Raw genomic sequence first — 60383 nt, 5'->3', positions numbered from 1 at the left:
CTCATGCCTCAGTCTTCCAAGGAGCTGGATTATAGGCACATGTCACCACACCTGGCTAATTTTTCTATTTTTCATAGAAGGTTTCACCATGTTGGCCAGGCTGGTCTGGAACTGCTGACCTCAAGTGATCCGCCCACCTTGGCCTCCCAAAGTGCTGGAATTACAGGCATGAACCACCACGCCTGGCCTATACATACTTATATTGATATCATACATTTTCTAAGAATTCCTATACTTTGGGATTTTAGGACATTTGTTGAATGAATAGTCTTCGTATATTGCTCTCCTAGGCAACTGAAGGCAATAGGGTTAATATACTAGTCATCCTAATTAGCAGATGAAGAGCATGAGGAAAGACAGGCTGGATGCTTGCTGACATACTACGCTTAAACCATGTGACCTATCTTCTGGCTCCTGGGAAGAAACATGAAGTGGAGAGGTCTAGAAGATTCCCTAGAACCTGACTGTGGCTCATCTTTGCCTAGAAGAGTGGGGAAGCCTCTTCTTACCCCAGTCAGCAACGAACTGAATATTTCTGCAGAGTGACTGTTGAGTCTATTAGAAATTGCCTTTAGTTTTACACTTTTCTCTCACAGGTCAAAGTTATTTTTTAAAACAAACAAACAAATTATGGCTGAATCTTTCTTGCTCCAGATAAGATTATTGTTTCTGAAAGAATTTTGACCAGATATGATGGCTCACACCTATAATCCCAGCACTTTGGGAGGCCGAGGTGCGCAGATCACGAGGTCAAGAGATTGAGACCATCCTGGCCAACATGGTGAAACCCGTCTTTACTAAAAATACAAAAATTATCTGGGTGCGGTGGCATGTGCCTGCAGTCCCAGCTACTCTGGAGGCTGAGGCAGGAGAATTGCTTGAACCCGGGAGGAGGAGGTTGCAGTGAGCCGAGATCACGCCGCTGCACTCCAGCCTGAATACAGAGCGAGACTCCATCTCAATAAATCAATAAATAAAGACAGAAAGAACTTTGCAAAAACTATTTTATGAAGATTCAAGAATTTACAGAGTTCAAGAGTCAGGTCTGAAACCTAACTATGTGGTTTACCAGCCGTATACCCTTAGAAAAATTACAAACCTTTATGTGCCTCAGTTTTTTCATCTGCAAAATGGCAATAAGAAAAGCTCCTCAACCATAGGTTGTGGGAATTAACTGGGCTAATTCTTATAAAGAACATAGAATAGTGCTTTTCACATGTAACACATAACAAATGTTAACTATTTTTCATATTTCTCCTGACTTTGCTTGGTTACCCTTACTTTTTTTCTTTTGAAATAGGGTCTTGCTCTGTTACCCAGGCTGGAGTGCAGTGGTGCAATTATGTCTCACTACAGCCTTGATCTCCTGGGCTCCAGTGGTCCTCCCAACTTAGCCTTCCAAATAACTAGGACTACAAGTATGAGCCACCAAGCAGGCTAATTTTAAAATTTTGTTATGGGGATGGGGTCTTGCTATGTTACCCAATCTGGTCTCAAACTCTTGGGCTCAAGCAATCCTCCTGCCTTGGTCTCCCAAAGTGCTGGGATTACAAGTCTGAGCCACTGTGCCTGACTCCTGTTCTTACTTTTGTTGTACTTTTTTTTTTTAATTTGAAAATAAATATAATTGACAAGTTAAAATGTTTTGTTACGTTTTATTTTCATAGGCTATAATATTCAGAATTTTTTAAAAATTTCCTCTAAAACTAGCATTATAAAGCAAGGATTTTGTTTGTATTTATTTCATTCTTGTTTTTGTTATATGCATCCATGTTTCTACACAGTTGAAACAACAAATCCACATAAAAAACAACTATCATATTTGTATTCTGCTTTTGTCCCCACTTATCATTATCTATACACATTTTATACATTTCTATAGGCTTAGTAATAATCTTGCTTAATGGATACAAAATATTTCATTTTTTCTACTTTTCTTTTCTTTTGAGATGGAGTCTCACTCTGTTGCCCAGGCTGGAATGTGATGGCAGGATCTTGGCTCACTGCAACCTCCACCTCCTGGGTTCAAGTGATTCTCCTGCCTGAGCCTCCCCAGTAGCTGGGACTACAGGCGCACGCCACCATACCCAGCTAATTTTTGTATTTTTAGTAGAGACGGGGTTTCACCATATTGGCCAGGATGGTCTCAATCTCTAGACCTCGTGATCTGCCTGCCTTGGCCTCCTAAAGTGCTGGGATTACAGGCGTAAGCCACTGCACCCAGTCTTCATTTTTTGTACTTTCACAGATAATATTGTAATAGACAGTTTTGCTCTGTTAAAATATTTTCACAGAATAAATTCTCAGGCCGGGCACAGTGGCTCAACGCCTGTAATGCCAGCACTTTGGGAGGCCTAGGCGGGTGGATCTCCTGAGATCAGGAGTTCGAGACCAGCCTGGCCAAGATGGTGAAACCCCATCTCTACTAAAAATACAAAAATCAGCCGGGTGTGGTGGTGCACACTTGTAGTCCCAGCTACTAGGGAGGCTGAGGCAGAAGACTTGCTTGAATCCAGGAGGCGGAGGTTTCAGTAAGCCAAGATCCTGCCATTGCATTCTAGCCTGGATGACAGAGTGAGACTCCATCTCAAAAAAAAATAAATAAATAAAAATTTAAAAATAAATAAATAAATAAAATAAAAATAAAAAACATTTTAAAAAAAGAATAAATTATCAAGAATGAAACAACTTATAACAACAGCAACAACAACAATTACCTATGTCTGTATTTCTTCCTTGATTTCTACTCAGAGATTCTTGTGTTCTTACCCTCTGTAGCACCCCCCACTCCTACCAATACCTCAAAAGACCGAAGGATCTTCATAGTCTTCTGGGTGCGTGCCTGATGGGACAGAGTAGTATTCAGGGTTGGAAGCAACAAGGATGCATATACTGGTCAACCATCTCTCCGGAAAACATGAACTCTGACTTGTAGAATTTGCTGACTTGTGTGGTGTAAGTACTCCCACCATGGCTGATTCCAAGCTAACAACTGACTTGTCAAATTCCTGAAAATTTAACTGGCTCTCGGGAGCCAGTATAATAAGCTGGCTCTGGCACAGCAGTGGAAATGGAGTTGAAGCCTTTTGGAATGTTGTACAGCAAAGACATTCAATGAACCCGTAACCCAAGGAACCACACTGTTAAGTCTATGACCTATGCTTTTGTGATTCAAAGCGTGGTCTGAGGATCAGTGAGCCAGATAGAAAAGAAGAATCATGGGCCCTACCCCAGATCTACTGAACCAGAATCTGTATTTTTACAAGATGCTTCCTTGATTTGTGAGCACATTAAAGTTTGAGAAGCACTGCTCGAGCTAGAACAGTGGCATTCCACCTACACCTGAAAGGACTCAGTGCTTCCGAGAGCTCATCAATCCAGGAATACACAGTGTAGTGATCTATACTTGTGTTTTATTGCAAGAAAGATAAACACTTACTTCAATGAAAGAAAATAGTAAGAATTAACCTATTTGCTAACACTCTGAAATGTGAAGGCTGGTGTCCTACTTACTTTCTAGTAAGAAAATTACATGTATGAACACTTCTCTAGAAACACATATTTGTCAAACGCCTTATGTAAAATTAGGACAGTTTATAGCCCCTAACCTCAGTCTACACTCCAATAACCGTAATTTAAGACATAGGTGTTGCATTTGCTGTGCACGTCCTACGTGCATCTCCTCACAGATACCTCCAACTGCCAGCACTTGCATTTCTTTGCCAGAGAGTACACTGAACACTTTGGCAAGCCAACATTGAGGAATTACATTGCTCTCACCTCTAATAAATCCTCTAGATCCCTTGCTTCTCTGGTAGCATAACACTGAAGATTTATACTGGTTTCTTAAGTTACTCAACCTGATCAAGCTCCCAATGCCCACAGTGGTAACTTAGTAAACAATGAACATTTTATTGGCTGCTTTCCCTTCCTTTTTTTTCACACCACTTCTTCCCTACTCTTCTACCAGTATTGCCTGAGATCATCTCTCACATATACTCTTTGCCTTTGCATCCCTGTCTCAGAGTCTGCTTTTGGGGAAGCCTAAACTAAGACCCTGTGTTGTATAGTATGGAAGACGCAAAGTGCTACTGTAGCCTGAGGAAGAGAAATTACTCTCAGCTGAGTTATCCGTTGAGTTGGCTCTAAAAAGCCTGCCAGCATTTCCAGAAGTGAAGATTAAGGAGAAGGAGCCTCACGTTTGAAGGAGAAGGAGGAATGGCCCAATATATGTTTAGAAAATAAGGAGAAACCTGAGCAATATTTTTCAAAAAGAAGTTTAAAATTCAACCAAATATGGATTTTGGGGCAAGCTACTCAAAGACTTGTGGTGGTCCTCCAACTGTCTGGTAGAAATCTAAGAAAGATATGTATAGAAATTAAATTAAGAAAGTTTCATCGGGAGCGGTGGCTCACACCTGTAATCCCAGCACTTTGGGGCGCCAAGGCGGGTGGATAACGAGGTCAGGAGATGGAGACTATCCTGGCTAACACAGTGAAACCCCATCTCTACTAAAAATGCAAAAAATTAGCCTGGCATGGTGGCACGTGCCTGTAGTCCCAGCTACTTGGGAGGTTGAGGCAGGAGAATTGCTTAAACCCAGGAGGCAGAGGTTGCAGTGAGCCGAGAATGCACCACTGCTCTCCAGCCTGGGTGACACAGTGGGACTGTCTCAAAAAAAAAAAAAAAAAAAAAAAAAAAAGAAAAGAAAAAGAAACTTTCATAGCAGATTAATATATTTGTGACATTTTTATTGTATTTTTAAAAATTTCAGTCCACAATGGATTGGGATATTCAACAAGCATGTTAAGAATATACAATAAGAACAGGATAGTCTCTTCAATACATGGTGGTGAAAAACTGGATATCCCCATGTGGAAGAATGAAATTAGACCCTTACCTCACACCATGTACAAAAAACCCAAAATGGATTAAAGACTTTAGCATAAGACCAGAAAATGTAAAATGACTAAAAGAAAACATAGGGGAAAACTCTATGACATTGGTCCGGGCAATGATTTTTTTGGATTGGATCCCAAAGCTCAGACAACAAAAGCAAAAATAGACAGATGAATTACATCAAACTAAGACACGGCAGCATTGGAGACTATTATTCTAAAGTAACTCAGGAATGGAAAACCAAGCATCATATGTTCTCACTCATAAGTGGGAGCTAAGCTATGAGAACACAAAGGCATAAGAACGATACAATGGGCCAGGTGCGGTGGCTCACGCCTGTAATCCCAGCACTTTGGGAGGCCAAGGCAGGTGGATCAGGAGGTCAGGAGATGGAAACAATCCTGGTCAACATGGCGAAACCCTGTCTCTACTAAAAAATACAAAAATTAGCTGGGCATGGTGGTACGTGCCTGTAATCCCAGCTATTTGGGAGGCTGAGGCAGGAGAATCACTTAAACCAGGGAGTTGGAGGTTGTAGTGAGCCAAGATCACGTCACTGCACTCCAACCTGGTGACACAGCAAGCTCCTAAACAAAACAAAACAAAACAAAACTACACATTGGGTACAGTGTACACTGTTTGGGTGATGAGTGCACCAAAATCTCAGAAATCGCCACTAAAGAACTTATTTGTGTGACCAAATACCATCTTTTCCCAAGACTTGGGATCCAAGACTCTTCATGATTGAGATCCTATTCATCTGTACAAATGTCAGATGAACGTGCTCAGTATAGAGGACTACACCAAGGGGAGGACGTGATGTGGAAAGGTGACTCGCTCTGTTTTGTTTCCTGTTGAAACGAAAGAAAGGAAAAAAGGAACAGAAGCAAACAAAAGAGAAGTGGCAGCACAGCAAAGGAAGCAATTAACAGCGTGCAGAGACAACCTACAGATTGGGAGAAAATATTTGCAAGCCATGTACCCAATAAGGGGTTAATATTCAAAATATGTAAGGAGCTCATACAATTCAATAGCAAGAAAACAAAAAATCAAATCAAATTAAAAATGGGCAAAGAACTTAGACACATTTCTCAAAAGAAGACATACAGACGGCCATCAGATATGTGGAAAAAAATGCTCAACATTATCAATCATTAAGGAAATGCAAATTAAAACCACAATGAGATATCACCTCATGCCTGTCAGAATGGCTATTAACAAAAAGACTAAAGATAACAAGTGTTGGCAAGGATTTGGAGAAAAAGTAACCCTTGTACACTGTTGGTGGGAATGTAAGTCAGTACTGCCATTACAGAAAATTGTTTGGAGGTTCGTCAAAGAAACTAAAAATAACTGGGTGTGGTGGCTCACACCTGTAATCCCAGCACTTTCGGAGGCCAAGGCAGGTGGATCACCTGAGGTCAGGAGTTCAAGACCAGCCTGGCTAACATGGTGAAACCCCTTCTCTACTAAAAATACAAAAAAAATTAGCCGAGTGTGGTAGTACATGCCTGTAGTCTCAGCTACTCGAGAGGCTGAGGCAGGAGAATCGCTTGAACCCAGAAGGCAGAGGTTGCAATGAGCCGATATCATACCACTGCACTCCAACCTGGGCGAGAGAGTGAGACTCTGTCTCAAAAAAACAAAACAAAACCAAAACCTAAAAATGGAATTATTGTATGATCCAGCAATCCTACTTCTGGATATTTACAGAACAGATTTGAAATCAGTTTGTCGAAGTTCATTACAACACTATTCACAATAGCCAAATTAGGGAATCATCCTAAATGCCCATCAACAGATGAATGGATAAAGAAAATGTGGTATGTATCTACAATGAAATAGTGCCCAGCCTTAAAAAGGAAAGAAATTCTGTCATTTGTGACAACATGAATGGAATTGGAGAACATTATGCTATGTGAAATAAGCCAGGCACAGAAAGGCAAATACAGTACCAAATATTCTTACTTATTTATGAAATCTAAATTAATTGAGCTCACAGAAGTAGAGTAGAATGGTGGCCACCAGAGGCTGGAGAAATAGGTGGAAATGGGAAGATGATAATCAAGGGGCACACAAAATCTCAGTTAGACAAGAGGAGTATGGGTTTCTCTTTGTTCCACCGCCCGGCTTGGTGAATATAGCTAATAATAGAGTGTTGGAAATTTCAAAAATGCTGAGAGTAAATCTCAAATGTTCTTACCACAAAAATAATTACATATTTGGGGTGATAGATATGTTAATTAGCTTGGTTGACTTATTTCACATTGTATTCATAAATCATAACATCACTTTGTACTCCATAAATATATACAATTAAAAATGATCTGCTGGGCGCAGTGGTTCACACCTGTAATCCCAGCACTCTGGGAGGCCCAGGCGGGCGGATCACAGGGTCAGGAGATTGAGACCATCCTGGTTAACACGGTGAAACCCCATCTCTACTAAAAATACAAACCAATTAGCTGGGCGCGGTGGCGGGCGCCTTTAGTCCTAGTTACTCAGGAGGCTGAGGCAGGAGAATGGCGTGAACCTGGGAGGCGGAACTTGCAGTGAGCAGAGATCGTGCCACAGCACTCTAGCCTGGGCGACAGAGCAAGATTCCGTCTCTAAATAAATAAATAAATAAATAAATAAATAAATATGATTAATTTACAAGTAAAAAAACAACAACAAGAAAGCATGGACCTTCACTACAGATTATTTGAGAAACACAGCTCTACAGATTTGAATGCGAAAAAAATATAGATTATTCTCTGATAATTAAACTATAAAATGATTTTATGGTGAGTATTCAGAGTAAGGCAAAGTCCCCCTAGAAAGACTGATGCTTACCCAGGCTTTACTGATAGCATAGTATTAACATAACTAAGGAAAGAATGTGTCTAAGCTCCATCCTAGAAGGAATCTCAGCTCAGTCGTTATAGCATGGAGGAATATCTGGAAGAGTTCCTTAAAAATGCACAAGATCTGACTCCCTCAGCTCTGGGTCCACGTTCACCAAACAACCTTTGAGCTCTAACTGGGCTTCCTGTGCAGATCACCCACATGGAACCCAGGCTAGTCACTCAGCGAGTCACCTTGTCTATGTCACACTGGTATTTCCCCTGCTTTGGTTTTATACCTCAGACTTCAGAGTTTGGTTAAGTAAAAGTGGACTTGAAGTCTCCCACATTTCTTTCTTTCTTCTTCTTCTTCCTTTTTTTTTTTTTTTTTTTTTTTTTGAGACAGAGTCTCACTCTGTTGCCCAGGCTGGAGTGCAGTGGCGCAATCTTGGCTCGCTGCAATCTCTACCTCCTGGGTTCAAGCAATTTTCCTGCCTCAGCCTCCCGAGTAGCTGGGATTACAGATGCATGCCACCATACCTGGCTAATTTTGTATTTTTAGTAGAGATGGGGGGCTTTCACCGTGTTGGCCAGGCTGGTCTTGAACTCCTGACCTCAGAAGATCTGCCCCCGCCTTGGCCTCCCAAAGTGCTGGGATTACAGGCATGAGCCACCACACCAAGCCTCGTCTTAAATTTCTACAGGTGAACAAGATGTCAATCACGAAGGGTCTTGAATCCTAAGTCAACTTGTTTAATGAACACATTCAGTATCTACAGAAAACCAAAATGTAAAATATAGATGTTACCACGGTTCCATAGCTACTTAGTACAAAGACACGGACTACAACCCAAATCCCTGAACATCTTGTCTAACTGCTCAGAGGATTGAATCAGGTTCTGTGACAGCATCACTCCTAGCATCAAAAATCTTTAATAATAGTAATTATTGAATGCTTACTGGTGCAAGCACAGGACTAATCATTTTATGTAGTATTGTTTAATGCTTTGAAATGGTAACTTTATTACTTCCATCATACAGAAGATGACAGAAGAAACAGAGAGAATAATTTGTCCAAGGCCACAAAGTAAGTTTGTTTTGAGGGCAAAATTCAAACCTAGGCTCTCTGACATACCCCAGCTTTTAACTGCTGTTCTGTTCTGCTCTGCTTTTTTGTTTTTCAATACTAGTTATTTCCGTTTAACCAGAAAAAATGAGGATCATAAGTTTTTGCCTCTTAGAACCAAATCCAGATGACATTAAAAATGGAAACCCCATCCTTTAAGTGTGTTGCAAGGTATTTTTGGACTCTAAGAAAATACAGAGAAAAGCTATTTTGATTTCAAAATCAAATTTTGGTTTGATTTTGAGTTTTGTGGTTTAAATTTATTTTAAATTGGCATTACATATTAGGGGAGTACCATGATGTTTTCAATGTTTGGGGCACTGAAGTCCTTAAGTCATCTCTGAATCTAACTCATTCTTTTTAATGGCCACATCCGTTTCACAGAAGTTAACCAGTCCCTAATAAGGGGCATTTACATTATTTCCCACTTATAATTACAAATAATGTCATAATAAACATCTGCTCTGTTTCTGTTTATCTTTGTTTACCTGTAGGAATGTATCTGTATATATGGGTATCAATTCCTACTAACCCAATCTCCAGTTTTTAATTCTGACATTTCCTTGTCAATTCTAGCACTTTCTGGTAGAAAGAAGAGAAAATAGAATTTCTGAGATCACAATATTAATTAAGGTTCTAGAGAGAGGAGATAGTTTCTTCTTTCATTGCCCTACAATTTAACTCCAGGAAATCTTATTGGGAGAACACATCTCCTTGTACTTAGAGAATAAGTGTGGGAGTCTTTCACACAGGTATAGTTGGAGAAGTTTGGAGTCCTCCAGGGCATCTGACTCATCTGTAGATACTATCATTACACACTTTCCATTCTGCCTGCTTTTTTCTTTTCTCTCCACACAAGTAGTGCACAGATGCTAGCAAATAAGGGGGAAGGGCAAGATTCCCCATCAGGTATTTTTATTACAAGAGACCTGGTGAGATACATTGGCTTTTCACTAGGATGTGGAAGGGACCGTTAATTTCGAGCCCTAAGTCGTAGGACAGCCTTAGAAGTGAGAGTCCCTTTACATTATTATGAGATTCTTTTAGACGCTCACGGAACAGGGCCCATTCAAGACTGCTGCTTATGCATTGAATTCTACTTTAGAACAAATATTCATGTTAATACAAGAGCCTATTGTGCTCTATAAGCAAGAATAAATCTTTTCCTTAGAGAACACACCACTATATTAACCAATTTGGATACACACAGCAGAGGGCAGAACTTGGCTTGGAGTAATTAATTTGTAATTAGTCAGCTAAGGGTGTGTGAGTATGAATGCACATGTGCAAATATACTGGCCTTCAAACATTCACCCCGAGCCTCCCGCGTAGATGACACTACCCCGGTTGTGTAGAAAAGATGAACTCTTCGAATTCTGGAACGCAGAATTTCCCTGTCACTGTCTTTTCTTAACCTCAAAAGAATGTTTTTTCTCCAGAAATTAAATCTACTTTATATCCACTCCTATTTTCAAAACTGGATAGCCATGTTGGAACCTCATGTTTCTTGGAGAATTTACTGTTTCAACAGAGCTCTGATCTCTGATGGCTTTGTAAAGAGTGACGACTCGACGACTCGGGTCTTTAGCACATGCAGCTTACCTGATTAGTTGCCATTAAAGCTAATGTAAGACAAATACTCATCCGGTAAGGAGAGTGCCTGTAACTTTAATAATGCCTGAGGGAGTATGTATGATCTCACACCTCCAACCCAGACATTGTTGAACCATACCCCACAACTTGTGAATTTCAATTATTTGTTCAGAGGAGCCATTCATAATTGCCTGGTGTAAGCCTGCCTTTAGGATGCAAAGCAGAAGACAATGAAAATGCTACCCGAGCGAATTAGGGCAGCAGCACTTAAACATATAAATGAACTGGGCCTCTTTTCACAGCTCCCCCTTTCTATTCTGAGAGGTCTCAGTCTGGTGACATCAAAGACAGGATTATGGGAGAAGATAAAAACTTGATCTAATGTCCATGTTTGAAGTCATGAAAGTCCTCCTCTCTCCATGGCAAAATAACCCTCTTCATAACACACACACACACAAAAACCGGGGTCCAGGTGCAAAGGGGTTGGGGGTAGGATGAGGATGGGGAAGGCCACAAGAAGGCCCCCGGCTTCCTGAGGCCGTAGGAATAACTAAGTGTTAAAGCCCCGTGTTGCCAAATGTGCTAATAGATTGTTTGTAGGCTTGAGCTGGCTTTGTTCTGCAAATTCATATGTTAAGTCTTTCTTTTAAGCTTGTGTGATGTTGGCATGGTTCTTTAATGAGATTTTAACTACATTTCCTTTACTATCTGCAAAGACTAGAACAGATTTTTTTTTAATGTGAAAGAAGAGTGATCTCTGACTTCAATGCCATTAACCAGTATTTCCTTTCATGTTATTTGTCAGTCAAATTTCTCGTCCTGTAGCAAACTATAGTATTTGTGTCCGCTCTGAACCAATGGGATATGAAGCATATGTATTTACATTAAAGCAATAGGCTTAAAAGTTGTATAATAAATAGTTTTTTTGGGGGGACAAAAGCTTGCAGGAGGAAAGTACACATAATTTGAAGGTATCGCCTTACTTTGTAATTCATAGAAATTGTTTGAGATGAATACAACCCTTGGTCCTCAAAAACTATGTGCAGCTGCATTGCCTGGCCGCACGGCAGGAAGGTTTATTTTCAAAACTCTGTAAGCTACAGGCCCATGATTTTTAAAGTCTTTAGTCCTTTAAGCACTAAATCAGCATTCAAGTGGCTGGTTAATCTCCCAAGGGCCGAAATGAAGTGCTCTGACCTAGATTATAACAGACTGACTGTTAGAAAACTCTTTCTGTAACACCCAACCTAGGAAGCATGAAGTGCAAACAGAGCCTGCAGACAAAAATCGCTGTATTGGAGTCCTTCGTCACCTTCTCCTTGTCTCCTTTGAAGACTCCTGTGGACTTCAATCAAAAAAATAAAATAAAATGAAATCTTTTATGATGGGAAGTTGGTACCAAGTATTTCAATGTTGTCTGACAAACTCAGTTTTTTAGGTTCAACAACCATGAAAAGCCCTTAGCTCCTGTGTGAATTCTCAGCCTTTTCTGCTTGGAGATCTCATGGATTCTGTATTACTGCTCTCTGTACTTTTGCTCGTCTATATTATCAGCACACATTCAAAGGGAGAAGGCCACACATCAGTGCAATCCATCACACCAAGGGATACACTCCATTGTGAACAATGGCTCTGCCTAACAGTTGAAGAGGCCTTTAATCTCCTTGTATTTATCTAAGTTTACGGAAAAATTAAACCTCCTAGTTGACCCAAAAGGTGGGCCTTGGCTATGTGTGGATCTTACTGTTTTCTAGAAAAGTCAGATTCTAAGAAGTATAGATGTGACAGAATCTTTTCTTTTCTCTCTGGAGGTTCAATATTTGAGTCTTAAAAATAACTCGACAGCCAGTCACGGTGGCTCACACCTGTAATCCCAGCACTTTGGGATGCCAAGGCAGGCAGATTACCTGAGGTCAGGAGTTCGAGACCAGCCTTACCAGCATGGTGAAACCCCGTCTCACTAAAAATACAAAAAAATTAGCCAGGCGTGGTGGCGGACACCTGTAATCCCAGCTACCCAGGAGGCTGAGGCAGGAGAATCTCTTGAACCCGGGAGGCGGAGGTTGCAGTGAGCCAAGATCATGCCACTGCACTCCAGCCTGGGCAACAGAGCAAGACTCTGTTTCGGGGGGAAAAAAAGAAAAAGAAATAAATAAACTCAATAGTAGAAACATTAACAGGACAAAGGCATTATTTATTATGTGCATACACACAGGGGGCCCGCAAAGTTTGAGACTCAAAGAAGGCCAGATGGGTTCAAGCTTAAATAGTATTTTGAGCTACAGAAAGTAAAAGGAGCTGGGGGCTCCTGGACGGTGATGACAACAAGCTACAGGAGGGTGAGGAGAGGAACCGCAGTGCCAACAAAGGTTGTCTTAATGTACAGATAAACTCTCCCAGGTAGCAGCCCTCAGAAGAACAAGTGAAAAGTCTGTCTGGATGTGGTGTCCTGGGTATAGACCGTTAGTCTCTTTTCCTGAGATATGAGTTACTCTTTCCTGGTTAATGTGGATTCCAGGGAGGGGGTTCATAACAATCTCATTCCTTCTGGAAATGCTTCCCTTAGTCAGGTAAGGGAACTTCAAAGAAAGCCCCTCCCTGCATTTCAGAAGAGGCAGAGGTCAAGAAATGGGGACAGGAGGTCAGAGAGACCTTGATTCTGAGGCTGCTGCTTTAGTTCAAAGCACACAGCATACTTTGGGGTGTCATTTTTTGAGTTCCAACAGAAGGAAGCCTAAGAAGCCCAATGCTCAGAAGTGTGAACAACCACAGATAACTTACACCAACATCAGTTTTGTTGTTGTTGTTTTGTTTTGTTTTGTTGTTTTGTTTTGTTTGTGAGACGGAGTCTCACTCTATCACCCAAGCTGGAGTGCAGTGGCGCCATCTTGGCTCACTGCAACCTCCACCTCCCAGGTTCAAGTGATTCTCCTACCTCAGCCTCCCGAGTAGCTGGGACTACAGGCATGTGCCACCATTCCTGGCTAATTTTTGTAGTTTTAGTAGAGACGGGGTTTCACCATGTTGGCCGGGCTGGTCTCGAATTCCTGACCTTAGGTGATCCGCCCACCTCGGCCTCCCAAAGTGCTAGGATTATAGGTGTGAGCCACCGTGTCCAGCTTACCAACACCAGTTTTATCTCTCCACACATTCCCTCTATTTTATGTTTATGTATTTACCTTACAAGTTATTTGATTAAATATGATAAAGGTCATTTATTTATTTATCCTGTTGAAAAAAAACGTGTCAGCCTTCTGATTTCTACTTTCAAAGACATTTAAGAAAGTTAGGACATTCAATGCTTGAAAACTCATGCAAATAAGTTATAAAAATGGTCTGCAATGAGTTTTCAGAGTATAAGTCACATACTAGAAACCAGTAAAACACTCTTCTGTCTAAGAAATAGTCAAGAAACTTGCCCTTTTGCGCTTATATTCACAGTTTTCCAACTTTCATCTTCAAAATCTTTACAGTTTTGGACTGGTCAGTCAAAGTGCAGTGTATAATAGGAATATAATGTTTATTCCTTTTCCTCAAAAATTCTCCGTGGCTGGTATACCATATGAATTACCATGCCTTGAGCGTTGCCTATCTGGTGGCCTCAGGTAAATCTTTGTAATAAATTCTTGTGGGGTCCCACGGAGCTGTGGTGTTTGCCTGCATGCCCCATTGCCAAATGACAACGGTGGGTCAGGCATTCTTTCCCAGGTGACTCAAACCAACACACACGTGGCTGGGTGCAGTGGCTCATGCTTGTAATCCCAGCACTTTGGGAGGCCGAGGTGGGTGAATCACCTGAGGTTGGAAGTTCGAGACCACACTGACCAACATGGTGAAACCCCGTCTCTACTAAAAAATACAAAATTAACCGGGCGTGGTGGCGCATGCCTGTAATCCCAGCTACTCAGGAGGCTGAGTGGGGAGAATCGCTTGAACCCGGGAGGTGGAGGTTCTGGTGAGCCGAGGTTGCACCACTGCACTCCAGCCTGGGCAACAGAGCGAAACTCCGACTCAAAACAAAACAAAACAAAACGAAACGACCCAACATCCACACTCTGACAATATTTCTTCCAGGCCTGGTGCTTGGTTGTTGCTAGTCAGTGGGAACACAAAAAAGAAAGTGGGTCATGACTTCTTTATATTTCCTAATTGATTGCAACCACTCCGAGACGTAAGAACTTGAACCAGAGTGAATTAGAGAGCAAATTTGGTCTTCCTTCAGAAGATAGAAGCAGAAGGAACACTTCCTAACTTATTCTATGAGGCAAGCATTATCCTAATACCAAGCAAAAAACAATTACAAGAAAAAACTACAGACCAATCTCTCTCATGAACATAGATGAAAAAATCCTCAAAAAATTGAGCAAATCAAATTCAATAATGACTAAAAAAAATTATACATCACGATGAAATGAGTTTTATTTCAGGTATGCAAGGCTGATTCAACATTAGAAAATCAATTAATATAATCCATCACATCAACAGGCTAAAAAGGAAAAATCACATGATTATATCAATAGATGCTGAAAAAGCATTCGACAAAATTCAGCTCACGTTTGTAATAAGAACTCTCAGCAAACTGGGAATAGAGGACTTTAAAAATCTGATAATAAACGTCTACAAAAAAATACAGCTAATGCAAAAGACAAGAAAAGGAAATAAAATATATATAAATTAGAAGGAAGAAATGAAACTATCTTTGTTCTTGGATGACATGATTGTCTAAGCAGATCATCCAAAAGAATTAGCAAAAATACTCCTAGAACTAATACATGTTACAGCAAGGGTGCAGGATACAAGTTTAATATACAAAAGTCAATTACTTTCCTATATGCCAGCAATGAACAAGTAGAATTTGAAATTAAAAACACAATACTATTTACATCAACATCCCCCAAAATGAAATACAGTGTACCCTAAAACAGCATAGATTTGAACTTGTCAGGTCTACCTGTTTGGGGATTTTCTTCTGCTTCTGCTACCCCTGAGACAGAAAGACCAAACCCTCTTCTTCCTCTGTCTCTTCAGCCTAATTGACATAAAGAACATGATGATGACTTTCATGATGATCCACTTCCACTTGATAAATAGTAAATATATTTTTGTCTTCCTTATGATTGTTTTAATAACATTTTCTTTTCTGTGGCTTATTTTGTGGGAGGAGTACAGTACAGTTGACCCTTGAATAATGCAGGGACATTGACCCTCCACACACTTGAAAATCCAAGTATAACTTTTGGCTCCTCAAAAGCTTACCTACAAATAGCCTTCTGTTGATTAGAAGCCATACTGATAATATAAAGTCAATTAACACCTAAAGGTGTGCTGAAAAATCACTGACATGAGACAGATTGATTAATAGGAGAAAAGACATACACTTTTTTTTTTTTTTTTTTTGAGACAGAGTCTCGCTCTGACGCCCAGGCTGGAGTGCAGTGGTGCGATCTCAGCTCGCTGCAACCTCCACCTCCCAGACTCAACCGATTCTCGTGCCTCAGCCTCCCCAGTAGCTAGGATTACAGGCATGTGCCACCACACCCAGCTGATTTTTATATTTTTAGTAGAGATGGGGTTTCGCCACGTTGGCCAGGCTGGTCTGGAACTCCTTACCTCAAGTGATCTGCCTGCCTCGGCCTCCCAAACTGCTGGGATTACAGGCACGAGCCACCATGCCTGGCCCAGAAAAATCTTAATGAAGAGAAAATACATTTACAGTTCTGTACAGCAACTGTAAGTAGCTGGAAGGCTGTAAGTAGGCTGGAAGGCAGTGGCACAATCTTAGCTCACTGCAACCTCCACCACCCAGGTTCAAGTGATTCTCCTGCCTCAGCCTCCTGAGTAGCTGGGACTGCAACTGTAGCCCATTACTCCTGGCTAACTTTTGTATTTTTAGTAGAGACAGGGTTTTGCCACGTTGGCCAGGCTGGTCTCGAATTCCTGACCTCAAGTGATCCACCCGCCTCAGCCTCCTGAAGTGCTGAGATTACAGGCATGAGGCACAGCACCCAGGCTACATGGTCTGTTTACAAGACAAATCATCTGTCTGAAATGGCGGGCAACCACAGCTGCAGACCTCGATCTGAAGTACGTATCAAGCAGTGAATGTTTTCTTGCAATGTCATGACTTTTCTTTGCTTCTTGGGAGTACTTCCAACATCACTAGTGGCACTATGTGTGGCTCCCATAGTGTTATTCGAGGTTTATAGTATTGCACTAAACATGATGAATAACTATGTAAGATCTGCAAGAAATCACTTTTACTGTGATGCAAAATGTACTAGAGAGATGAACTGCTCATGTGGAGACGATTAGTTAGCATCACATGGTGTTTTAAGCAGATACTTGAAATACTTGACCTCATCACAATAGCTTGAAGAGGTGGTTACAAAATTATTACGGTGCAGTATGTACTACAGTATATTTTATGCAGTTATGATTTAACACCTCATCTTTATATTTGTTTACATTCTGTTGACTGTGAATGGTGCCATGTGTGGTCTGTAAATGCTGGTAGGCATAAACTTTGATAAATTTTACCTTTTTATGATAGGCTTTTGTTTATTTTATGGTAGTAAATGATAACATAGACTAGTATCTACATATATTTTATGCATTCATGACAAAGCTATTTCCTATTTTTTTCATTATTTTAGGCTACACGGTTCATCCGTGAATTTTTTCAAGTTGTTTCAAATCTCAAAAAATTTTTCCAATATGTTTATGAAAAAAATCTTCGTAGGCCAGGGGCGGTGGCTCATGCCTGTAATCCCTGCACTTTGGGAGGCTAAGGTGGGCGGATCTCCTGAGGTCAGGAGTTCGAGACCAGCCTGGCCAACGTGGTGAAACCCCGTCTCTACTAAAAATAAAAAAAAAAAAAAAAAAAAAAACCCAAAAAACAAAAAACCAGGCATGGTGGGGGGCACCTGTAATCCCCATTACTCGGGAGGCTGAGGCAGGAGAATCGCTCGAGCCTGGGAAGCAGAGGTTGCAGTGAGCCGAGATCATGCCATTGCACTCTAGCCTGCACTACAAGAGCAAGACTCCATCTCAGAAAACAAAAAAAAAAAAAAAAAGAAAAGAAAAAAATCTTTGTGTAAGTGGACCCACACTCTTCAAAGCCATGTTGCTCAAGTGTCAACTATATATAACACATACATAGTTTGATATATATACAAAATGTGTGCTAATTTACTGCTTATGTTATCAGTACAGCTTCTGGTCAGTTGTAGGCTATTAGTGGTTAAGTTTTTGGGGAGTCAAAAGTTATACTTGGATCTTCAACTGCATGGGGGTTCAGCACCCCTAATCCCCTCATTGTTCAAGAGTTAACATAGCAATAACTTTAACAAACTATGTACAAGTTCTATATACGAAACACTGATAGTAAAAGAAACAAAGAACTAAATTAATGAAGATATATTTCACATTCATGGAGGGGAAGACTCAATATTGTTAAAATGTCAATTCTTCCCCATGTGATCAATAGATTCAACACAATCCTAATCAAAATTCTAGCAAGTTATTTTGTGAATGTCAACAAACTGATTCTAAAAATTATACGAAGATGCAGAAGATCCAGAATAGGCAACAAAATATTGAATGAAAAGAAAAAAGTCAGAAGACTAAAAAGAAGCCAGAGGGCCAATTCTTTCCAACTTCAAAGTTTACTATAGACAGGGCGCGGTGGTGCATGCCTGTAATCCCAGCACTTTGGGAGGCCGAGACATGCAGATCACGAGGCCAAGAGATCAAAACCATCCCGGCCAACATGGTGAAACCCTGTCTTTACTAAAAATACAAAAATTAGCTGGGTGTGGTGGCATGTGCCTGTAGTCCCAGCTACTTGGGAGGCTGAGGCAGGAGGAATTGCTTGAACGTGAGAGGTGGAGGTTGCAGTGAACTGAGATCACGCCACTGCACTCCAGCCTGGCGACAAAGCAAGAGTTGGTCTCATGAAAGAAAAACAAAACAAAACAAAAAAAAACATTTACTGTAAAGCTTCAGTCATCAAACAGTGTGGCACTAGTTAAAAGAACAGATAAATAGAGCAATGGAAAAGAATAGAGAGACCAGATACAGACTTACACAAATATGGTCAACTGATCTTTCACAAAGGAGCAAAGGCAAAGCAATGGAGAAAAGATAATCTTCTCAACAAAATGATATTGGAACAACTGGGCCTTTTTTAATTTTAAAAAAATTAATCCAGACACAGACTTTATACCTTTCTCAAAAATGAACTCAAAATGAATCATACACATAAATGCAAAATGAAAAACCGTAAAACTTTTAGAATATAACATAAGAGAAAATTCAAGTGAGTTTTTAGATACAATATTAAAGGCACCATCCATAACAAAAGTAACTTATAAGTTAAACTTCATTAAAATTAAAAACTTTTGCTCTGCAAAAGACTCTGTCAAAAGAATGTAAAATAAGACACAAAATGGGAGGAAATATTTACAAAATACATAACTGATAAAGGATTGTTTTCCAAAATATACAAAGGACTCTTAAAACTCAACAACAAGAAAATGAACAGTCCAATTTTAAAAGGGGTCAAAAATCTTAACATAACTCATCAAAGAAGATATACAGATGGCAATGTCAAGTAAGCACAGAAAAAGATGCTCAACATCATGTCGTTAGGGAATTGCAAATTAAAACAGCAATGAAATACCACCATATACATATTAGAATGGCCAAAATCCCAAAATCTGACAATACCAAATTCTGGGGAAAATGTGAAACAACAGGGACTCTCATTCACTGCTGATAAAAATGCAAACTGACACAGCCACTTTGAAAGACAGTCTGGCAGTTTCTTGTAAAACTAAACATACTTTTAGTTTATGATCCAGCAATCACACTCTTTAGTATTTACCCAAATAAGTTGAAAACTTATTGTCCACATAAAAACCTGCACATGCGTGTTTATGGTAGCTTTATTCATAATTGCCCAAACTTGCAAGCAACCAAGATTTTCTTCAGCAGGTGAATGGATAAAGAAACTGTGGTATGTCCAATTAAATAGTTAGTACTCAAAGAAATGAGCTATAAAGATATAAAAACACATGGAGGACACTTAAATGCATATCAGTAAGTAAAAGAAGCCATTCTGAAGAGGCTACATAGTCCAACTATATGACATTTTGGAAAAGGCAAAACTATGGAGACAGCAAAAAGATCAACGTTTGTCAGGGGTTAGGGAGAAGGAAAGGATGAATAGGTGGAGCATAGAGGATTTTCAGGCACGGAAACTACTCTGTATGATGCTACAATGCTGGATACATGTCATCGTACATTTTTAAAGCCATAGAATGCATAGTGTAGGTGGTATGTATGTGGTTGGGGGAATTTGGGTATATGAGAATTCTCTACACTTTCTGCTTAATTTGCCTATAAACCTAAAAGTGCTTAAAAATAAAGCCTTTTCTTTCTTTCTCTTTCCTTCTCTCTCTCTCTTTCTTTCTTTCTTTCTTTTTTTTTTTTTTTTTTTTTTTTTTCCTGAGACAGAGTCTTGCTCTATTACCCAGGCTGGAGTGCAGTGGCACAATCTCAGCTCACTGCACCTCCGCCTCCCAGGTTCAAGCAATTTTCATGCCTCAGCTTCCCAAGCGGCTGGAATTACAGGTGCTGGCCACCACACTGGCTAATTTTTATGTTTTGGCAGAATTGGGGTTTCACCACGTAGGCCAGGCTGGTCTTGAACTCCTGGCTTCAAGTGATCCACCCACCTCGGCCTCCCAAAGTGCTGGGATTATAGGCATGAGCCACTGTGCCCGGCCCCTACTAAACTTTTATATGTTGAAAAGCACAAAATTTCTGGTATTTACTAGTGCAAGAATTTGAGATCAGCCTGGTCAAAGACGTGGTGAAACCCCGTCTCTACTAAAAATACAGAAAATTAGTGGTGGTGGAAGCCTGTTATCCCAGCTACTCGGGAGGCAGGAGAATCACTTAAACCCAGGAGGCAGAGGTTGCAGTGAGCCAAGATCGCGCCACTGTACTCCAGCCTGGGTGACAGAGCGAGACTCCATCTCAAAACACATACAAAGAAACAAACAAACAAAAGTACATTGTATTTAGGGTCTAGCGCAGATGGCTCATGCTTGTAATCTCAGCACTTTGGGAGGCCAAGGCAGGTGGATTACCTGAGGTCAGTAGTTCGAGACCAGCCTGGCCAACATGGTGTAACCCCTTCTCTACTAAAAATACAAAAAATTAGCCAGGTGTGGTGGCGGGCGCCTGTAATCCCAGCTACTTGGGAGGCTGAAGCAGGAGAATTGCTTGAACCTGGGAGGCGGAGGTTGCAGTGAGCCGAGATCATGCCACTGCACTTCAGCCAGGACAACAAGAAAGAAACTATCTCCAAAAAAAAAAAAAAAAAAAAAAGGTATATTGTGTTTAAACCCTTACTTCACCTCTTCCTAGTTGTGCGACATTGATAACCTCTCTAGATCTCCTTTTCTTCATCTGTAAAATAGGGTAAGTGCACCTGTCTCAAAGGGTTGATGTGATAAAAATATTTCATTATCCAGATGAAATATTTAGTACAGTGTTATTGTGTCGTAAATGCTTAAGAAATGTTAACAGCTGTTATTATATTTTATTTTATCTTCCAGATTTGGAGATCTCATTGTTTTTGATAGTATGCTGCTTTTGCTAACTAGGGAAGCAGCTGTGTGATGTTTGCAATTTACCTAATACCTTTCTGTCCAATGGAACTCAGAAGACCCACGCTGGAGGTAAACGTGAGCTATCTCACTTGTTTAGAGAACTTGAAAAATTCTTTCTATATGAAATATTAATGTGGTTTTTTTGTTCTTCAGAAAGCTACTATGCCTCAAGGCTTCAGGTGTTTCTTCTGTTTAGATCAACAGGTTTTGAGTATTCAGGCTTCAGTGGGGTTAAAACTGAGATCAATGTTTTGAAAGTATAGTGCATTTTATTCAGTGAGTGGGTGAAGCTGGATTATTTACATTGCCTTAATACTTGTTGCTGTGTTCTCTGCCATGAGTTCTACAATCCGTGGGAAAGACAACAAGCGCTTGTACCACTTAAAATCTTCACAGTGAGCCCAGGCGCGGTGGCTCACGCCTGTGAGCACTTTGGGAGGCCGAAGCAGGTGGATCACCTGAGGTCGGGAGTTCGAGACCAGCCTGACCAAATGGAGAAACCTTGTCTCTACTAAAAATACAAAAGTAGCAGGGCGTGGTGGCGCATGCCTGCAGTCCCAGCTACTTTGGAGGCTGAGGCAGGAGAATCGCTTCAACCCGGGAGGCGGAGATTGCGGTCGCGCAATGTTGCAAGATCGCGCCATTGCACTCCAGCCTGGGCAACGAGAACGAAACTCCATCTCAAAACAAAACAAAAAAAGGCTTTACAGTGTACCAGGACACTTTGGATTCCAAATGATCCTCATTGCCTTTTGACATCTAGATTACTTTGTTTTTTGCGATGCAAAATTTGAATGAAAACAAAGAACAAGAGAAAGTGAATACAAAATAACAAGGAACTGCAGGAACCCAAATGAAAACATCAGTTGCCCAGGTGCCTCCAGTCGTCTAGTGTAATTTGTTCCGTATGTCACACAAAAATGTGGACTTCATTTCCAAATGTCAAGTGTAATGCAGTGCTTTGTGAAAAACAACTACATTATTGATGGCACTCTCTGATGATTCATGTTTATCAAATTTATGATACTTTATACTGGGAGAAAAATTAGCAGAGCTTTGAAAAACATACATTTGGGAGAGGAGGCAGCTCTAAACTTGATGGAATTTCTGACACTATTTCTGACACAGTTTTTATTTTAGCCCAGCTCTGCGAGTTGAGCTGATTAGAACTCGAGAAGATTTGCAAGATGAGGCAAAGAGATCAATTAAAAGACTATTAAAGAGATAATGGAGGGATTTATAACATGGTCTTGTTCTTGAAGATTTTGCCAAGCCATGGATAGTCATGAAACCCTCCCTAGAGGGCAAGTAGAATTTCAACACTGAATTATTTCAGGAGGGTTTCCCATGCACAATTCTTAGCACACAGTAGGAGTTTAACAAACATTAACTGAATTGGAATCTAAACTTGTAATGATCACCTTCCTGACAAAAATATAGCACCTAGACTCATTATTATGGCTTAATTTTTAGTGGTCATAGATACAGCCTACCTTACCAAGTAACTGTGGATATAAATTCCTAATGACCTTCTGCTACTTCTCACTAAACAGAGTTCAATACTGTTCTCTCCCCTCCTTCCCTGTTCCCCCGTTGTTCTCTCCTTTCATCTATCTATTTCTTTCTCTTCCTTTCATTTAGGGTGGTAAGTGACACACACGGGAACTTTGTCCTTGTGGATAAGACTCAGCATCAGAGAGTTTACTGATCCGTTGGTCATTGGATAATGGAGTTGGGGGATGACGCCTATGTTGGGGTGATTTCAGAAGCTGTGGAAGCCTTAAGCTGCTACCTCATCCACTGACGAGGCAGTGTCACATACAATTAAAAGTCAATTATGTTTAACAATTTAGGTACCACTAGAAGATAAACTTTATAATTTACCAACAATCAATATTCTGGAATACTTGCTATCAACAAGATCATGTACTAAGCCCTCTGAAGACTACAAAAATGAATAAGACAAGAGGAATGACTGGTCATATTTGTAGTGTAATAAGATCATTTTAGTTGGATTGCAGAAGACAGATTCTGATTGAGAAAAAGAAGGAATTAGTACTTAGGATATTGGCTTAGTTATTTTAACAGAAGCCAAATAACAGGAATTCCAAAAAGAAAAAAAGTTCATTTCTCTGTCATATAAAAGATTGAGATGACAAGCAGTTGGAGAGGACAAGATTCCTTTTATCTTGTAGCTCTTCAATCCCCTATTGTGCTCCCTTTACCTGTAAAGTTGAACCTGATTCACCACCATCTCATCTACATAACCAAACTGCAGCAAAGTTGCAGAAGGAGGAAAGAGGAGGAGCATCAAAGGTGCTCATATCACGCCCACTCTCAGACTGTTGACCAGAACAATGTCAGGTGATGGGTGATGTTGTAACTTGGTCACATAGGGCTGCTAGGGAGACTGGGAAATGTGGCCTCTAACTGGGAGGCATGGGGCTCAGTTCTAGTAGCAAAAGAAGAAGGGAGAATGGGCCTTGGGTGTAACTATAAGTCTCTGCGACAGGGGGCAAGGTGAGATCAACTAAAAGACTATTAAAGAGATAATGGTGGCCTGAACTAGGTTAGTGACCATAATAATGAGAAGAATTGAAGCAATATTTAGAAAGAAGAATTGACAGGACTTGGCGATTTGCTGAATGCAAGGAATAAGAGAGAGTAAGGAGTAATTAATTTATCCATTAAATATGTATCATGTTCCTACAATGTGCCAAGTGTTGCCCCACGGTGCTGGATATACAGTGATGAACAAACAGATACTATACTTGCCTTAAGGTACTTGGAGACTAGTGTGTGATGCCCAGGGTTCTCTTGAGGCAAATTGTATTGCTAGACATTGAAATGTCGAATGCAGAAGAAGGAGCAGGTCTGGGAGAAAGTGGTGAGTGCAAGGTACATAATAAACTTGAGGTGCTTGTGAGACAACCAATTGGTTATACCCAGGAGGCGGCAGAATGTGTAGGTCTGACTCTCAAGAGGGATATTTGAGTTTGAGATACTTATACACCAAGGACCATCAACACAGATGGTAATTTGCAGCTCTGAGAGTAGATAGGATTGCACAGAGAGTGTATTATTTTATGTAGGAAAAAAATGTTCAATGACAGTGTTTCACTCTGTCACCCAGACTGGAGTGCAGTGGTGTGATAGTTCCTTGCAGCCTCAAATTCCTGGGCTCAAGCGATCCTCCTTCCTCAGCCTCCCAAGTAGCTGGGACCACAGGTGTGTGCCACCATGCCCAGCTAATGCTCAGAGTGCAGAGAGGAAGAAGAGATAGACCAAACACAACACCATCATTTAAGGAGAAGCCCACGTTTAAGGAGAAGGAGTAATTGGAGAGGTTAAAGAAAAGCTAGGTGAACACAATATCATGACAACAAAGGGAAGAGAATGCTTTAAGAAGGATCAAATACTTTCATTATATTAAAAAACAGAGCCAGACAGAGATGGAGAGGGAGTAGGGCAGAGAAGATACGGGACTGCAAGGGATGTTTGTGTGACTGCAAGGGAGTATCTTTGTTTTGCCCTAAAGGTGGGAGAGATTTGGGCATGTTTAAATGCCAACAGGGAGGAACGAGTACAGAGGAAGACACTGATGATAAAGGAGAGAAGGTCCAATTCCCGAAGGTGGTGGTTGGAGTGGAAATGGAGATGGAGTTTATATAACAAGTAGCCCTATAGTAAGGGGACAATTTCTCCCATTATGATTTGAGAACATCAAGAGAGAGTAAGTATAGATTCAGCTGTGTTCATGAATTCACACCGGGAATTACATTAGGCCTCTTCTGGAGCCTTCTTTTCTTGTCTGTAAAAGCAAGGTCATCTGCTGACAGCAAGGGTGTGGGCAGGTTGCAAGTTGGAAATCTAGGGAAACTTAGAAGAATTGCTTGATACTAGAAAGGAAATGAATTGTTCATAGGAGCCTTAATACAAATTTATGGTTGTACTGACAGAGGCGTTTGAACCAGAGTGACTCCATCTTGAATAGGGGCTGGTTAAAATAAGGCTGAGAGCTACTGGGCTGTGTTCCCAAGAGTTTAGGCATTCTAAGTCACAGGATGAGACTGGAGTCCAGCACAAGATACAGGTCACAAAGACCTTGCTGATAAAATGGCACGTGGGAAAGAAGCTGGCCAAAACCCACCAAAACCAAGATGGCGACAAAAGTGACCTCTGCTCATTTTCACTGCTCATTATATGCTAATTGTAATGCATTATCATGCTAAAAGACACTCCCACCAGCACCATGACAGCTTACAGATGTCATGGCAATGTCTGGAAGTTACCTTATATGGTCTAAAATGGGGAGGAACTCTCAGTTCCAGGAATTGCCTACCCCTTTCCCAGTAAACTCATGAATAATCCACCCCTTGTTTAGCACATAATCATGAAATAACCATAAAAATAGCTATCCAGCAGCCCATGCCGCTGCTCTGCCTATGGAGTAGCCATTCTTTTATTCCTTTACTTTCTTAAACTTACTTTCACTTTACTCTATGGACTGGTCCCGAATCCTTTCTTGCATGAGGTCCAAGAACCCTCCTTTGGGGTCTGGATCAGGACCCCTTTCCAATAACAGTACCACACAGTTGTTCTCTTCATAGTGTGAATTTCTCCAGCAGTGTTTATAAGCCTAGATAAAATCTTACAGGTGGTAGATGATTGGCTTAATGTAGGGTTAGATTTTGTTAGACAATTGTTTTATTGTGGGGGTGTGGGGAATGGGGTCTCACTGTGTCACCCAGGCTGGAATGCAGTGGTGCAATCTTGGCTCACCACAGCCTCCGCCTCCCTGGTCCAAGCCATTCTCCTGCCTCAGCCTCCCAAGTAGCTGGGATTATAGATGTGCACTACCACACCCAGCTAATTTTTGTATTTTTAGTAGGGATGGGGGTTTTTCCATGTTGTCCAGTCTAGTCTCATACTCCTGGGCTCAATCGATCTGCCCACCTCAACCTCCCAAAGTGCTGGGATTACAGGCGTAAGCCAATGTGCCCGATCTCGCTAGACAATTGCAATAGAAGGACTGAAAAACAAAGAGGTTGAAAATATTGACAAGAATGTTGTTGAAATGATGGGTAAGGAAGAAAGGGAAGATGGGAGGGATGCTGATAGGGAAAACAGATGAAAAGTAGAAACTGGAGACCCAAAATTTGTTTAGGAGAGGATAAGAGAGTGTGATAACTACAAGGACAAGAGGTTCCAGTCAGGATAGCTCAATGTGGAATAATGCCAAAAGCTAGTATTTGAGGTTCACAAAATTTTACAGGATTTCAGAGTCTGAAGATTTTTTGAGAATAAGCAAAGCCTTTACACATGGAGAAAGTGACATCTAAACTGGACCATAAATAATTGGTAAATTGAAATAGAATAGATGAAAATAGAATGGCAAATTATGACTGAAAGTAAATAATACTATTTTAGTCTAAGCAGGTAAATTGGACACCAGTTATGAAAGCCCCTCAAAGTCATAATAGAAATAATAATAATGGCAATAATAATGGTCACTGATTTTTGTGTACTGTACTCCAGGAAAACTAGGCATTTTACACATTAGATCAATTTCTTCCTGTCATCTCCACTTGAATTACTCAAAGGAACAAAATTTCAACATAGCCAAAAGTGAACTTTTTTTTTTTAATTGTCAGACTTGGTTTAAAAAAGACAACAAAGGCCGGGCGCGGTGGCTCAAGCCTGTAATCCCAGCACTTTGGGAGGCCGAGACGGGCGGATCACGAGGTCAGGAGATCGAGACCATCCTGGCTAACACGGTGAAACCCCGTCTCTACTAAAAAGTACAAAAAACTAGCCGGGCGAGGTGGCGAGCGCCTGTAGTCCCAGCTACTCGGGAGGCTGAGCCAGGAGAATGGCGTAAACCCGGGAGGCGGAGCTTGCAGTGAGCAGAGATCCGGCCACCGCACTCCAGCCTGGGTGTCAGAGCGAGACTCCGTCTCAAAAAAAATAAACAATAAAAAAATAAAAAAAATAAAAAATAAATAAAAAAGACAACAAAATCCAATAACATTCTGCTTATAGCAGATACATCTAAAAATATACAGAAAAATGGCAAGTAAAGAGTGCAAAAATACATCATTTTAAAACATTTTTTATTATACTTTAAGTTCTGGGATACATGTGCAGAACGTGCAGGTTTGTTACATAGGTATACACATGCCACGGTGGTTTGCTGTCCCCATCAACCCATCATCTACATTAGGTATTTCTCCTAATGCTATCCTTCTCCTACCCCCGGACCCCCTGACAAGCCTCAGTGTGTGATGTTCCCCTCCCTGTGTCCATGTGTTCTCATTGTTCAACTCCTACTTATGAGTGAGAACATGCGGTGTTTGGTTTTCTGTCTTTGTGCTAGTTTGCTCAGAATGATGGTTTCCAGCTTCATCCATTTCCCTGCAAAGGACATGAACTCATCCTTTTTATGGCTGCATAGTATTCCATGGTGTATATGTGCCACATTTACTTTATCCGGTCTATCACTGATGGGCATTTGGGATGGTTCCAAGTCTTTGCTATTGTGAACAGTACCACAATAAACATACATGTGCATGTGTCCAAAAGTAAATTATTGATCTTCCTCCCATATCCCAAGCCTGGTTTTCTTACAGAGTTAATTTCAGGGAATAATGTACTATTCATTCACTTAGGCAAGCCAAAAATGTAGCAGCAATTCTTGACACCTCCCTTTTCCTAACACCCTATATCCCATTTCCCATTAAGTACTATTAATTTTACCTTTTAAGTACCTTTCTTCATCTTATCTTTCTGTACACCTACTTCAACCAAACTCATCAGTTGATCTACTCCAGTGGCCTCTTGATTGGTATATTTGATATTACTCTTCCCTACTAATGGATTCTCTTCACTGCAACCTGGGAGATCTTTTTAAAACACAAGTCAGATCATATCATTCCCTTTATTTAGAACCTAAGAGATCTCCATTAATATCTTCCTTTCATTGTTAGGATGAAGACCAAAATTCTGAACACGGCCTGCAAGGTTGATGTTTAATCTCCCTCTTATACACCACTACTGTGACTTTCTTTGAGTCCTTCTACTTGAAGATGTCCTTCCCAGCACGGAGACTGTTTCTTTTTTCTTTTCTTCTTCTTTTTTTTTTTTTTTTGACAGAGTCTTGCTCTGTGGTCCAGGCTCTAGTGCAGTGGTACAATATTGGCTCACAGAAACCTCCGCCTCCTGGGTTCAAACAATTATCCTGTCCCAGCCTCCCAAGTAGCTGGGATTACAGGCGCCTGACACTATACCCGGCTAATTTTTTTGTATTTTTCGTAGAGACAAGGTTTCACCATGTTGGCCAGGCTGGTCTCGAAATCCTGACCTCAGGTGATCTACCCGCCTCGGCCTCCCAAAGTGCTGGGATTACAGGCGTGAGCTACCGCGCCAGGCCTGCTTCTTTTCTGAAATCATTTCCCTCAGCCCCCGTCATGTGTGAATTCCTCCTCTACCTTCACGTCTCTGATGAATTGTTTTGCGTTAGGAACACTTTCCCTAGCTCTCATGACTGGCAACACCCTCCTTGCAAGAACCCTCAAGGGCAGATATTTTGTCCCCATTTCACAGATAAGAAAACTGCTGTTTGCTTGAGGCCAGGCATTCGAGGCTGTGGTGAGCTGTGATTGTGCCACTGAACTCCAGCCTGGGTGACAGAGTGTGATCCTGACTCTAAAAAAAGAAAAAGAAGGCATGCTCAGAGAAGATCAGTAATAGCCCCATGGTTACATGATAGAGTTGAGGCTATAGTATCTGATCCTAAATCCTGTGCTCTTGCCATTACCTCATATTTGCTTCAGCTACATCCCTGAACAGTATTCAATAATAATGTTATATTAATGAACACGTCCAGTTTAACCTTCTTTTGTAAGAAAGTTCAGATTCCTGGGAAGGTAGAGAGAACAAGACTCCATTACTAAAAAGTAACCTTTTCTTTTCTTTCTTTTTTTTTTTTTTGAGATGGAGTCTCGCTCTGTCGCCCAGACTGGAGTGAAGTGGTGCTATCTCAGCTCACTGCAATCTCCATCTCCTGGATTCAAGCAATTTTCCTGCCTCCGCCTCCTGAGTAGCTGGGACTGCAGGCGTGTGCTACCATGCTTGGCTAATTTTTTGTATTTTTAGTAGAGACGGGGTTTCACTGTGTTAGCCAGGATGGTCTCGATCTCCTGACCTCGTGATCTGCCCGCCTCGGCCTCCCAAATTGCTGGGATTACAGGTATGAGCCACCACACCTGGCCTTAAAAGTAACCTTTTCTTATGTACCTAAGGGGTCTCCTTCACCTACTCCAGCAACCCCTATCCTGCCTACATAAGTAATTAAAGTAGGACTGCAGCAGAGATATTTATCTGTCACCAAATATTCATGTGGTCTGACACTTCCCAGCTCCCACCGATGAGCAGGGCCATGTAACTAGTTCTAACCAATGGCTATTAAGTGGAAGTGATGTATGTCACTTCTGGGCTCAAGCATTTAAGTGCAGCCTTCCAGCTCTCCCTTCCTCTGCTGTGGCAACTTGGAAGTCACATGTTCCAGATGACATAATTAAAAAATGATAAATGCTTAGATCCCTGACTCACCACTTGGATGGGAGCTGCCCTGGAAAGAGGCCACACTCCAGCAGATTTTGTTGGGGAGAAAAAAATGGCTCTATGTGTGTTACCCACTCTGAGTTCAGAATCTGCTTGTTAGAGCAGTATACCTTAGCCTATTTTCACTACTACAGGCTCTGTAACTAGAGAGCTCTCTGGCCATTCAAAATCCACACTCGGTTTGTTTTCTGAATCAGTAGAAACTGTATTCCATTAGCCATAGTCCTGCCCTTGGTGTCAGAAGCTGCCATTTGACGTATTATTGTTTAACATTAATTATGTTCCCAGATTTCTTCTCTTACCTTTGTTCTGTTACATGACTTTAGGCAGTCACCTAATGGGTTTTCCCAGGCTGGAATGCAATGGCACAATCTCAGCCCACTGCAACATCCACCTCTTGATTTCAAGGGATTCTCCTGCCTCAGCCTCCCAAGTAGCTGGGATTACAGGCGTGCACCACCATGCCCAGTTAATTTTTTGTATTTGACAGAGATGGGGTTTTACCATGTTGGTCAGGCTGGTCTCAAACTACTGACCTCAAGTGACTCACCTGCCTTGGCCTCTGAAAGTGCTGAGATTACAGGTGTGAGCCACCACACCCGGTGACTTCGACATTTATTTCTGGGTAAGTCTCACCCTCCCTGTCCTTACTGCAGTTCTTTCTGGTGAACACTAGAGTAGGTCAGCCAGGTTCTTTGCTCCTCGCTGTACATTCTCCATCCTTTTCCACCCTGCTTCCTTCCACAGGAGGTGAACCTATGTGGATTTCACAAACCGATTCTCCTGCCTTATGGTGTTCTGTTGGGTTTGGCCAGTAGGAGCCTTACCAGGAGACAAGAGGGAAGGAGAAAAGCAAGGTGAGAATATTTCGTTCATTTCTCCTCTTCCTTTAGGGAAAGGAAAAGTATGGAGGCCGGGCACGGTGGCTCACACCTGGAATCCCAGCACTTTGCGAGGCAGAGGCAGGAGGATCACTTGACACCAGGAGTTCAAGACCAGCCTGCGCAACATGGCGAAATGCTGTCTCCACAAGAAATATAAAAAATTGGCCATGTGTGGCATTTTTATATGCCAATATAAAAAACTGGCATGTACCTGCAGTCCCAGCTATCCAGGAGCCTGAGGTGGGAGAATCACTTGAGCCCAGGAGGTTGAGGCTTCAGTGAGGTGTGACTGCACCACTGTACTTTAGCCTTGGTGACAGGGCAAGACCTTGTCTCAAAAAAAAAAAAAAAAAAAAAAAAAAGAACCAGGATAAATTTTAGACTACCTTATGAGATAAAGAAATAAAGGAGTAAAGATCACATCACTTGGCTAAGGTCACATACCTAATTACAAGACAAGCAAAAATTAATCTATGGTTTGTTCACTAATTTTTTTTTTTGTATAACAAACATTTATTTCACCAGCACAACTGAGATAACAAAAGGCCAATTAATTTGGCCAAGTTTATACTAATGGTTAGAGCCACAGTGAGAGCTGAACAAACAAACAGCAATGACAACGAAAACAACCACAAAACAAAGCAATGACAACAAAAACAACCACAAAACAAAACAACCTGTTCAGCTGTCTTGCCCCTCATCCCGCTACCCGTGGTGCAGCATAGCCCTCAGAATCCCCAGCTTGGATTTTAATCAGCTCCTTGTCTAGTCTCCTTTGGAAAACCCACCCACATCATCTGTGGGGTTTGTGATATTACATTTGGTGCTTAGATCTCAGTTTTTGGCTGATATGCAAAAATGAAAAAGAGCAAGGAATTCCCCCAGAGACTCCACAGCTGTGCATCTGGAAAGAACACAAATCTCTTTCAACCAAGATCTAGCAAACAAACAAAACAAACAAACAAACAAAAAACAAGCCTGCAAAGTAATTTATGCTCCAAGATTTCCCTTAGGATCCCCATTTTCTGAAAGTCTCAGATGATGTGTTTGTGTGTGTGTGTGCTAGCTTCATTCTCCTCGGTCAAACTATCCATGCCTGGGAGTGCAGAAGTCCTGCTGTTTGGGGAATTGTCTCTGCCAGGGAGGGCAACATCTCAGTATATCCTCATTTAACTGTGAAGGCAGCTGTAAGCCCTTTAAATTCATAAGTGAAATTAAATGACAGAATTCTGTAGGTGGGTTTGATGCCGTCCAAAGATTCCCCAAGTGAAGAGCTAATCCATGAGTTAAAAAGTAGCAAATCTAAATATTCCATCCAGGATGCAGACTTAACCAAATAATTAAATAAAACAAAACCTGTTGATAATCAAGCCTGGATCAACATGGGACACAACATAGTGCACAGTTGAAATAATTTTCCAGTAATTCATGTTTGAAACAATGTCTTAGAGGATAAAAAGACAATTTTTTTAAGGTTTTAAATCTATAGTCAATAATAAAAATGTGCTCTGCTTTAGGAAGGGAAGTTGGTATATTTTTCATGGTTCTGGCTGGAAGTCAAAAATCCTGTGTCTGTTCCCAGTGCTATCATTGCCTGTTGGTGTTTTAGGGTCACTTATTCTCTTGTGCCTCAGTTTCTCTATTATTCTCTATTATTGAAACAATGTATAATCTATGTATGCGCTGCTTTTAGCATACACATACCAATTTATTTACATAATGGGGAGTCTGGGAATATTATTATTCAATTCGAGTTACAAAAATGTAATTTGTATTTCAGGAACACAATTATGGAGGCAAATGAAGTATACCATCCCATTGTTGGCAGAGATATTTAAAATTGTTTGGGGGAAAAACTATTTGGAATTCAAAACACTTTCTCCGTATGAAAACAATGGAAAATGGAGCTTTATGTTAACTTTTATATGAGCAGATCTATATTACTCGAGCACATGTCATAAATCCTTTGAAAATACAGTGACATCCTGCACAATTTTTAAAAAGTTGAAGTTTGCCTTATTTCTGACAGATGCCTGCTCCTGTCCTATGGTTTGTAAAGGAGTCACCAGATATTATCATTTGAACTTCTGAAATTTACATTTAGTATCAATGACTGAGAATCAACTCTTCCAAATAAAACACACACACACACACACACACACACACAATTCTACTGTTTTCCTCTTCTTTGAGAGAGGAAATGTGAAGCTCCTCATATATTACAAGCCATATAAACCTCTGCCTTTTCACTGAGGTCCAGCAACCCTTAAATGTTTTTCCCTTTTCATGCTGTTTCTTTGCATGTCAATACTTAGGGGGTGAATCCAAGGTTCTCAAACCCACATCAATTGTTGAAGTCAGATTCCTCCCCATCCCTACATCCCCTCTTTCCCAACCCCAGCCTTGTTTCTAAATATTGGAAGGATCTGCTGGGCACGGTGGCTCACGCCTGTAATCCCAGCACTTTGGGAGGCTGAGGTGGGCTGATCATCTGAGGTCAGGAATTCGAGACCAGTCTGACCAACATGAAGAAACCCTGTCTCTACTAAAAATACAAAATTAGCTGGGCATGGTGGCAGGTGCCTGTAATCCCAGCTACTTGGGAGGCTGAGGCAGGAGAATCACTTGAACTTGGGAGGTGGCGGCTGCGGTGAGCCGAGATCACGCATTGCACTCCAGCCTGGGCAACAAGAGCGAAACTCTGTCTCAAAATAAAATTGTATATATATATGAAGGATCCTTATCTTCAAAGTGAAAGTAATCCTCACTTCAAAGTGAAAAATGAAGGTTTCTCTGGTGGTACAATTTGCATTTTCTTAACCAGATTAAGTATTTCCAGCCGGGCGCAGTGGCTCAAGCCTGTAATCGGAGCTACTCCAGAGGCAGAGGCGGGTGGATCGCTTGAGGCCAGGAGTTCAAGACCAGCCTGAGCAACATAGCAAGACCTCCACAAACATCTCCCTATTCCCCCACTTACTACCCCCAGCTCCATCTCTGAAAAAATTAAAAACTTAGCTGGGAGTAGTGGGATGGTCCTGTAGCCCCAGTTACTCAGGAGGCTGAGTGGGGAAGATTGCTTGAGCTCAGGAGTTTGAGGCTACAGTGAGCTATGATTGCACCACTGCACTCCAGCCTGGGTGACAGACCCTATCTCTAAAATTTATTTTTTCAATAAGAAATTAAATCACAGAATTCTGTAGGTGGGTTTGATGCTGTCCAAAGATTCCCCAAGTGCAGAGTTAATCCATGAGTTAAAAAGTAGCAAACTTAATACTCCATCTAGGATGGAGACTTAACCAAATAATAAAACAAAACAAAACCTGTTGATAATCAGGCCTGGATCAATATCGGACACAACAAAGTGCACAGTTGAAATAATTTTAACTCATTCTTTTTTAACTGCAAAATATTTGACCAAACACCTTAATTAAAAAGACATAAACATGGCCAGTAAGCATATGAAAAGATGCTAAACATCATCAGTTACTAGGGAAATTTTACAAAAAAAAAAGAAAAATTTTTTGAGATGGAGTCTTGCTCTGTTGCCCAGGCTGGAGTGCAGTGGTGCAATCTTGGCTCACTGCAACCTCTGCCTCCCGGGTTCAAGCAATTCTCCTGCCTCAACCTCCCAAGTAGCTGGGATTATAGACACCCCCCACCCCCACCACGCCCAGCTAATTTTTTTGGTATTTTTAGTAGACACAGGGTTTCACTATGTTGGCCAGGCTGATCTGAAACACCTGACCACAGGTGATGCATCCGCCTCAGCCTCCCTCCCAAAGCGCTGGGATTACGGGCGTGAGCCACTGCACCCAACCTACTTCAGTTTTTCAACACAGGCTGACTCCTGTTAGCTTTGCGTGTGTCTTTAATTAAAGAGATGGAGATAGAAGGCAAGCAACAGATTTCTTTGGATGTAAAATCATCTTGCCTTCAATTAATCTGTGAGATTTATTGTGAGACTTCTTTATTTGTTACTTTTCTTTGATTCAATTCTTTCCTGCCCCATAATCTTGAATGTCAGGTGCTCTAGTTGGAGTTCTCCATAGAGTTTACTGTGATGAACATCTTGATTAGATGTGAAATCAAATGTTATTTTACCTTTTTCATGTAGTAGAACATCTAGATAAGGTCTACAAAAGCCCCATATTAATGAGTGACTCATCTGGTGTGGTAGACATAATAATGTCCCTTCCCACCCAAGATACCCACTTCCTAATTCTCTGAACTTGAAAACGTTAATTTGTATAACAAAAAAAAGGCTTTGTAAATGTGATTAAAGAACTATCTTATAACACGGAGATTATCTTGCAGGCCCTAAGCATTATGGTAAGTGTCTTTACAAGAGGAAGGCAAAGGCAAATGTGGGGGACAGGAAATCTCTTCCTTACCCATCACTAGGATCATGGCTGAGGCCCCATCAAAAGATAGATTGACAGAGGAAAGCATACACATTTACTCAATACGTTTTATGTGACATGGGAGCCCTCATAAGGAAATGAAGGCCCTGGCTGGGCGCGGTGACTCACGCCTGTAATCCCAGCACTTTGGGAGGCCAAGGCAGGCGGATCACCTAGGCCAGAAGTTCAAGACCAGCCTGGCCAACATGGAGAAATCCCGTCACTACTAAAAATTCAAACTTAGCCAGGCATGGTGGCGCATGCCTGTAATCCCAGCTACTCTGAAGGCTGAGGCAGGAGAGTCACTTGAACTCAGGAGGTGGAGGTTGTGGTGAGCCAAGATCGTGCCATTACACTCCAGCCTGAGCAACAAGAGCGAAACTCCATCTCAAAAACAACAACAACAACAACAACAACAACAACAACAGAAATAAAGGCCCAATGGAAGAGGGAAACCCATGTATTTTTGTGCTTAGGTTTAATAAAGAGTGGACAGTCATGCAGAAGTATGATTGGATAAAAGGGGTCTGATCTGATCGAATGGTAATAAACTGAGGGGAACTCAGCGAGGCCTGTTTGTTCAGTTTCTTCTTGGCATCTCTGTCTTAGCTCTTTTCCTTCAGGTATAGGGAGGGCATCTCTTTAGTAAGAATCTTATGACATGCTTCAGGGGAAGATCAGAAAATTCTTCCTAGGTTTTATGATTTGCATTATGGAGGAAGGGTGGTGAAAGGTGAAGTGACCTTCCTGGTTCTGCTATTTTCTCAAATGCCAAGGTGCTATATTTTGGGGTGGCGTGCCCTGAACCCCATCAAAGATTTGACTACAGAAGATGAGAAAGTGGGTCAGGCACGGTGGCTCACACCTGTAATCCCAGCACTTTGGGAGGCCAAGGCAGACAGATCACAAGGTCAGGAGTTTGAGACCAGCCTGGCCAATATGACGAAACCCCGTCTCTACTAATAAAAACACAAAAATTAGCTGGGCGTGGTGGTGCATGCCTGTAGTCCCAGCTACTTGGGAGGCTGAGGCAGGAGAATCACTTAAACCCGGTAGGCGGAGGTTGCAGTGAGCTGAGATCGGGCCACTGCACTCCAGCCTGGGCAACAGAGCGAGACTCTGTCTCAAAAAAAAAAAAATAGAAGAAGAAGATGATTGAGAAGGTGATGTGATGATGGAAGCATACTTTGAAGATGAAGCAGGATGTCACAAACCAAGGAATACAGAGGACCACTAGAAACTAGAAAAGGCAAGGAAATGAATTATCCCTTCAGAGCCTCCAGAAGAAGCCAGTCCTGCCAACACTTTGACTTTAGCCTCGGCAACTAATTTTTGGACTTCTGACCTCCAAAACTGTAAGAATAAATCGCGTTGTTTTAAGCCACTAGGTTTATGGTAATTTATTACAGCAGCAACAGAAAATGCACACATCTAACAAAGCATTTGAATTGGCATCTATCCAAATAATTTTTAACTTTTATTTATTTAATTAATTTATTTATTTTGAGACAGAATTTCACTCTGTCGCCCAGGCTGGAATGCAGTGGCACAACCTCGGCTCACTGCAGCCTCCACCTCCTGGATTCAAATGATTCTCCTGCCTCTCAACCTCTGGAGTAGCGGGGACTACTGGCGCAGCCACCACACCTGGCTAATTTTTGTATTTTTTGATATAGACGGGATTTCGCCATGTTGGCCCAGCAGGTCTCAAACTCCTGTCCTCAAGTGATCCGCCCATCTCGGCCTCCCAAAGTGCTGGGATTACAGGCGTGAGCCACCATGCCTGGTCTTAACTCATATATATACACATACACACAGACACACACACACACACGTATATAAAAATATATATATTTTACCTGTCATCTTTTATTTGGAGGTTACTTCCCATTAGGATATGAAAGGATTCAGCAACGATCGAGATTGTGTTCCTCATGGAGGGGCTTGGGCCAAGAAGGTCATGGTGGGGAGTGCAGAGCTTGTCCTCTTCTTCAGTGGTACTTGCGTAGCCGCTGGTGCTTGAGCTCCTTGTAGGAAAGGCAGTAAAGAGCACGTAGCCTGCCAGCACCATGGTCAGCCCCGCGATGCTCCCCTTCTTCACGTTGATGTACTTCTTGTAGCACCGGTAGTAACCTCTTTGAATCGCTCCGGCAATGCACTAGGGGTAAAGTCCTGCATCAAGGTCCAACTTGGCAGCTCCCCTAGTTTGACCTCTAGATGTTTCTTGTCCTTCGCTGGTACGACTGACGCCATCTTGGAGTCCTGGTGTCAGCTTTGCCTAATTTAGATTCTTACCGGACTGTATCCACAAGGACCAATCATTTAAAAAGTGAAACAGACATTGGGCTATACAGTCTTTTAAGTCTTGGCTTTAGTATGAATATGAGCTATATATAAAATTTAGAAATTCAGAAATCTCAAGTATGTTTATTTTAGAATGATAGTTTAATGACTTTGAGATTGTTTTAGAAGCCGTATCAACATCATGTGTAAAAAAGAGAGAACAATAATATTTTCTAAATCCTAGATTTTAGTATTATTTGACTCAAGGAACAAACTAGTAGTGAGTGTCAAGTGTCTCATTTTTATCTTTTATACCAGAGAGTGCTCAGTGTACTAAAAATAATGCCTGCTGTCTGGAGGGGCATGTAATCAGTTCTGGGATTCTTTTTTTTAATTTATTTTTATTTTTATTTATTTATTTTTGAGATGGAGTCTTGCTCTGTCCCCAGGCCGGAATGCAGTGGTGCAATCTCAGCTCACCGCAAGCTCCAGCTCCCAGGTTCAAGTGATTCTCTTGCCTCAGCCTCCAGAGTAACTGGGATTACAGGCACACACCACCACGCCCGGCTAATTTTTGTATTTTTGGTAGAGACGAGGTTTCACCATGTTGGCCAGGATGGTCTCGATCTCTTGATCTCGTGATCCACCCGCCTTGGCCTCCCAAAGTGCTGAGATTACAGGTGTGAGCCACTGCACCCGGCCTTGGGATTGTTATTTTTAGTGAGATGCTCTGAAAAAATTACAACCTGTAAATTTCATTTGGCAGCTTCGAGGATTATAAATAATTCAGTAGGCTCTTAGATATCTGAGTTTCTGTCTAACTCTGGCTAGCACATTACAAAATGTGTCAAGAAGAATGTTAATGTTGCATGTGAAAGAGAGAGCCCAGGAATCTGATCTTGAGAACTTGAACATAATGTTGATGTATGTGCTATAGGCTTATAGGCTCCCTGCAGCAACCTTCTATTAGATCAATGCAAAAAGAAAAGGTCTATCATTTCCTACTCCATTTCCATGCCCATAAAAGTTTTGTTTGCCCCTTTGAAATCTGCAATGAATCTAGAGCAGTAGCATCAATACTTTCCTGACACTGGATAGATACTATTCACAGCATCCCCCCTGCTCATCGTCACCGGCATCACTATCCTCATTACCACCATCCCCATCACTAGCATCTGTAGCACACTTAGTCTACAAAGAGCTTTCATTTGCCTGACCTTCTTAGAACAAGATAATTATCAACTTTTGGTGATGGACAGAGTGTTTGGACACTTCATCTTGCAATGATTTTGTGGGGGTAAATAGGGCAGCATTATTATACTCCTTTGCACAACTCCCAACAACACAGTGTTTGCTGCATAAGGAATGCTTGATAAATATAAAATTGATTAATGTAAATAGGAAACTAAAACTCAAGAGAAGTTCTGTTGTTTTCTCAGTATCAGGAAAAAAGGGAATTGCAGACACTAGTACTCAGGTCTTCCAATTTATAGCATGGGAAACAAACAAAAAAGCTTGTGTAAACCCTTGGAAATGGCTCTATGTTGTCTTAGTTGAATAATAAGGGGAAGATCAAAAGATCAAAAAGGCCATTGTGATTCATCAAAAGTACTCATTCATTGGCTTTATCTCACCTGATAGGAAAAGAGAAAACAAGAAATGAAAATTGATGATACACCACTTTAAAACAAAATCAACATCATAGTATTGTCACTGAATGTTGATCATTTGTTGTGGAAAGGAGAAAGGGATTTAGCAATGTGGCTATAGGTCATTTGTACTTTCTTCGTCCATTCTTCCTCTCTGTGGGGAGTAGGAGTACATTTCCTCTCCTTTGTATAAACTAAAGACAATTTCCCTTTCTAGACTTAAGTTTTCCTTGCCCCAAGTTAATACACAGCTAACCCTGCTCAGATTGATACATATGTAAATTTACACAATTGTTTCTATTTGTAAAGGGAAAAGCGATAGTCAACAAAATGTGAGAAGTGCTCTTTTAAAAGTCCTCAATCACTCACAGCAAAGGTGTTTAAATTGCTAAGGACCAACGAAGGCATTTCTGAAGCCTGCTCTCTGTAGGAGACTCAAATCTGCAACCAGGAAGCACCTGGGTCATTGGGAGGCCTATAATTACTTGGAAAAACAGAGGATGAAATTCAGGGCATTACCTATAATGTTCACTTATTTCTACCAAAGTCTTGATTCAAATTGATTTAGCAATTCCACAGTTTCAGGTGAAAGGAAGCTAATATTTATTGTGTTGCTACTCCAACCACCCACCCAGTGAGGTAGAAATTATTTGTTCAATTTTTAAGATAAGAAAACTGAGAAATAAGTTATGGAACTTATGAAGCTATATAAAATTGAGGTTAAGAGCTGGGGCTTGAGTTTCATTGCCTTGAGTTCCAATCCTGACACAATCATTAACTAGCTGATCTTGGAAGGAAAATGGACTCTCTAAGCCTCAGTTTCTTTACCTATGAAATGCGAGTGGGAATGGGGAATAGGAGCTACTGCAAACAGTTGTTTTGAGGATTCATGTCAGACTAGAAATACTCAATTATTCTCATCAAAGTGAATAAGGTATAAATTTCAGAGATGGAATTCAAACCTCAAGCTCATCTCATTTCACCGTATTGCCCTTTAGATGATGTTCACAAAGGCCGGCATTTTTCTTGGTCAGGTGTCTAGAATTAGAACTTTAAAATGATCTTTCTGGTCAATTTAAATCTGCTGTGGAGCCAGTTGCCCACCTACGGGTAAAGCGCCTGTTATGTGTTAAATTGAAAGATGACAATGGCTGCAAGAATTTGGGAGGGAGGCCCTCAGTCCCATATAATTTCATGTTGCAGGACATGGAATGTGTACAAGAAGATACAAATAGAGTTGGACAAGAAAGACTTTACCTATCTCTGGAGGAATCGGCTTTGAGGAGACCTGCAAAGGGTGAATCTGTTACACACACACACACACACACACACACACACACACACACACAGTGGGAAACACCATGCAGTCAGGAATATGAAGATTTCCATAAAAGTGAAGGTCATACTATTCCCCAGTTCCATTTTGTCAGGAGAGCCAGTGACATGTCCAGTCCAAATCAAAGCACGCTGTGCCACGGTTTTCACCACGTGTTTTAAGAATGAGGAGGCGGGCGCGATGGCTCACGCCTGTAATCCCAGCACTTTGGGAGGCCAAGGCAGGCGGATCACGAGTTCAAAAGATCAAGACCATCCTGGCCAACATAGTGAAACCCCGTGTCTACGGGGTTGAACCTGAGAGGCAGAGCTTGCAGTGAGCTGAGATCATGCCACTGCACTCCAGCCTGGACAACAAGAGTGAAACTTCCTCTCAAGAAAGAAAAAGAAAATGTGTATTCAACCAAGATGATGAGTACCTACTTGTCATATAAATCACAACTGCTCTCAACACCCCAGGTCTCTCTCTCTCTCTCTCTCTCTCTCTCTTCTTTCTCTCTCTCTCTCCCCCTGACACACGCCCCAAGGAAGTTGATTCTTTCTGTATCCAACTACTGAATTTAGCCTTCCTTCAAAGCCCAACTTAAAATCAAACTCCTACCTGATATATTGTAGGATGTATGAGCACAAATGTTTCCTTTCTTTCTTCCAAAAAGTCATCTCAATTTTCCTCCATTGTCCTCTACTCTCTGTTCATAATCTCCCCTTTCTCTTTTTTTTTTTTTCTGATGGAGTCTCACTCTGTCCCCAGGCTGAAGTGCAGTGGCGTGATCTTGGCTCACTGCAACCTCTGCCTCCCAGGTTCAAGCTATTCTCCTGCCTCAGCCTCCCGAGTAGCTGGGACTGCAGGCGTGAGCCACCACGCCCAGCTAATTTTTGTATTTTTAGTAGAGACTGAGTTTCTCCATGTTGGTCAGGCTGGTTGCGAACTCCCGACCTTAGGTGATCCGCCTGCCTCAGCCTCTCAAAGTGCTGGGATTACAGGCGTGAGCCACCGTGCCCGCCCAATGTTTCTTTTAATATGCTTTTAATGTTTTTGAAACAAAGAAAATTGACGTTAAAGTAAGTACCATATAATGCCAAAATTAATTTTAAAGCCAGGAAATTGTTTCTATAACTATGATTTTAAAGTCTTCATTACAGCTCTGAAAAGTTGTAAGAAATACTGTATGGATCTAGTTTTTAAAATGTTGTCCAAAACAATCTCCTTGTTTCATCTGGCATCCTTTACTAAATCATATTAATTTTAAGACAGTTTTTTCAATCTGTCTCCAATTACTAAGAAATGTTGAAAATATGAATTTCAGTTTTAATTGTCAACATGCTTGACTTTATTTATTGAGTAAATCAAATCTATTTAGGTAGGCATTGTTTTTTCAGTTTTACAGATGTGAAAACTAAGAGACAGAGAGAAGAGACTATTTAAAGCAGTTGAACACTGGATAAGAGCTGGATTTGAGTTTGACAGCCCTGAGTTCCAATCCTGGTTCCATCACACGCTCGCTAAATGACTTTGGCAAAGTAGTTGACTCTGTGAATCTCTCTTAAGGCCATTCAGGCTAACTAGGATTTAGTTACCTAAGTTTTAAAAATTAACCATGTAGGCAGAGAGCCCACGCATTTGAATATTCATTAAATCATAATGGAGACATGAATTGACCAAATTCTTCTTTTCTTCAACAAATCTTTATTAAAAATGCATCATGGGTCAGGTATTATCCTAGGTAATGAAGAGACAAAGATGAAAAGGATATCTCAAGAAACGTTGAAAAAGTTTCCATAAATATTAATATCAAACCAGTGAAATAATACATAGTGTGTCAGCTTGTTGTCATTTAAATTAAATCTTGCATGGACCTCATAATTCTCGAATTTCTCTTGAGTTCCTTCATTTGGTGTTTGATTTGAAAAGCACTTGAATACTATTTCAAAATCACTATTCTAAACATGGCTTTGCTGATCTAATAGGAAACTATGTAAACGTCCTTGAAGTATGTTTATTCCAACTTGCTATTATTTTATGTAACACTCTTAAAGAGCTTAAGGTAAATCAGTATCCCTCCTGGTGAAGAGCTCTGGCTTTATATCAGACAAGCCTGGGTTCTTATTCTCACCCACTTACTGGTTGGATGGTCTTGGAAAATCTCCCTGAACTGTTTTTGCCTCAGTTCTCTCATCTGTAAATAAAGGATAATGAAAGCACCTAAATTAAAGAGTTGTTATGAGTTTATATGGGATTTGAAATGTAAAGCATTTAACTCACAAAAGCTCAATAAATTATTGACTATTGTAAGTAGACTTCAATATGTAATCTTCAATATATAATCATCAATATATAATGATGAAATCATATATAAAATCTTCAATATATAATCATCCCTTGGTATTTATGGGGGATTGGTTCTAGGAACTCCCTTGGATATCAAAATCCAAAGTTGTTATTTGGACAATGGTTATACTAAAAGCTCAGATTTCAAACTACGAAATATATTCGTGTAACAAAATTGTACTTGCTGTACCCCTTAAATTTGTACAAAAAATCAGAGGATGCTCAAGTCTCTGATACAAAATGGTACAGTGTTTGCATATAACCTATGCACATCCTTCTGTATGCTTTAATTTATCTCTAGGTTACTTATAATACCTAATACCCTGTAAATGCTATGTAAATAGTTGTTACACCGCATTGTTTAGGGAATAGTGACAAGAGAAGTCAGTATATATTCAGTGCAGACATAATGTTTTTGAATATTTTTGATCTGCAGTTGGTTGAATCCATGAATGTAGAATCCACAAATATGGAGGGCTCACTGTACTTATGTTTTGTCAAAATCAGAAACATTCTATTTATCTTTAACCCATTTGATTTGTTTTGCTTTGTTCTCAATGTTGAAGTTTTCACCACTTTGCTCTCTAGTCTCCTGCCTTCTCAGGGAGAATTGAGTTTTTTGTTCATTTATTATTGAAGGACAGAAGCTAAATAGTGTGGTCTGGAGTAGCATCACCCTGGCAAATTGTTCCTGGACTGAGTCTGTCACACTGAGATTGCAGAATCTATCTGTACAAAGATTCAATTTTTCTTTCTCTCTTTTTCTTTTTTTGTTTTTTGAGACGGAGTTTTGCTCTGTCACCCAGGCTGAAGTGCAGTGGTGTGATCTCGGCCCACGGCAACCTCCGCCTCCCAAATTCAAGCGATTCTTCTGCCTCAGCCTCCCGAGTAGCTGAGACTATAGGCGCACTCCACCACACCCAGCTAATTTTTATATTTTTAGTAGAGACAGGGCTTCACCATATTGGCCAGGCTGGTCTTGAACTCCTGACCTCGTGATCTGCCTGCCTTGGCCTCCCGAAATGTTGGGATTACAGGCATGAACCATCGCACCTTGCCCAAGATTCAATTTTTCAAAGCCAAGTTGCAAGAAAGTCACACAGAAAAGACACAAGGTTATGCCAGGCTTTAACAGTTATTTTTAAAGAGTACACTTTATTATTCGCAAAAGTGAAGAAATTCTACAATATTTTCCTTGATTGGTATGTGTGATCATATCTATATCTACACCAGGATAAATCTGAACTTTAACTTTCTCATCCATGTTCTCCTGTACTTCCTTTGACATACACCTTTCTCGGAAGAGACAGTCTTCTGCTTCAGACTAGCAGGTCTTTGACGACAGATGTATCAAATTCTGGCCAGGAGACAAAAACCTCTCCAGTTATTTTTACTGACAGAATTTAATATAATGGATTAACTAGGTGTAAAGGTGTAAACAACTGAAAGGGTAAAAAGAGCGGTCTAATGTATCACAGATGTAGCAACTGTAAAAAGCAGCAACTATCCATCCCTAGGGCAGAGAGTACAAAAGGAAGAAGCTGGAGTTATTAACATTTAGAAAGTTAGAGGAGGCCCCATTGGAGCTAAGCCTCAAAACCTCAGGGGCACCTGCTGACTGGTGCTGTTTTCTCTGAGATGGGGGCATGATAAATCTAGTTCTCCAAGTATTGGCAGATTTCCACCTGAGTTCACCTGCTGCTATGGGAAGGAGCTGCTTTTGCCAGGGAGAAGAAACATTGCCAGTGTGATGCTTCCAGGAATTGCAAGCAGAAGGAAGCTCCAGAGGAAACAAATAGAAAGGAGCAAGTTTCTTCCTTCTTTGCACTCGTTGGCTCCCACTTGAGCCCTGTATTACCAGAATCTAATACACAGCAAGCTGGCAAAGCAGAAATGTAGTTTGCAGAGTCCCAGTCACAGCATCTTAGGGTAGGAAAGGGCGGGGAGGAGTTGCAAGTGACAGGCAATAGCTTAATAATTGGCACAATAGAAAACATGTTTTATTGTCAGCCTCTGGCATGGTTCCAGAACTACAGTCGTGGCTTTGGGCTAAGTGTGGTGGCTCAAGCCTGTAACTTCAGCACCTTGGGAGGCTGAAGCGGGCAGATCACCTGAGGTCGGGAGTTCGAGACCTGCCTGGCCAACATGGTGAAACTCCCATCTCTATTAAAAATACAAAAATTAGCTGGGTGTGTTGCCTGTAGTCCCAGCTACTTGGGAGGCTGAGGCATGAGAATCACTTAAACCCAGGAGGTGGAGGTTGCAGTGAGCCGAGATCGCACCACTGCACTCCGGCCTGGGCAACAGAGTGAGACTCTGCCTCCAGATAGATAGGTAGATAGATAGATAGATAGATAGATAGATAGATAGATAGATAGATAGACAGATAAATAAATGCGTTGGAATGGATATGCGTCTACACTTATATTTTTCAATTGTGATTTCAATGGTGAAAACTTCAGTTTCTCTTATAAAAAGAGCTATCTTTTTAAGGAAAATGGAGTGCTTTATTGTAGAGGTGAAGTCCCAATGTTAAGGTCTTAAGGAATTAGAGGAAAAGAGATAGAATTAAACTGCCCTTATAATAATAATAGAAAAAGAATTAAACTGCCCTTAATCAGGAGTTAGCAGAAGTTGAAGGGGAATAGGGTAATGGACAAAGTTAGTGGCTGAAAAGGAAAGGGAAGATCAAACAGTCAAACAAGAGCACCAGGGCCACACAACCTGTGAGATTAGGGTGGATGATGAAAAAGAACCAGTCAGAAATTCTTGGTAGAAGGATGACACAGGATTTTTAAAATAGAAAGGATAAATATTTGACTTTGGCTGGGCATGGTGGCTCACGCCTAATAAGCACTTTGGGAGGCTGAGATCAAGACCAGCCTGGCCAACATGGTGAAACCCCATTTCCATTAAAAATACAAAAATTAGTCAGGCATGGTGGTGCACAGCTGTAATCTCAGCTACTCGGGAGGCTGAGGCAGGAAAATAATTTGAACCCGGGAGGCAGAGGTTGCTGTGAGCTGAGATTGAGCCACTGCACTCCAGCCTGGGAGACAGAGGGAGACTCTGTCTCAAAAGAAGGAACAAAGGAAGGAAGGAAGGAAGGAAGGAAAGAAGGAAGGAAGGAAGGAAGGAAAGAAGGAAGGAAGGACGGAAGGAAGGAAGGAAGGAAGGAGAGAGGCTTGACTTTATGACTATGGCTTTAAAGGTAAACTCAAATCTTCAAGGCACTGACATTTGCTACTTGCACTGGTTTATTTATGGGTAAAGGACAGTACGCTTTAGACACTGAGATGATCCACATGTTGAACCAACTCTGTGAGAGCTAGAGCTATAAGACATAGGTAAGTAGCAGAAACAAGACCTCTACACCTTCTTTGCCCCTGGCGAAGAAGAGTTCGGGATGACCCAAACTCTGCTCCACATGATCACTCATCCTTTTGTCCTCCTGGCAGTGGCAGGGGCCTGCGGGAGGAAACGGAACCATGCAAGATTCTTGAAATATAACCTAAGAGCTGGCACACTGTAACCTCTTCCTCATTCTATTGGCTGAGCTGCAAGTAACAAGACTGGCACAGGTCAAGGGTGGGGAGAAAATAATCACTTCTGGATGTGAAGATCTACAAAGTGACATTGTAGGGGGCAAGAATGCAGGGAAGACTGAAAATCTGAGGCTGCAGTTGTCATTGACCTACCGTAGATAGATCTGTTTTTGTTCTGTCCGGATCCCCAGTCAATAGGATGGTGCCCGCCCACATCGAGGGTAGGTCTTCCCCACTTAGTCCACTCAGACTCACATGCCAATCTCCTCTGGAGACAACTTCATAGACACACCCCAAAATAATGCTTTACCAGGCCTGTCAGTATTTTTTTCCTAATCCAGTCAAGTGGACACCTGAAATTAGCCATCACAGCACAGAACTTCTCAAAGTATGGTCTGGGTTCCAGCAACATCAGCCTCACCTGAGCGCTTGCTAGAAGGGCACAGTCTCAGGCACCACTCCACATCTGCTGAGTCAGAGTCTTGGAAGGTGGGGCCCAGAACACTGTTTTAAAACCTCTCCAGATGATTCATATGCACTTAAAATTTGAGAGGCAATTAACAGACCTAATAGACCTCAATTTTTCTTTAAAAGGTGGGCATAACTAGGCCTGAGTCAGCCTCTGGAGTTCTCTGACAAGGAAGACATTTCTAGGAGTAACTGGAAAGAAAAAGCAACTTTTTTTGTATATTAAAGAAATACAATCAGGCCGGGCTCTGTGGCTCACACCTGTAATCCCAGTACTTAGGGAGGCTGAGGCGGGCAGATCACCTGAGGTTGGGGGTTTGAGACCAGCCTGACTAACATGGAGAAACCCCGTCTCTACTAGAAATACAAAATTGGAAGGGTGAGGTGGCACAGGCCTATAATGCCAGCTACTCAGGAGGCTGAGGCAGGAGAATTGCTTGAACCCGGGAGGCAGAGGTTGTAGTGAGCCGAGATCACACCATTGCACTCCAGCCTGGGCAAAAAGAGTGAAACTCTGTCTCACAAAAAAAGAAAGAAAGAAAGAAAGAAAGAAAGAAAGAAAGAAAGAAAGAAAGAAAGAAAGAAAGAAAGAAAGAAAGAAAGAGAAAGAAGGAAGGAAGGAAGGAAGGAAGGAAGATCTATTTTATATTTCAAACTAGTAAAACAATTTTATAGCTTATTTTTTTTTAGATGGAGTTTCGTTCTTGTTGCCCAGGCTGCAGTACAATGGCGCAGTCTCAGCTCACTGCAACCTCTGCCTCATAGATTGAAGTGATTCTCCTGCCTCAGCCTCCCAAGTAGTGGAGATTACAGGTGCCCACCACCACACCCAGCTAATTTTTGTATTTTTAGTAGAGATGGGGTTTCACCATGTTGGCCAGGCTAGTCTCAAACTCCTGATCTCAGGTAATCTCCCCACCTTGGCCTCCCAAAGTGCTGGGATTACAGGTGTGAGCCACTGTACCTGGTCAAAGCGGATATATTTGGTTTTACTTTGATTCTCTTTTTCCTTTGGGTTAGAAATTCAGTCTTATAATTTCAACAGTTTTAGTTCTCCAGTGAAACTTATTTGAAAATCCATGTCTCAATTATCTGTGACCCTTTTTAATAAGTCATCAGGCTTCTGGCATAAAAGTTGGGAGATGTTCACCCTTCTGAATATGCAATAATCTGAGTAGCTATAGCTTTTTTGAATTTTTTTTTTTCAAAAACAAACAATTTTGGCATAGATAGGGAAGACACAATACAGGTTTGATCAAAGTAATAGAAATAGTATCTAAAACTTTTCCCCTTGAAAACCTTGCCATTCCACAGAAAGAGTTGCCAGCTAGAATTAGTAAAAATTACATTACTATTTTGGAAGACTGTATATTATTTTTCATTTGGAAGGAAATGCCTAACCTGGTAGAACGTAGAACTTTGTGTCAATTGTCTTCTTAATTTCAAAAAGGGTTTAAGGCTACTAAAAATTCATGAAACACAAAAGGTGAAAAGAGACGAAGCCAGCAGAAGTAATACGATAACGTGACTTTTACTCTTCAGCAAGCCCCAAGCCCTTTGGGGCCTCACCGGCAAAGACTCTGACTCAGCAGGTGTGAGTGGTGCCTGAGACTGTGCCCTTCTGGCAAGTGCTCAGGTGAGGCTGATGTGCTGGAACCCAGACCATGCTCTGAGACGTTCTGTGCTGTGATAGTTAATTTTAGGTGTCTACTTGCATGGATTAGGGGATAAATACTGAGAGACTTGCTAAAGCATTACTTTAGGGTGTGTCTGTGAGGGTGTCTCCAGAGGAGATTGGCATGTGAATCTGAGTGGATTAAGTGGGGAAGACCCACCCTCAGTGTGGGTGGGCACCATCCAGTTGGCTGGGGGCCTGGATATTACAAAATAAAAGGACAGGCAAAATTGGTCTTTCTCTCCTGGAGCTCGATTTTAACCCCTTAACATTTCTTAATTCCAGCTCTATGTGCCAGTGACTCTCAGAAAATTCCTGAAGTAAAGGGGTAGTCTCATTTTCTTCCTCAAGGGCCTGCTGCAATGGGGGCCGTTGTCCAAGGCATGGCGGCAGAGAGCAAGCTGTGCAGGGTTCCACGTGTCTTTGCTGCTGTTTGCATTTATATTTCAATCAGTCAGCTCTGCACCCATCCCCCTAGACTTAAACTACTACATTTAAAAATGAGTGAAGTGGCTCACACCTGTAATCCCAGCACTTTGGGAGGCTGAGGTGGGTGGATCACCTGAGGTCAGGATTTCAAGACTAGCCTCGCCAACACAGTGAAACCTCATCTCTACTAAAATACAAAAATTAGCCGGGAATGGCGGCAGGCACCTATAATCCCAGCTACTCGGGAGGCTGAGGAAGGAGAATTGCTTGAACCCCAGAGGCAGAGGTTGCAGTAAGCCGAGATCATGCCAAACAGAGGGAGACTCTGTCTAAAATAATAATAATAATAATAATCATATAAGATTAAAATTAAAAACTTTAAAAAAGATCTACATTTTGTTAAAATAGCAGTCATATTGGCTGAATAGATTTTTGAGTAATTATTTTCCTAATTCTAAAGTAAAACCTAATTGGTGCAGATAATCTAAAACAATCTAGAACATATGGAAAGCACACACAAAAATGTCATTTCACTAACTTAAAGCTATTACTGTTAGTATTTGGTGTAGTGCTGTTTAGTATCTTTTCAATATATGTTATGGGGCTCTAGTTTTTCTTCAACGGGATTTCTTAATCTTTTTTTTTTTTTTTTTTTTTTGAGACTGAGTCTTGCTCTGTCACCAGGCTGGAGGCTGGGGTGCAGTGGTGCGATCTCGGCTCACTGCAAACTAGGCCTCCTGAGTTCAAGTGATTCCCCTACCTCAGCCTCCCTAGTAGCTGAGGCTACAGGCATGTGCCACCATGCCCGGCTAATTTTTTGTATTTTGGTAGAGACAAGGTTTCACCATGTTGCTCAGGACAGTCTCGATCTGACCTGGTGATCTGCCTGCTTCGGCCTCCCAAAGTGCTGGGATTACAGGTGTGAGCCACTACGCCCGGTCTTTTTTTTTTTTTTTTTTTTTTTTTCCATAATCATTTTCTACTAGGAGTAAATTTTCATAAACATTACTTATAATGGCTGTGTGATATTCCATAGTGTGCAAATAGCATAATTTATTTAAACATTTCCCTAGGGGGATTTAGGTTAATTCCTGTAAAATAAATTACAACAAAGTTAATGTCACAAAATCCTCATCCTGATGAATTCTTAGGCAGACTAAAGCCTCATCTTTTCAGGCAATAAATGAGCCTGAGAGTTACATAGTTTACTCTCTTTAGTGTCAATAGATTCAGTCGTATACATTGAAATAACTGATCTATAGCTTCCTGAGAGAAAACCAAAACAATGGCATTAGGTTAGAAAATTATAATTAAATTTTGTTTTTGCTTTGTTAGAATTGGATGCACATTTCTGCCTCTCCCTCCTTCCCTCTTTCCTTCCTTTTTTTTATCTGTGTGTTTCAGCTTTGTGAAATCTTTCTGGAATAAATCTAGTTTAGCTGGTCCTGGACCTCAGCTCCCTAGCTCCTTTCTTCCCAGGTATCCTTCTGCAGTAACAGTAGAAACATGCTGTCCAGGAAGGTGTTGACAGGACTGGCAGTGTCTCAGATCGGATAGCAAATCTTAACTCCTTTTAAAAATGATGCTGCAGTTGATAATTTTATAACATCCTTTTTAATGTGGCATCCAGTGTGGCTCTTCAGTCTAAAGAAATGTTACTATAGGCTGGGCGCGGTGGCTCAAGCCTGTAATCCCAGCACTTTGGGAGGCCGAGACGGGCGGATCACGAGGTCAGGAGATCGAGACCATCCTGGCTAACACGGTGAAACCCCGTCTCTACTAAAAAATACAAAAAAAAAACTAGCCGGGCGAGGCGGCGGGCGCCTGTAGTCCCAGCTACTCGGGAGGCTGAGGCAGGAGAATGGTGTGAACCCGGGAGGCGGAGCTTGCAGTGAGCTGAGATCCGGCCACTGCACTCCAGCCTGGGCGACAGAGTGAGACTCCGTCTCAAAAAAAAAAAAAAAAAAAAAAAAAAAAGAAATGTTACTATAATCATATAACTATAGTTCTTAGATGCTTTATTTTCTGCTTAATGATATATGTGCATATCATGTGACTGAATATAGATCATCTGAATATATTATGGCTTAAAACGCAGAATTTGAATGTCACGGACCATGCTAAAATTCAATAAAACTACATTTGGATGCAAGGGGGAAAGAGAAACATGTGGCTTGAATTTTCCTTAAAACACACGGGTAATAGTTAAAGGGAAAAGTACTTGGGACAGAGTATAGCTGGAGTTTTGCCAGACTCATACCATTTAAACAATGGTTTAAGACTGAATTAAAATCCCAAGCAGATCTCTTTAATCTCCCCCAAAGGGTATAAGGTAGCTTTTCAACTTTGAAAGATAAAGTTAATGTAAATACTTAGAGTGAGCAAAATGGGGAACCCTGGACTCGAAGAAGTTGTTTTTGTCCTCTGAAATTCAAGGTCTTCCCACCTACACTTGGATTCCTGCTCTGCCTTTAAACCCCAAAAGAGGTTAGGTTATGCCTGGCTTTTGCAACCATTTCTTTAGTTTTCCATTTTCAACGCCAGCTCCACCCTGCTCTTGCACCCCTATGCAGAATCACAGACACATAATCTGGTTAACACAAATACCACTTCAAGCCCTTGCCACATCCTCCAAGCCTGAACATGCCCCCAGGCTATCCTTTCTTCCCATTTCATAGTTAGGTACAATGAAAAATGAAATGGCATTGGAATGAAATGGAATGAAAATGGCAATTTTGTCAGATGAATGGAATTTGAGGGGAATCAGTGACTTTAATGACCAGTGTTGCTTCTCCTAAGGCACTCTGTTTCCACACTCAGCTGGAGTCTTCCTGTACTAGTGCCAAGCAGGCAAATGTCACCTGTGAAACCCAGGGGGAGATGTGTTGATCAGCCTTCCAAACTGCTCAATGCAAAGATGCTTGGAATTCAGCAGTGCCACTTCCAGCTAACTGGCTCTGATTCCTACGGATGCAACTAGTCCTCCTCCCTGGCTGGACTAATGCCAGTCTACTTAAGGAGATAATTGACCACAAGCCAGCCTGACTGACAGGCTTCCTAAGTGCCAGATGCCAACTGTGCCAGTCCCAGCCCTTGTGGGAGGGCCTGTTCTCCTTGGGATGATAGCTAAAGTAGCTTCATCCTAACCTTGGTCCTTAACTCTGTTCTCAACTTCCCTCCAAAATATAATCAAGTGGTTCATTCCAAGTTGTTTTCTTTCTACTTTTATTTTAAGAATATCAACACCTCCCTCCTTCCTCATTACTTCTCTTCATCTTTCTCAGGGTTCACTTAAGTGGGATACAGGCTAAACAACTACAGCCTTTTCTATCATCCTGGAAACTAGGAGCATGATTTCATGTTGAGAGGGTTACCAAAATATCACCATTAATTTATTATTCCTCTTATACAGGTTTTAGTGCTTATCTATAAACTTCCATTATTGCCAAACCAATACTTTATCAATGGCTGGATCCCCATTAGCATGTTTAAAATAAGCACTAAACCTGGCTCCAATGTGGATTTGTTTTGGCACTTGGGTATATAGATCTGATTCTGGTGACAGCAGTGAGCCTGGGCCTGGGGGGTTCTCCCAGTCCTGGTGTCCCAAAGGTCTGTCAAGACTATTCCTTGCTAGGTTCCCGGCTTGGCAACGCTGTAGTAGGTGCTACTGGGGATGAAGCCCTCACAATACAGTTAGGGTTCAACGACAGGCGCCATCTTAGTGAAGAAGGGTCTTCAGGGCAGTGTCCAGGGCTTTAACCGGGGTCTCCGATGGGATCAGGGCCTTGACAGAAAAGCGCCCCCGCCTTGTTTATTTGCACGAATCCCCCTGTTCTCCAGTCTCCACTTGGCGCACAGCTTCCTTTGGGAACCAAGGTTCCCTTATGGATGAAAACTGTGCCTTCTCATCTCTGCTCTTTCTTTCCTTACTGTAAAAACCAAACCAAACCACTGTGTTTATCTCACTGATGCAGGAGGAGGTTCCACGGCAGGAGCTGGGTGCCGGGAGGCTTCATAGTCCATAGCTTCCTCTCTTTCTGCAGAGGCTGACACTTGAGCCAGCCCACCCGGCGCTGCAGGTCGGTTTGGGCCTCACCTCTCTCCTGAAAGCAGGACCGAGGGCGCCCCTAAAAAGCACACTGGGCCTTTCAGGCAGGTGAGAAAGAAAGAGGAGGTGTTTTGAAGAAACCCCTGGGATCCCAGGCCCTTCTGACCGGGTAACTTGATGCTGCTAAACTAGGTTTGGGGCCGGGGCTTCAGACTCACCTGGAGATGGACAGAGAAGCCAGACCCCAAACTTCCCCCAGATTTATAACTCCCATGTCATGGTTCCCTCCGCCTTCTTTCTTTTTTTCTCTTTCAATAGTCCCAGAATAACGGAGAGGAAAACCTCACAGGAAACCTGGCAGTCTCAAGCTGGAAGAATGGGATATACTCCCGAATTGTTTGAGCCCCCAAAACAAAACTTCTGGCCTGAGAAGAGTCTCCCAGGCGAAGTCAAAACTTTGAGGCACCCCGCAATGGGATTTGTAAATAAGGGATTCGTGGAAACACCTATTTTTAAGATGTAACCTAACTTCCTCCCCATTCCTGCCCCTGCCATTGTCATTCTGTGCATGGGTCGTCTTTTGGCTTTTTATTCTGATGAAAGGTCAGAGGTGACTTTCGTTGGGCCTGGCTGGGCAGACGGAAGCTGATTCAAAGTAGACTGCTAAAGGGTGGAGGGCGGAGGCCGGGTCGCGGCTTCCCAGGCCCCAGCGGAGGCGCCGCACCCGGCCGGGGCCTCCTGGCCCACTCCGGTAGCCGCTCTGCCTCAGCTCTGCAGCCGCCGCTGCCCACGGGTTCCCTTCCTGCAGCTCTCGCAGCGTGGCTGCTGGCCTTCACCCACCAAGAGATCTCCGGGCCCAAGCCCCATGCTGCGACCTCCCGCGAGGCGCGGTGCCCGCGCGCAACAGGTCTTCTAGGCGGCGGTGGCTGGGCGCGCTTACCTAGTTAATGCGGCGGCAACGCCAGTGTCCCGGCGCCAACCCCGCTGCCTCCGTCCAGCACCTCAGACTTAAGGGGGCGCCGTCGGGCACCCATCCCGCTGACACCGAGTTCCTGGCCTTAGACGGTAGTCGAGGACCTCAAAATGGGAGAGAGGTGACGGATAGTGGTGACAGGAAAAACGCACTGTTGCGGATTTTTGCTAATTCAGTCTCTACCATGGTGGTGGACTTAAGTTCAATTAGGAAACCGGCATATTAAAAATAGGTGGTGGCCAGGCGCGATGGCTCACGCCTGTAATCCTAGCACTTTGGGAGGCCCAGATGGGAGGACTGTTTGAGCTCAGGAGTTCGAGACCAGCATGGTAAACATAGTGAGATCTCGTCTCTCAAATACTACCGCTAATAATAAATAGATAGTAAAAGAGATGATGGTGTCAAAGGCTGAAAGGAGCAATGGAGGAAATCGGTGCCTACTGGTGGCTCGCCAGTGAATTCACCACTTTGAAGTTCTGAAGTTAAGAAATAAGAGGGAGGGGAAGGATTCGCAAAGCAACCTAACCTAACTGTGGGCACTCACCACGGCCTCATCCCTGGAGAACTGAAACACCTTCACACGGAGCCAGCATAGATATCCAGAGAGAAGCTTTAATAGAGAACACCGCGTACAACAACAGCAGACATAAACAAACTCACAACCCGAACGCGGCGCGGACACGAGGCGGAGGTGACTTAGAGCCAAAGGGCAAAGCGGTTTCTCCCCATTTTACCCCCCTCCATTCCCAAAAGTGTGTCGCGAGTAAAGTGCTATTCCTGGGGCTCAAGAGGGGGGAAGGGCAACTGCGACAAGGCAAGTTTCTTTCCCATTCACGAATTGAAACTGAAGAATTAATTCGCCTGAAAGACGTAAGCGCCCAAACAGCACACGGAATACCAAAACAGCCGCAGCGTGCAAAGGTGACGGGGTGGTCCCCTCGCTTGCGTCCGAGGAGACTGGAAGGGAACAGCCATGAAACGCTCCTGCAAGCGTTAAGAGCAATATTGTTGAGTGATGTGCCGAGTTTTTCCTGCATTCATAAGTTAGGGGAACAAAATCCCGCGATACAAGTGATTTGTTTCCTTAAAATTCCAAATAGAACAGATCGTGGGAATTGACATTATTCTTGGGCTCTCATCCGATTGATACACAAACGAGTTGCAGGTGGAAAGTCGCCTGTATTGTCTCTCTTTGGTTGTGTTTCCCAACTTTTGGAATTTGGGGCTTTACCCTTTAAGCTGCTGCCATTCTCTTTTGTGCAAACTAATTGCTCTAGCGGTTCCTCCTATCCTTTTTGACCCCCGGGTCAGAGCCAAGAAACTTAGCTGTTTCTCAAAGATATTTCGTGGGTTTCCCGCTGCCTCCTCTCCTCCCCTTCCCCCTCCAAAGCGACTTTATTCGTGACACCGTTTCCTTGCCCATTTAGCTGACCAGGAAAATAACGGTATCAAACGCTTCCTCTTTTCCTTCTCAAATAAAACGAGATTTCCTTAGTGGACAGCAGTTTTGTCTTGAATGTTCACTAGAGGCGACCGCCGAGGATGCGACCAGCAGAGAGAAATGTGGTGGCTGAGATCCGTTTCAGCGTCACTCTCTGTTGGATTCTTCCCGGGAGGTTTAGCTCTGCCAGCTTCTGCTCCCAGGAATAAGGGTCGGAATCCACTTCCAATTTACCAGCGAATGAGGCTTTCCTAACCTCCTTCGTTCCCTCCCCCCATAACTTATCGATTTATATTAATTACAATAGAAACTCTTACCTGAAAATTGGCTTTCATTAATCTGATTGTACAACATAGTATAAATACAGACACCTGGAGGGTTATATTTATTTAGACCACCGGAGAATCCACTTTTTGGGGTTGTTCGTCTATTTAAATATCTTCCTTTCCAACAAAGGCTGACTTGCCAGCTCTGCCCAACCTGGCCAGGGCGCCCTCTCCCCGTCGGGTGGTTTGTGCGGTTCCGGGCCGGGCGTCTCTCACCGCGCTGGTCTCCCCTCGCCGGCCGGGTCCCCTAGGAGTGCACTAGCACCGAGTGCAAGGAGCCGCCCTTGTTCTCCGCCGCAGTAGGGGCTGTGGGCTCCAGCAGAGAGGCAACCGGCGAGGCCGCGGCCGCGGAGCACACGGTGGATGGCGCCGGAGGCTGCTGCGAAGCCGCGGGGACAGTGAGCCCCGGCTGCAGCGCGGACACGGGCGGCAGCGCAGGCGTGGGCTTGATGGGCACCGGCACGGCAGGCAGGCTCTGGCTTGCCGAGTGGCACAGGGCCTTGACCGGGACCCCGAAGGCCCCATACTCCGGGCCTACTGGGACTCCGGCTGCGGCTGCGGCGGCCGCGGCGGCGGCCACTGAATCCATGACGCCAACGTGCGGCCACACTGAGCTGACGACGTTGCCGAGCTGGCCGGGCACGGGGTAGCCCAGGTGATGCATGACGGACGCCAAGGGCAGCCCTCCAGCCTGCAGCACGCCCTTGTAGTCCCGGCCAATAATGTTCTCAATGGCAAAGGGGTGCTTGAAGCCTGATGTGGACGCCGCGGCCGCGGCGGCAGCGGCGGCGGCCGAGCCCAGCCCATAAGGTGGGAACTGAGACAGGCGTCCCACACTGCCCACCGCGGCTGCCGCGGCCGCCGCCGCTGCCGCCGCCACGGCCGCCGCCTCCTGCATCTTGCCGGGATGAGACGGCTGCTGAGGCTGCGACTGCTGGGGCGGTTGCTGCGGGGGCTGCGACGGGAGATGCGGAGGCGGCTGCGGAGCAGTAGGCGGTTGCTGGTGGAAATAGTGCACCATGTGCGGCGGCGGCGGGGGCGGCGGCGGCGGCTGGGGTGGGTGGTGGTGATGGTGGTGGTGCGCGGCAGCGTGGTGATGATGGTGGTGATGGGGGTGGTGGTGGTGATGGGGGTGAAGGTGCCCTCCCGGCCCGGCGCCTGGCGCGCCCTTGGTGCTTCCCGCGTGCAGGTGAGTATGGTCGGCGCGCAGCACCTTGAAGCGCTTGCGACGCCGCAGGAAGCTGCCGTTCTCGAACATGTCACCGCAGTCGGGGTGCAGCGCCCAGAAGCTACCCTTGCCAGGCTGGTCGGGGCGCCGCGGAATCTTGATGAAGCAGTCGTTGAAGGAGAGGTTGTGGCGCAGGCTGTTCTGCCAGCGCTGTGTGTGCTCGCGGTAGTAGGGGAAGCGCTCCATGATAAACTTGTAGATGTCGCTCAGAGGCAGCATCTTCTCTGCCGAGTGCTGGATTGCCATGGCAGTCAGCGAGATGTAAGAGTAAGGCGGCTTTTGGTCGCTGTACGAGTTCTTCCCCGGCCGCGGCATCGCCCCCGGCTCCTCCACCGCCCTCCGGCCCGCACTGGGCCACAGAGTCTCTCCGCACTCCGCTCCTGGGGCCTGGCTGACCCCACTAATTCCCACTCCGCCCCTCCAGTCCTGCCACTTTGCCCTCTCGCCCTCCAGGCCCTCTCTGCTTCTCTCCCCGGCTTTCTCCGAATTGCCTGGTATCTCCGACCTTGGCCTTTCGGGCCTACTCAGCTCTCAGAAGCTGGCAACTTCTGGCCCCGACGGTTGTCGACTGGCGCGCACAGTCGCGGGCGGGGCGCGCCAGGTTTACCGCCGCCTTCTCTGCGTCTTCCCCCGGGTGGCCAAAGACTGAGTGCTGGAGTGGCGAGGGGCCGTGTTTCCTCCCGGCCTCTTTGCTTTTTCTAGGTCGGAGGGAAACGCAGACCAAGCCGGCTGGGAGGAAGGTCTGGGCAGTAGAGACTCTGGCCCTTTAAATCTGAGTTTGCGCCTGCTGTCCTGGAGGCCAGTGACAGCAGGACTTCCAGTGCCCTGGAAGCAGTCCCCTGGCCAGGCACTTAGCCAGACCGCGCTGGAGTTCTCCTTTTCCTGGAGGGAAAAATCAGGGTAAGGAGAGAGAATATTGACTTCTAGCAGCCTGCGCGTCTCTTCCCCGAAGCTCGCAGCGGCGCCGGGGTTAGAAGAGACGCCGATCCCTAGGCTGTCGCCGAGGGGGAAAAAAGTTTAGTGGTTTCTGAAGCGGCGGCGCCCGCAGGCTCTGCTGAGGAGCGGGGGGCGCAGGATGCTGGGCGCGAGCGGCGGGCTGGAGAAGGTGTCTGCGAATGACGGGTAAGTGCTGGCAGGGGAAACCCAGCCGTCTGCGCCGCAGCTGCCGCCTTTCTCCCGGGCTTGTCTTGAGGAGGAGAGGCGGCGGCAGTGGCAGCGACGCGCTCTCCTGGCTGCGTTTTGTAATGGTCCCCGAGACGCCGAGACCCCCGCAGCTAGCGCTTCGAGACTATCACATGACCGAGGCTGAGGGACTCAGCCGCCGCCGCCGCCGCGTCTACAGCTGAAGAAGGGGCAAAAAGGCGCCGTGCCTGGCCCCCGCCCCCTTTTCCACCTCGTTTCGGGCGCTCTCCACCCATCGGGTACACCACTCGCTCGGCAGCCCCCAGCCACGGCCGGGTGCGGCGGGTGGCGCAGGCTGTTCGCTGGGAGGGGGCCCAGCTCCATGTGCGGTTCCCTCTGCTGCGCCCCACCCGGGCCACCACGCACGGTAGAGGGGCACAGGACACTGCTTTCTTGCTTGTCTTCTCTCTGGCATCTCCCTCTTCCGACCCCTTCCTTTTACCCTTCCCTGTTTTCATCTACTCGCTCTGAGCTTCTCTATCCTTAAAAACCCTTTTTCGTAGGCTAGCCACTCCGGGTCAAGTTCAGAGTATCGTGTCCTCAAGGCCTCTTCTTGAGCCCCCAGTGACCAGAGGGCTGGAGGGAAAAACTCATGGGGAGGAAAGCATGGGGTGTTTTCGCCAAATGCCAAATTCATCTCAATTTTATTGCGCGCCAATTGCATGTGAGGCTCCAGGTGCAGAGAGACAGGAGACAGTATCCCAGCTCCACTATCGCGGTATGGAGGGCGAGAAGGACAGGAACCAGGAAATCACGAATAGAATATACACTAAGGGCTTGGCAGATGGAGGCTCCACACTTTCCTGGAGCGAGTGAGTTGGACAAGTTGAGGTTTCTCTGAGACGGCAATGTCTGAGCTGGGGCCAGAAGTAAGATTTGGGGGTTCAGGGGTCCCATCACCTGTGTGTGCTAGAAGGAAGTCTTTGCTATTCTTAGCATAGGGGTGTGGGGCCGGGGCTAGGCAGGAGGTGGAATGGAGATGATTAAATAGGAAGCAAAAATTATCAGTCCACAAAATCCTGGTGTGACCTGCGAGGGAGAGGTGGATGAACCCAGGCGTAAGGTCCTTCTGCTTGGAGGTTCCTGCTCTGCACTCATCCAAACACCCAGCAGGAAACCCCAGTTTACTGCAGGGAGAACCTGAAGTTGTATACTCGTTTCGGCTACCTTTGCCCTTTGGCTGGGAGGAAAAGCAGAGTTTAGAAACAAGTATGCTCTCCGTTTCTGGGCCTGTTTCATTATTTGTAAAACAGGGTGGCTGAAGTTGGAAATTTCATGGATCCTTTCCCGTTAGGCGATTTGAGGAGAAAAGGGCATTTGGACACTATGGCTTACTCGATTTTCCCACGCCTAAACTCGAAGAAAGTCATCGGCCCAGCGGCTTGGGGGGCTGCCCCCTCACTAGCAACCTTGGTGACACCAGATCGGGTGTTTTCAGCTTCTGGCTTTTGGCGAGCTGCACGGTGGGAGCACGTCTGTCCGCGGGGTGGCTTAGCCAGGTCGCAGGAGTGCCTTGAGCGGGTCAGGCTCATAATTTCCATCTTTAGCCAGGAGCTAAACCTCTGGCTAGCTCTATGTGGCCAGTTTGTCCTAGGCCAGGAGACGTCTGAGAATAGATGTTACAATTGAAGCTTGCAAGAAGGCCTGGGGGAAAGAGCAACTTCTTGGTCCTAAGCCCTTTTCAGAGGAGGATGTTTTCTCTTTCACTGTATGCCAGAAGCGTTCCTCCTGCCATAGGAGTTTCTGCGGGATTTTTGTCCGCTGAGACACTTTAGAGAGCCGAGCAGCGGACAGCCTCTTGGCCTCAGGAAGCCACAGAATTCCACGGACGCTCACAGTTTGACAAGAGCCCGCTGGAGTCAGGTGGCTCCTTTTCCTTGGAACAAGACGGGGCGACAACAGCCCTGTCCCAGCCCAGGAAGCTGGGGTCTCCTGCACCGCTGTCAGGCCTCTGCTGAGGAGCTCTGCGTGTCGCGCGCGTAAGGGCTCTCCAGACTTCGACCCCACACGCAGCTCGAGCAAAGGGATCTTTTGTTGGTCCGGATAGCATCTCTTCCGCGGGTTGCTGGAACAGCAGAGTCTTCTTTTGGGGAGCAGCTCTGGGACCGTGCCCGTTGGTCACTTGCGGCGCCTGGGAACAAATCGAGGGGAGGGACCCTTTAAAGACTCCCGGGACAAATCTTGGGCGCATAACACGAACCCTGAACACAAAAAATGAGCCAGGCGCTCACGAGGTGAGCTTGCTACAGGCTGCAGACCCGCCACCACAACCTCGGGTTCAGCGCCAAGGGACGCCAGGGGCTTGGCCAGTGTCTTCGGCCTCGGCAAGCAGAGTTCAGTTGGCCGGGTTCCACGCAACCTGGGACAAAACAGTCGCGGAGGCTGAGCGAAGCGCCCCGAGCCTCACGCTTCCACATTCAGGTTGTGCTTGGTAAGGGTA

General features: G+C 43.4%; 1 protein-coding gene and 1 pseudogene across 1 annotated transcript; both read right to left on the bottom strand.

Moving 5' to 3' along the window:
- Positions 1–37020: 37020 nt before the first annotated feature.
- On the bottom strand, positions 37021–37282 carry LOC126937556 (ATP synthase subunit f, mitochondrial-like; annotated as a pseudogene).
- Positions 37283–55718: 18436 nt separating this feature from the next.
- On the bottom strand, positions 55719–57129 carry FOXB2 (forkhead box B2). Its single transcript, XM_050761090.1, has one exon. The coding sequence runs from the start codon at positions 57074–57076 to the stop codon at positions 55781–55783; it is 1296 nt and encodes a 431-aa protein (XP_050617047.1). The 5' UTR covers positions 57077–57129; the 3' UTR covers positions 55719–55780.
- Positions 57130–60383: the final 3254 nt, after the last annotated feature.

Source organism: Macaca thibetana, chromosome 15 (genome assembly GCF_024542745.1).
Source record: "Macaca thibetana thibetana isolate TM-01 chromosome 15, ASM2454274v1, whole genome shotgun sequence".
NCBI classification, from domain to species: domain Eukaryota; kingdom Metazoa; phylum Chordata; class Mammalia; order Primates; family Cercopithecidae; genus Macaca; species Macaca thibetana.
Note: the sequence above shows the minus strand (reverse complement) of the source record. Positions and strands in the feature narration are given on the sequence as shown.

Bases quoted from the DNA above. Each gene is read 5' to 3' on its own strand.
- FOXB2 (XM_050761090.1), bottom strand. From the start codon at position 57,076: ATGCCGCGGCCGGGGAAGAACTCGTACAGCGACCAAAAGCCGCCTTAC.